The sequence below is a fragment of the Mangifera indica genome, chromosome 17 (genome assembly GCF_011075055.1).
Source record: "Mangifera indica cultivar Alphonso chromosome 17, CATAS_Mindica_2.1, whole genome shotgun sequence".
Classification (NCBI taxonomy): Eukaryota; Viridiplantae; Streptophyta; class Magnoliopsida; order Sapindales; family Anacardiaceae; genus Mangifera; species Mangifera indica.
In genome coordinates, this window is record NC_058153.1 from 5,851,628 (window position 1) to 5,923,716 (window position 72,089).

General features: G+C 33.2%; 4 protein-coding genes across 7 annotated transcripts; 2 read left to right on the forward strand and 2 right to left on the reverse strand.

The window, feature by feature from the left end:
- The first annotated feature begins 6,459 nt into the window (after positions 1–6,459).
- On the forward strand, positions 6,460–11,053 carry LOC123200302 (pyrophosphate-energized vacuolar membrane proton pump). The gene is made up of 8 exons (XM_044615446.1): positions 6,460–6,783; positions 7,723–8,297; positions 8,427–8,809; positions 8,933–9,019; positions 9,091–9,421; positions 10,032–10,442; positions 10,552–10,611; positions 10,714–11,053. Exons 1-8 carry the CDS (start codon positions 6,513–6,515, stop codon positions 10,921–10,923), a joined length of 2,328 nt encoding a protein of 775 aa, XP_044471381.1. The 5' UTR covers positions 6,460–6,512; the 3' UTR covers positions 10,924–11,053.
- Positions 11,054–12,371: 1,318 nt separating this feature from the next.
- LOC123200100 (probable anion transporter 6, chloroplastic) lies at positions 12,372–43,532 on the forward strand. The gene is made up of 15 exons (XM_044615215.1): positions 12,372–12,971; positions 14,070–14,215; positions 19,564–19,663; positions 19,964–20,016; positions 20,357–20,431; positions 21,110–21,190; positions 21,461–21,522; positions 22,175–22,242; positions 23,841–23,956; positions 24,481–24,517; positions 41,343–41,438; positions 41,875–42,016; positions 42,126–42,178; positions 42,931–43,017; positions 43,115–43,532. The coding sequence occupies exons 1-15, from the start codon at positions 12,579–12,581 to the stop codon at positions 43,217–43,219; spliced, it is 1,614 nt and encodes a 537-aa protein (XP_044471150.1). The 5' UTR covers positions 12,372–12,578; the 3' UTR covers positions 43,220–43,532.
- A 393-nt stretch (positions 43,533–43,925) lies between these two features.
- LOC123200101 (heparanase-like protein 3) lies at positions 43,926–46,676 on the reverse strand. Its single transcript, XM_044615216.1, has 9 exons — positions 46,278–46,676; positions 46,060–46,096; positions 45,801–45,978; positions 45,558–45,706; positions 45,202–45,432; positions 44,925–45,114; positions 44,709–44,834; positions 44,443–44,542; positions 43,926–44,366 (listed from the first exon to the last, which is right to left on the reverse strand). Exons 1-9 carry the CDS (start codon positions 46,491–46,493, stop codon positions 44,007–44,009), a joined length of 1,587 nt encoding a protein of 528 aa, XP_044471151.1. The 5' UTR covers positions 46,494–46,676; the 3' UTR covers positions 43,926–44,006.
- A 19,853-nt stretch (positions 46,677–66,529) lies between these two features.
- On the reverse strand, positions 66,530–70,219 carry LOC123200022 (methyltransferase-like protein 2). 4 transcript variants are annotated; one of them, XM_044615102.1, is made up of 10 exons: positions 69,816–70,219; positions 69,362–69,709; positions 69,095–69,281; positions 68,867–69,006; positions 68,636–68,669; positions 68,128–68,203; positions 67,763–67,940; positions 67,558–67,647; positions 67,367–67,448; positions 66,530–67,041 (listed from the first exon to the last, which is right to left on the reverse strand). In XM_044615102.1, exons 2-10 carry the CDS (start codon positions 69,656–69,658, stop codon positions 66,878–66,880), a joined length of 1,248 nt encoding a protein of 415 aa, XP_044471037.1. In that variant the 5' UTR covers positions 69,659–69,709; positions 69,816–70,219; the 3' UTR covers positions 66,530–66,877. The 4 variants fall into 4 exon arrangements, 3 of the variants coding, with proteins under 3 accessions (XP_044471037.1, XP_044471038.1, XP_044471036.1); XM_044615103.1 differs by having other exon boundaries at positions 69,362–69,515; positions 69,595–70,219; XM_044615101.1 differs by having other exon boundaries at positions 69,362–70,219.
- Positions 70,220–72,089: the final 1,870 nt, after the last annotated feature.

A 72,089-nucleotide genomic window follows, 5' to 3' on the forward strand; every position in this document is an offset into this window, starting at 1 on the left:
ACTTAACTAATTCTTGTGTTCAATGCAAAATACAATGTTGCCCTTGGCTATGTATCTGTTGGCATACACTTCTAAGATGTACAGTCGTACATACCACCAAATACATATATACTTAGTACAAAAATGAAAAAAGACCATACTATCCTTAGACACATTTATAGGTGTTACACTGAGCTCTCATCATAACATCTTGGACTATGGATAGATCAAACCCATAAATGAATTTCTTCATCCTTCCCAACTCAATGCTCACTACCCATAGGGCAAACCTCTCTAGTATATTAAACTTGGTGGTGTACTCCTTAACTGAATTTGTTCTCTGTGTCAAAGTAAGGAGAGCTCACACATAAGTCTTATCAGCACTCTTGTACTCAACGTCAAACAAACGTTAAACTCAATCCATGTCATCTATGATACTTTCACAATCTCCCTGGCCAAATTTCATCATACTCTAGCATCTACCTTGAACAAATAGGTGGCATAATTTAACTTTCTCCTTGTTTGTCATATATTAAACTTAATGGTGTACTCCTTAACTGAATTTGTTCTCTGTGTCAAAGTAAAGAGAGCTGACACATAAGTCTTATCAGCACTCTTGTATTCAATGTCAAACAAACGTTAAACTTAATCCATGTCATCTATAATACTTTCACAATCTCCTTGGCCAAATTTCATCATACTCTGGCATCTACCTTGAACAAATAGGTGGCATAATTTAACTTTCTCCTTGTTTGTCATCTTAAATAAAGACATCACACTCTCAACAACTCAAATCATTCCTCAACTGTTGATAGATCCTTAGTGCCTACAAATTTTTTTAAGTTGATACATGTTGGATAGCCTATAAATAGGTCGTAGCTAAGTCTTCACTGTCGTCTTGCACCCTCAACTCCTCTCTTATAAAACTATTGATATTACTGACATTGAGTTTCAAATGGAAGGGCAAGGGAGTTACCACCAAATCTTACGCCTCTTGTGGGTCACCTTTTTGGCTATTTCTATTAATCCTCTAAAATCTCTTCATAATCCTATAAAAACCACAACAATCAATCTCAAACATAACTTAATAGGTATGAAATCAAATTTAAACTTGTAATGATCAACAATGAGTATGGTCAATATAACATGAAAGGCATATTTTTTTAACTAAACTTAGCTACCCACAACTTAAGACATTATTTGAGTACCAAAATCATGTTTTAATACCAACTTGTAATAGTCCCTTCTAGTAGTATTACTATCTAGAGCAAAATGACACTTAACTAAATGAACATGCAACACTTAAAAAATATTGATATTCATTCACATATAATTCAATAAAAAGTCAAAAATACCCTTTATTAATAACATCAATGGAAATGTGGAAAAGGTATCTAAATAAAATCAACCATGTTAAACATAATATGTGTGGCAAATATACCATAAAACTCCATACATTCTTTCATATTAAACATAAATAAACTAAAAGTACAACAAAGTAGAATATGACTAATATACCCACATGTCATCTTTAAGCTCGTTGACCACAATTTGCATCACTACCGCCACGATCACCTAAACCTATAAAACAAGGAAATTAAAGGAATGAATGATAATCATTCAATAAGTAGGAGACTTTATTTTAACTTTTACTAAATCTTCATTCTACCTTTGACTTTTCCACCTTAATTTGGCCATCAAAAGTACCCTTAAGGACTCTATATTAGATGACATGGATTCTATTAGGCTTAAACTCTTACTCAGGAAGCTTTAAGGTCTTGTAAACTCTTCCAGGTTATGGTCTCACTCCGTCATCTAAGATTCTCAATGAAACCTAATCTAGGAAAACCCTTTATCTTCATACATGTTTGGGTGAAAACATTTACTTTACTTGAATTAGGTATCTATATCGATCAGATTAGGTTGAATAAGAATTTGGCACCATGGCCATGTAAGCTAATTAGGTAGTCTCATTTCCTTACACCATTGGATCGTTATCTCATAATTGGGCTCTACTACAAGCAAGTATACTTTACTGTAGGTACTATGTTCTATTATGGACTAGTAGGCCTTACTACGGGCAATGTAGGAAGAAACTTTTACATGTGCCACTTCATAACCCTTATGAACTCTAGTCGTGATCTAGCATGCATATATCTGGAGCCACTAACTTGACTTAAGTTTGTAATAGCATTCACGTCAAGCTCTCTCTCATGCCTTACTAGTTTTTTTTCTCTATCAAAGCATGCTCGATACTAATAAGTACCCTAAACATTTGTAATTTCCTTCAGGACTAAGTCTTAAGTACATAAACTCAATACATACAATTTCTTTAATCTTACAAGGTTTCATACCACAAATCAAGCATCACATACATCACTTTAACTTAACATGCAAAATACACACACACACACACACACACACACACACACACATACACACCCACACACACATTATAGACATATATTTATTCACATCCATTCATATTCACATAACGTCATTTTGAAATAATTAGCAACACAATGAAAAAAAAAGCAACATAATCTAGAATCTCTCAACTTATTTGGATTCTGCTTGAAGCATTTTATGTCGTTTGGTCTCTTTTCTTTCTCACCGAAAGACATCGTTAGAGTTGTTACAAGTCACTAAAACTTTCCATTTAAATCTCTTTCTCTTCACAAATAAGAATGACTTACGAATTTACTGGATAAAATCCTTAAAGAGTTAATAACATGTTTTATGTAAATTTTCATACAAAAATTTATTGTACTGGCATGCAAAATAGAAATGCAGAGTTATGCATCCCTATTTAAATATTTTGACATGACACATTATCCGCTTTGTTGATTTAACAACAAAAGAATAAGTGTGCACCCTTTATGTACAATAGTTCATCAGCTTAAAAATCCATTAAACATGCATAATTGAAGTCTTAATCTATGCAACATTCAAATAGAACACACATACACATGAAAAGACTATTTTTCCTTTGACACGTACTTTTAGGTACTACATTATCACTCATTCTTTCTTTTCTTTATTTTGCACTTATAAAATGAGTGACATGGTGACAAAAGAATTGTTGTTGGTAGAGGAGACAACAAGAGGGATTTACCTTGAGATATATATGGTTATGATATGAGTTTAAGTTATCTGTATTTTGTTTCATACATGTTCCGATAGATGCTTTGTTATATTTTGATTTCTTTAGACATCTTTTGTATGTTTCTTAATGTTTCAATTGAGTTGTCTTTTATTAAAATTTTTATATGAATGGAGTTTGGGACTTTTTCCTATGTATATTATAAGTATGATTTAAGTACTTAAAATTTTCTTTTCAAAAGTATAATCCTTTTATAGGGTATTTGTCTAGAAAAGAGTGTTATACTAGTACGTCAATTTGATTGATTCCCAGACAGCTAGACTAACAAATATATCATAGAGGATCTGAAATCTCCATGTGACACTCATGCAAGCAAAAAGCCTAAGAGTTTTCAAAGTTTTGCTTGCACTTTTGAAACTAGGGGCGATTATTATACAATAAAATATAGCATGCAAAGAAACTTCCATAGAAGCTATTAGCTGTAGAAGAAATAACCCGCAATTTGACCTACAAATAAACATAACTCACTTAGAGAAAATGATCTACTAATTGGCATTATGTTTGTATTGCACACGTATGATAAAAAAGTAATAACTTCCTATCTTATAAGACATGATAGTTATCTTATCTCTGATATGTAACAAATTAGGAAGTTAATCTTTTTAATTTAAATTTGAAACGTCTCTTCTATTCATCTTATAGATATGAAAAATCATTTAGGAAGAAGAGAAAGGGGCAAGAGAAAAAAGTTAAGTAGCAAATCGAATATATAGCTTCATGCAACTTATGTTTGATACTTAAGATTAAATTAACATTATTCTGAAATAGATAAGAAGACTCTCATAAAATTCTAACTACTCTTATTAGGACTTTTGTCCAAACTCGAGTCATTCTATGGGCATCGTTTCTGTAATCTTTAATTCACTATAGGTTAGAACATTCTCACAAAGTTATCAACAACATAATTGAGGACGTACGTTTTCTACTATTGAGTCAAACCATCTTGAAAACTATTTGTATCTCTTTATATTTTATTTCTCTCATCGTATCATTTTCGCATTAATTATGTCTATCAATTGGTGATGATAAATCACATCAACACTAAATATAAAAGCTTCCAACAACTATTCAAATATATTAAATAAAGTCATAAAATTATGAAAGTCTCTCTTATAAATCCCCTATAGATAGACATGTCAAAGGAGTCAGATCAACTTTCGACATGATCCAAACCCCTTTTTTTTGGCATGACCCATGAGAGCAAAACCTGCAATTTTGTGGCTCGTGCCAACGATCTTCGTGTAAAGCCCATTTAAAAAATTAAAAATTTATAAATAATTAAATATTAATTAAAAATTAAAAATCATTTAAATATTAGTTGGCTAGCTAAAAGTTTGCAAAGGCATGACAAGGGCCTTGAGTCATGTTGTGAGCCCTTCAATCCTTGTAAGTCTAGGTTTGGCTCGGCCATAAATATTAAAAATTTAAATATAAAATGCCCCTAGATAAAATTACAAAAACCTCTTGGAAATATCATAAATGGCCTAAAAATATGAAAGCCCCTAAAATATTTATTTAAAAAAAACCTGCAAATGCAAAAAAAAAAAAAAAATCCTTTAATTAATTATATTTTCAATACTTCTAAAAAATATTAAAACTTAACTATATTCTTGGAGTGAAATAATAAATAGAGTTACACCTACACCTAAGAGGTCATTTGGCTTTCAATAAACAAAAGTTATTTTGATAATTTATCTTTTAAATTACGATAATTTTTTATTATTAATAATGATGTGATAAATAATATAAGTGGTAATTTGATTACTATCTTCACCTTTATTAAAAAATTACTAAAATAATCTTAATTCTATTATAATTATATTATTATTTATTAATTTTTAAGAAAAAATAATCTTATTTTCAATTAATAGAATAAAACATATAAAAATATAATAATATTTTACACTTATCAAAATTTATTAAATATAATAATTATTTATACTTAATAATATTTTAAATATCCTATCATCAATATAATTTTTTAATTTTATTAATAAAATGTTACTCAGACTAGACGCGTCATTATGAATATTACTAAAATTAGGAGATGTATATGGAAATTAGTTTTCTTGAAAAGGCAAGTTATAAAAATGGAATAATGTTTGGTGACAATAAATATGATTGGCTCATGTTAAGTAATGACAGTCACAGTGTGGCAAACGGGGCCCACTAACAGACTTTGTCATTTATTTTATTATATCGATTAATGATGACGTGGATCTGTTATGAAACGGCCAAATCTGGTGGCACAGCTTTTTTCCTTTTTCTTTTTTAAAAGCGAATTCCCTGCATTTTCCAAATTCATATACTTTCCTAAATAATAATTTATCAACATTTTAAAAATACCCTTTTATTTGCCATAATTTTATGGTCCACTCAGGTTTTTTTTTTTTTTTTTTTTTTATAAACTACCCTATTGTTTAGTTGTTATTTATGAAAACTGTTTAATATAAACATCAAATTTAATATGTATGTATAATCTTAATTAAAAGAACAAGTGCATTGTAAATTATTATTTAAAATATATTATGAAATGTATCGAATTAATATGATACAATAGACGTACTATATCATACGATATGATATATATCTTACGATATAATATATATCATCGATACGGATTAATATACTTTTTAAAGAAAATAATGATATAATAGGGGTTCACATGAAAATTTTCAAATTTTTAAAGATGTTTGTGATATTTTTTAAAATAATGATATACCAAATAGATTTTTTATTATTTTATTTTTTAAAAATTGTGTCATACGATATGATACGAAAAATTAAATTTTTGATAAACGATATGATATGAGATTCGACTAACATGTTTATATTCTATAAAATGATGTGTCATCATGTGATTGTATAATTTTTTTAATTAAAGATAAATAACAAATAATCGTATGATAATAAATTATATATATACTCAAATAACTTTTTTTTTTTGAAAATAATATGTATCTTAAGTTTGAGATGAGAAGGAAACTTTGCTATCTAAGGGAGATTTTTCTTGATTGTAAAATATTATTTCCATATTTGCCTACTCAATTACCTTAATTTTATTTCCAATTTCATGATTAAATTTAGACTAGCCAATCACATTTTGGTATATCATTGTTAGGTATAAAATTGTGCAAATTATTTATACACATAATTTTATTTTATTTTTTAATAATGCCTGCAAAACAAAATTAAAATAAGTTAAAACCTAATTATTATTTATTTATCTAAATAACAAATATATTTATTATTATTAATATACTATTTATTATTATTATTTATTACCACTACAGGTTGCGTCGCTGTACATGGTCTCACTGCCTCCTTCACAGAACTCACTTCCATTTCAGCTTACTTCCAAATCGTCTGAATGGGAGCAACAATTCTGCCAGATCTCGGCGCCGAGATTCTGATTCCGCTTTGTGCAGTGATTGGAATTGGCTTCTCTTTGCTTCAGTGGGTGCTCGTTTCAAAAATCCAGTTGTCTCCTTCCAGAGCCTCCTCCAAGTCATCGGTTAACAGTGGAGCCGGCGCCACCAACCGAAACGGCTACTCCGACTATCTTATCGAAGAGGAGGAAGGCATTAATGACGATAACGTCGTCCTTAAATGTGCCGAAATTCAAAGCGCCATTTCTGAAGGTACATCGTTTTTTTTTTTTTTAGTTTTACGTTTAAAACTTCAACTCTGAGCAAACTTTACGTGAATTAGCACTAGATCTTTTGGTTTGTGTAATTTAGATAAAAATTCTATGTTGAATTGGCGTCAAAGTTCACAAGAAAACGGGGAATGAGTCCTTTTCAAGATGAAGTATATTAGATTATTTTTTTAAATTTTGATTCGTGGATAATATATATATATATATATAGAGAGAGAGAGAGAGAGAGAATTAATATGTGTATCAGGGGAAATGGAAACTTGGGGCATGTGCAAGGTGGCTTCATTATTATATGCTTGTGTGATGAATGTTTTTAAGAGTGGTGGATCCTGAAATCTGGGACTACAAGTTTTTATGTAGTATATTTTGAGATCAATATTGATTCTGGTTGCTGTAAAAATTACGGAACTGTTGAGATACGCTGGTGTGAAGAATAATAATAGCAGCAGGCACTTTGATTGCTGTCTGCTTTAATGTTTAATGTGATGCTGGATTTTTGGCTTCATTGTAATTATACTTGATCTCGAAACTAGACTTATTTTATTAATTTTGGGGTAACTTTTATAGTTTTATTTCCTTTGTGCCAATATTATTAATTTGCTTTAGAATTCATATTCGCTATGAAGAAAATATTATTTATAATACCAAGTTAAAAAAAGGAGACCAATTTTACCTGCAAAAATTGTTGGAGTAAGGACAATATAAAGTGTGACAGAGATAATCAAATGCAGTTCACACGGAAATAATTGTTTGAACAGATATTAACATTCTAATGAAGGTTATTGATTTTTTTTTTTTTCGGTTCCATCATGTCCTATTTATCATTTTTTTTTTAATTCATGTTACACAAATAATTTCTTCCCAAATTTTTTAGCGGAAGGACCTTTCAATGTACTAACCTTTGGTTGTATTGATGTTACAGGGGCTTCCTCATTCCTTTTCACTGAATATCAATATGTTGGTGTTTTCATGGTTGTGTTTGCAATCTTGATTTTCGTTTTCCTTGGCTCTGTTGAGGGTTTCAGCACAAAGAGCCAACCTTGCACATATGATCGATTCAAGATGTGTAAGCCTGCTCTTGCAACTGCTGCCTTCAGCACTATATCTTTCTTGCTTGGTGCTGTAACTTCAGTGGTTTCTGGCTTCCTTGGGATGAAAATTGCTACCTATGCAAATGCAAGAACCACCTTGGAGGCAAGGAAAGGAGTTGGGAAGGCTTTTATCGCTGCATTTAGATCTGGTGCTGTTATGGGTTTTCTCCTTGCTGCAAATGGTCTTTTGGTGCTTTTCATTGCCATTAACCTATTCAAGCTATACTACGGTGATGACTGGGCTGGCCTTTTTGAGGCTATAACTGGTTATGGCCTTGGAGGTTCTTCCATGGCTCTCTTTGGTAGAGTCGGTGGAGGTATATACACGAAAGCTGCTGATGTTGGTGCTGATCTCGTTGGCAAGGTTGAGAGGAACATTCCTGAGGATGATCCAAGAAATCCAGCTGTAAGGAGCACCACTCTTTTAAGATAATATTCTGTGTCCTACAATGTTGAGATACTATATTATGTCATATGATGGAGTGGTTTTCTTCCTAGGTTTTTTAAATCTTTGTTTCATATTTGTATTTTTCAGGTCATTGCTGACAATGTTGGTGATAATGTTGGGGACATAGCTGGTATGGGATCGGATCTTTTTGGCTCATATGCTGAATCATCCTGTGCTGCCCTAGTGGTTGCATCAATCTCTTCCTTTGGAATCAATCATGAGTTAACAGCAATGTTGTATCCTCTCATTATTAGTTCAGTGGGAATAATTGTTTGTTTGCTCACCACCTTATTTGCAACCACTAAGGCCTTTGAGATCAAGGCTGTAAAAGAAATTGAGCCGACCTTGAAGAGGCAACTCATCATCTCCACTGTTCTGATGACCGTTGGAATTGCAATTGTTAGTTGGATAGCTGTTCCGTCTTCCTTCACCATCTTCAATTTTGGAACCCAAAAAGTTGTTAAGAACTGGTAAACTTCACATTGCTTGTTCTCTTCTATCGAGAATAGAGAAATATATCACTCTCATTGATATTTGACAGGAATGTAACGAACTTCTGATTTGGGGATTGTAACATGAAACTGTTGTTGCAGGCAACTGTTTTTATGTGTTGCTGTTGGTCTCTGGGCTGGGCTCATTATTGGATTTGTAACTGAGTACTATACAAGCAATGCATACAGGTAGAAAGCTTTTTGTTGCAGTTGATTTTACTCTCTCTTTAAGAATTCATTAACTTTGGTGTATGATACAGCCCTGTGCAAGATGTTGCTGATTCCTGCCGAACTGGAGCTGCCACTAATGTTATTTTCGGCCTTGCATTGGGCTACAAATCTTGTATTATTCCTATTTTTGCTATCGCAATCAGCATTTTTGTTAGTTTCAGTTTTGCTGCAATGTATGGTGTTGCTGTTGCGGCCCTCGGAATGCTCAGCACTATAGCTACTGGATTGGCCATTGATGCTTATGGTCCTATCAGCGACAATGCTGGAGGCATTGCTGAGATGGCAGGCATGAGTCATAGAATCCGAGAAAGAACTGATGCACTTGATGCTGCAGGAAACACCACTGCCGCTATTGGGAAGGTTTGAAAATTTCTTTCAGTTATGAGTTATCCGTTGAGTTTTTGATATATGGCAGCGGTTTTCCCTTAAAACAGTATCTTCAATTGAAGCAAACTAGATTTGCCTTCCTCCTAGAAAATTCTCTTGAGTACTGACCTGAAATTGGGTATTAATTAATTTTGTATGCCTCTAATTTTCTTCAAACGTTTACTTAAGCGTCAACAGTTGATTTTTGAGATCTGGCAACCTTTTTCCCCTGACTTACCATATTGAAAATGGATTATTTTTCCAATTGAAACAAACTAGATTTGCCTGCATCCAAGGATATTCTTTGGATTACTGCGCTCAAAATTTTTATCACGTAATGTTCTCTGCCATTTCTTTTTCTTTTCTTCAAACATATGGCTTTAAGAATGGAAAAAAGACCCTCAATGTGTTTGCATGTTTCTGAAGTTTGTACTTGACAGACGTGATTTCTTTTCACTGTAAAGCCCCAGGGCATCCGTAATATTAGTTGTCTAAAAAGAAAAAGTAAAACACACATTCACACACCTGAACAGGAAATAATTGCATTGACAAATATTAGATCTATATCCAAGTGACCTAAGTGTTGTTTTTTGCTTGTGTCCAGGGGTTTGCTATTGGTTCTGCAGCTCTTGTGTCGCTAGCCCTTTTTGGTGCCTTTGTGAGCCGTGCATCTATTTTAACAGTTGATGTTTTGACTCCAAAAGTTTTCATTGGTTTGCTTGTTGGTGCTATGCTCCCTTACTGGTTCTCTGCCCTGACAATGAAGAGTGTGGGAAGTGCAGCTTTAAAGATGGTTGAGGAAGTGCGCAGGCAATTCAATACCATCCCTGGTCTCATGGAGGGCACTACCAAACCCGATTATGCTACCTGTGTTAAGATTTCCACTGATGCATCCATTAAAGAGATGATCCCACCCGGTGCTCTCGTCATGCTCACACCCCTCATTGTCGGGATCTTCTTTGGTGTGGAAACTCTCTCCGGTGTCCTTGCTGGTTCTCTTGTCTCAGGTGTTCAGGTAAATGCTAGAATTCTAACATGACAGCCTATCAGTTAGGTGAAAAGAAATGTATTTGCCTTTTGATTCCATTTATCTTCGTTAACATTTTTCTCTAATACCTTAACAGATTGCTATCTCTTCGTCCAACACGGGTGGTGCTTGGGATAATGCCAAGAAGTACATCGAGGTATATGATATGGCGGTACTTTTATCAGTCCTTCTGTGGTTGATCCTCCAAAATCTTATTTATCTTAATGATTATGCTACGAATCTTACTGTGCGATGGCAGGCTGGTGCATCGGAGCATGCTAGAACTCTTGGTCCTAAAGGATCAGATCCACACAAGGCAGCTGTTATCGGAGACACAATCGGAGATCCTTTAAAGGACACATCTGGACCGTCTCTCAACATCCTAATCAAGCTAATGGCTGTTGAATCACTTGTGTTTGCTCCCTTTTTTGCTACACATGGTGGCCTGCTTTTCAAGCTATGGAACTAGAGAGCATGACGGACGAACAGCCGGAGATAGCATACCCACCCTTCTTTCCACCCAGAGGTTTTTCTGTGTACTCCCCTTTGATTCCCTAAAATTCGAAAAAGAAAATTAAAAAAATTCTTTTTCCTTAGTCATTGCTTTCTTTCTTATTTTTCCCTTTATTTTTTTCCTCCCCACTACCATGCACAGCTTCAAATTCTTCCTTGAGCAGTGATATGTATATAATTTTATACACAAATAATAACATATTATTATATAATTAGATAAATTAAAGATAAAATTATATAATAATATATCGTTATTTATATATAAAATTATATACAAAAATTATCCAGATAATTTTATTGATTCTTCCCTTTCTTTATTTCCTCCACCTGCCCTCGAGGGAATTTTACAGACGATTCCTAAGGACCACTAATTTGAAGTATCTTACCATCTCATTCAGCTTAAGACCCTCTCTCACCAAATGTAGCGTTTTATAATACATAAGTGTCTAAACCATATTTATAATTAAATTTAAAGTTTAGGGTACAATTTAAAACTTTAAATTAAAATATTGAGGGGTCTAAAGTGTACAGAGTTTATGTGGGAAAATAACATTCTCAGGGAGGTAAGTGTAAAAATTTATTAATGCGTATATATTTTTTAAGTATATATATATATATATATATATATGATGTGTTATTATATAATTAAATATTATTTAAATTAATAATAAAATGATATTTAATTATATAATAATATATTATATATATTTATTAATATAATAAAATTATAGACATATAATATTATTACGAAAAAGTTAAAATTATCCGAAAAAATCAAAAACGGGCCCAAAAACAAGGTTCTGTTCTGGCTCCTTCATTGTAGAAAACAGGTTGGTCTGAGCCAATGGGCCCAGTGGTCCTGGTCCTGGTCCAGGTCTATCCTAATGGGGCTATTTTCCCACCTTTGGTTGTTGGGTATTTCAATTATTATTTAATCAAATAAGGGAAAAATTAATTTACATCATATGATAAAATATAATATAAATGACTTTAAAGCAAACTTAGGGAGATGGATCTACAACTTAACAAGTCATAATGGTGATAATTTGCATTCAATAAGCCTTGCATCTCCTCATGTTATTTTGTAGTTAAATATTTAATTAAATATAAAAAATAATATATTATTATGTAATTAAATATTATTATTATATATTTAATTTAAAATTATTATAACATGTAAATACTCAGTTGAATACTAATTTTATTAATCCTTACTTATTGTTTGAGTTGTACTTCAGAACGTCTTTTGTTGTCTAATCCCTCAGTCTATAAACGTTAAGCAAGTCCAAATCCGTCCTAAACTTAATAAAAAGCAAGCATAGAAATTGTTCAGACAACAGAACGGCCAATGAACAATAGAGGCCATGTCTCAAGACAGTACGCTCCACATAACAATTAAGTATATTCTCAAATATTCTAAATTCAACTTAATTGAAGCCACAAACCAGGTGTTTCGTGGCCACCTCAGCCACCTCCAGTCGTCGCAAACTTTGTCATGCTGTGACATGGCTTCCCTCTTCTCAACTAAAACAAGCAAAACACTAAATACCACTCTCTACTTTCCCTATATTTCCTATACCTTCGTCTAAACTACACTCTAAGCACAAGGAAATGGCTAGACTTACACCCGCCGACAACTTTTTTTTTCTTTCTAATACTACAAGCTCTCAGAGCTTTGTCTCTTGCAATCCCACTTCATTCAACCGCCGTCGTTTTGATTTATTTCCTTCTAAACAGTGTTTGAGGTTCAGAGTTTTATGTGGCATCAAAGAGAAGGAAAATGTGAGAGAGGCTGGCAAGTTTGATGGAGTACTTACTGGTCTACGAGTAGATGAACTTGAGGGAGCGAGTTCAGTTTCAGAATCGGAGGATGAATTAGGTCGCTCTAGCGGGTCCGGAGAAGTGGGTTTTGATTGGAATTGGCCACCGTGGAAGGATATTCCTCAGAGATATAAACTTATTGGAACAACTGCGCTTGCGTTTGTTATCTGTAACATGGATAAGGTTGTTCTCTGTTCACTTTTTCTCAGGTATTTTTACAAGCATGTTATATGGTATTTGTGCATAGTAAAATTTACAAACATATATTAGCCTTCCTCCGCTATAATTTAAATACTGCATATATTTGTTTGTCTTTGTTGATGCTGCCTCAATCCACATATAATAGTACAACATTTAAACTATGAGGTATTGTCCGCTCCAGATTATGTTGGCCTCACAAGTTTTACCCTTCTCGCGAAGGCGAGAGAGACAATAGGTTTATATTGAACTAAGACCCTCGGCTCGTATTTGATGTGAGGATTTTGATATCAACACAACCTTTCGGTTGAGGGGCTTTGGGAGAGTATTTTGCATTGTCCCACAAACGAGTTCATTGTTGATATTGATTCAATCCAAGCATACGGGGCCACTATTGATGTTGCCCTGATCCGAGCATAGCTGACCACTTGAAGTCGCGAGATATTGTCTTCACAGTTTTTTTGGTAGAAGGCACATCGCGAGGGTGACAAAAGTTTATATTGACAAAAGGCCCTCAACTCTTGTTTGATGTGGACTTTTTGGCATCAACATAGCCCTCAATCGATGGCCAAAAATGGTGTCACTAATGATATTGCCTCTATCTGCAGATGATAGGACATTTGAAGCTACAAGGTATTATTTGTTTTAGCATTCATTGGTCTCACTATTTTGCCCGACACCTTAAGAGAGAGAGAGAGAGACAGTGGTTTTATATCGACATAAGACCTTTGACTCCTATTCGATGTGTGATTTTATCATCAACAATCTTACTATTCCTATGTCAAATGCTAAGGGATCACAACATGACAAATGATAACTTCATTGCTTTTCATGTTCTCTGAAAGTAGTTAGGCTTCAGGATGATACGGGTGGCCTACCAATTTGAATTATCTGAGCAATTAATGTTAACCATTGTAATATTCATGATCATAACATAAATATTTATTGGATGTTCTTGCAATTAGGGTTTCCATGCCATGGGTTAAAAGTTGAAAGAGTCCATATATAAGTGTTGCTTGTTTGGTACTTAGGTTTTTGTGTTTCATTTTGAGTCCATTCTAATTGGTTTATTAACTTTTGTAGGTGAATTTGAGCATTGCAATAATTCCAATGTCACACCAGTTTGGTTGGAATTCATCAATGGCTGGATTGGTTCAATCATCCTTCTTTTGGGGTTATGCATTGAGTCAACTACCCGGAGGATGGCTTGCCAAGATATTCGGTGGGAGGTTTGTTTTCAAAGACTTGGTTTACTTTTACACTATTTTATTATCTATGCTTGCGATCAAAAGCATTGTTTCTGATACGAACCTTAGGAGAACCACACCTCAAAAGCTAGCTATTGAGATGGGAGAGCCCAAGACCATATAAACCCCACACTAGTTGCCCATACTTTCCAATGTGGGATCCAAGTCTCATACCTTGCACTTGGGATCTTAACATACCACCACGCTCCGCAGCCCCGGCGCCCACGCGGGCTGGCTGTGCGCTAGCTCCCTGCTAGCCCCGGGCAAACACTGCAATGCCGGCATCACCACCCGCGCTACACGATTGCAACTGGGAGACGTGGTGATGGCTCTGATACCAAATGATACGAACCTTAGGAGAACCACACCTCAAAAGCTAGCTATTGAGATGGGAGAGCCCAAGACCATATAAACCCCACACTAGTTGTCCATACTTTCCAATGTGGGATTTAAGTCCCATATCTTGCATTTGAGATCTTAACAGTTTCTCATCATACAATTGTAAACTTTGTTGTCCTTTTTCATAATAGATACAAAAATCAGGTTTTTATTATTTTAAAGATGAGAAATAGGTTGGATGCATGATTTTCATAATCAACAAAGAGATAATTATTAGTTTCTTAAATGCTCAAGTTTAGATATTCATGGGCCAATTTAGGTTTTGACTATATTCAATGTTACATACTAAGGGATCAGAACGATTGAATAGGTTTTTTTATCAATTTACCAATCAATCCCAATTTCAATCGAATTTACCATAGTTCAATCCCGTCATGTACATCAACTACACATAATTAATGATGCTTTAATTAGTATGAAAATATTAAAAAAAAAAAATCATTTAAAAAAATGATCTTGATGTGTCTTAAAAGCTTTCTATCTTTCTCTCTACGTTGCCAATGGTTTGTGTTATGCCAAGAGTTGGGAAATATTAGACTTAATCTATATGAAGGACATTTCATTTCAAGGGAAAAATCTTAGACTAGGGACTTAGGAGGAAAAAATGACAAATGAAAGAGAACCTAAAATAATAGGGATATTGGTGGTTGTACGAGTGTATAGCAATGTAATTAGACAATGTGTTGGTGGGTTGTTATTATTTGCAGTAATTAATGCCCAGAATAGTGGAATGTGTATTGGGAATAGAGTGCGCTTTTAATAATAGTAATTATTTAGCATAGTCTTACTCATGCAAGCTATTCATCAAAGCTCATGAATTAGAAGATTTTATCAATAGCATTAAAGGACAACGTTTGGGAACTGGAGAACTCCCTAGTTATGTCGTGGCTCATCAACTCCATGAAGCCAAGGATTTCTCGTAGATACTTACTACTTGACTGTAACAAAGATTTGGAATGTTGTAATATTAAACTTACTCAAAGGCTAAGAATGATGCCCAAATTTATGAACTTAGGAAGAAATTTCATGAGTCCAAACAAGGAGAATTGATTGTCACTTAGTTATGTTGAATCAACCAACTTATAGTAGGAATTGTACTTTTGTTAGGACATACAAGTCAATTGCCCTAACGATGCATCTACAATTCGGAAGATAGTGGACTAAGAAGGGGTGTTTTATTTTTATTGTTGGTCTCAACATGGGGCATAACCAAATTCAGGTTCAAGTTCAAGTCCTTAGTCGTGACCCCTTTCTCTGTTTTCATCAAACTTTCTCTTATGTACAATAAGAGGAAAGTCATAGAAGTTCTATGTTCTACTCCAATCCAACTGAACAATTTATGTTGGTTGTTACCAATTAAAATAGGACAAGTCAATAAATCCAAGTGCATCAAAGGATCATCTCAGGTGCAATTATTATGAAAAACCAAGACACACAAAAGATTGTAGTCGTTAGCTTTATAGACGACTAAACAAGAAACGTGGATGAAAGAATAATGACCCTAAACACCAAGCTAACCTGGCCAATGCTAACATCATCATAATAGTTGAATCACATATCGTATTGTGTATTGTATTGTGTCGTACAATACATCCATTGTATGATGAGGTGTCCTTCCTCATGTGTATCATAAAGTGTCCTTTTTATCATACTTTCTCTTATGTACAATATGAATTTGGAAACAAGTTGACGTATCCTTCCTCATATGTATTATACAGTGGATGTACAGTCTAGATTCATATTGTACAGTGAACGTATCATGAGGTGTCCTTTTTATCTTCCTTGTCCTCAATAGATATTCCAAAAGATTGGAAACAAGTTGTTAATGATCCAAATTGGAAAAGTGCAATGGTTGAAGAAATGAAAGCTTTAACGAAGAAAAGACTTAGGAGCTCACTTCACTTTCTCATTGGAAGAAAGTTATGGGGTGTAAATGGGTCTATACGGTTAAGTACAAATCTTATAGGAGCATTGAAAGATTTAAAGCTAGAGGGGTTGCCAAGGGTTTTACTTAAACCTTTGGAATTGATTGTGATGAATCAATTGTTCCAGCGTTAAAGATGAGCTCTATTAGGATAATTTTTTCTTGTGTAGTTAACATTGATTGGGAATTGTGTTAGTTGGACGTGAAGAATGTATTTTTTCTTGAAAACACAGAAAAGAAAGTTGACATGGGCATTCCTCCAAGATTTTCTTGTTCTCAAATTGTTGAGAAAGAGTACAGGTTATAAAAGGTCTGGTATGGCTTGAAGTAATGAATACGAGCCTAGTTTAAAAGATTCAATGTTGTCATGATCAAGTTTGGATATAAGTAGAGCAATGCAAATCACACAATGTTCATTAAACATCACAATAAGAAAGTTTCAATTTTAATTATGTATGTTCATGATATTAGGGTGACTGAGAATGATTCAATTGAAATAACCAAACTTAAAAGACATCTTGCCAAGGAATTTGAAATTAAAAACCTTAGGAAGTTAAAATGTTTTCTTGGTATTGAGCTAGCTTGATATAAGAAGGGAATTTTCATCTCCCAAAGGAAATATATCCTCGATCTTCTCAAGGAAGCCAATATGATCGGATGCAAACTAGTTGATTCACTTATTGAGGCCTATCATCAGCTGGAGATATCTAAAGGTGAAAATGTGGATGTCAAGAGGGATCAAAAGCTTGTTAGTAAGCTTAACTATCTTTCACACACAAGACTTAAAATATCCTATGTTGTAGGGCTAATAAGAGAATTTATGTAGGAGCTTAAATGTTTATAGGATTTTGAGATATCTAAAATCTGCTCCAAGAAAGGACCTTATTTATGAATTGAGGGTTACTCCGATGCGAATTGGCCTAGTTCTATTGATGATGGAAGGTCAACATCAAGTTATTGTAGATTCATTGAGGGAATTATTACGTGGAGGTGTAGAAAACAATCAATTATTGCAAGATCAAGTGATAAGGTTGAGTATAAGGCCTTGGTAGCTGGTGTTTGTGAGATACTTTGGCTGAAGAAGCTTTTGGATAAACTGAAGTTGACTGAAGAAAGACCTTTTACTCTTTATTGTGATAACAAGGCTTTGATCAACATTACAAACAATCCAGTGCAATATGACCATATCAAACATATCGAGATTGACTGACACTTCATCAAGGAGAAGCTAACTCAGAGACTACTTTGTATTCCAGTTGTTAAATCAAACATTAGCTAATGTTCTCACAAAGGGGTTCAACTCTATCTTTTTTCATTCTCTTGTATGCAAGATGAGCATGAGGAGCATATATGCTCCATTTTGAGAGGGAGTGTTGGTGGGCAATGTTTTTGTGGGCTGTTATTAGCTGCAGTAATTAATGCCTAGAACTGTGGGATGCATATTAGAAATAGAATGTGCTTTGAATGTGCCTTAAAATTAGGTAGACGGGTTAGGGTGTCTGGTGTATCTATAGGTCCTATTGCAGTATATTTGAAGGTGAGTTGATAAGAAAAAGAAGATTCTTATTCTCGACAAAACTATAAAATGTTTGCTGCATTCTTGGTATTATGGCAATAGACTGACTTAATATTTCTTGGCTGGCAAGGTGTTTCTTGTTATGGTGAGAAGCATCCTGTCTAAATGGTGCATTTCTACCAAGACAATGCGACAACACACAACTCAATTCTGGAAATTACTGTTTATATGGCACAACATCAATTTGTCTTTCAATTTTAACCAATCAAATGACCTCCAAATCATGCAAATTATATATCATTGGAAAAGGCATTCAGAGAGCTTTCTAATGGTATATAATATCAATCACAACTCAATCAACAAGGCATTCAAAACTTGTTTCAAAGTTTGCTGGCAAAAATTGGAAATTGCAAAATCATGCACTGTGAACAGTATCCGAGGCATACAACACACTTTCACACCTTCACACTTTGGATTTCAAGGGTAACAAGAAAATTAACCAAGGCATAAAGGAAAGTTCTACCAACCTTGGGGTCTTCCACCACCAATTCTTCCACCAAGAATGAATTGGATAAAGGAAAATGGAGAAAGCCAACAAAGCTTTGCTTCAAACTTTTATTATATCAAATTGCCTAAAATCTTACAAAAGCAAGGCCACCCTTTATATAGGGAAGAAGTGGCAGCAAAGTTGGACTTTCCAATACAAAATCTATTCATTTTTTAATACAAAAATCCCTTGAATTAAGCTAAGCCATACCTCTTAGTTGCTAAAGACAAAAAGTGAGTTGCCTTTTCCCTAAATCTAGGAACCATGTCTCCTAGCTTTGTAACTAAGTTTCTATCTAGTTCTAAGCCAACTAAATACACAAGTTTGAGTTAAAATGGGCTTGGAAAGGCACCATGTAAAGCTTATTTTAGGCCAAAAGAGCAAACTACTCAAGGGATTCTTGAGTCCAACTAATAAGGCTATGCCCAAAAGTGAAGTTGGGCCAAAATTGAAGGTGCAATGCTTCCTTTGGCTTGGGATTTGCTAGAACTTCATTCTTCTTGGCTTCAAAGGCTGCATGGAGACTTGAGGATGGCTTGGAACCCAAAAATGACAATGGAGCCGTGTATACATCACTAAAGCTTACTTGGAAGAAACGTGCTGCATAAACAACTATAACATAAATAATTTTCATTTTATTCAATTGCCTACTTTATTTATGTAAATAAATAAATAACTGTTGTTTAGGTTCAACAAAATACCAGGAAAAACTGATATTTTATATAGACAGCTTTCCATTCTTGTTCTAAACAAATTTTTTATTACATAGGAAATTGCAGATTGCATTTTGACTGAGCAAAAGAAATAAGTTGTTTGTTACATGCTCTATGTCACATACACCAAAAACAATTATAATTAAATAAGAAGAAAAAAACTGGTAATTTGCTTTTGCTTGCTGCTGTAATAGCGAACAGTAATCTTTAAGTTATATGCTTCTGCTGCAGAAAAGTTCTTGAGTATGGAGTGCTGACTTGGTCCCTGGCTACAGCACTTGTACCTCTTCTTGCTGGATTTATGCCCGGACTAGTCCTGTCACGCATTCTGGTATTTTGGTCTTCAAATTCTATTATTGTAGTCTAACTTGAGTAAACATCTTTTGCATTTCATCCCTTTGCAATGCTCCTATTTATGTGTTAATAATGTGTGATTGGTCTTGTTGAATGTTAAAACTTTTCATGCCAACCATCATGTTCATTTATGCATCCTGCACGGCAGTTCAGTAAGTTATCTTGTTTTCTCCCTTTGTCCACAAAATCATCCATCTCTGAGTCTGATGTCTTAAATGTTAGCTTTATTTTCCTTTGCCATAACTGACCATTTACTTTTTTATCTCTTTAAAACTAGGTTGGAATAGGAGAAGGTGTTTCCCCATCAGCCGCTACCGACCTTATAGCCAGGCAAGTATGACCTACAAAGTACCGAGAATGCTATTTCATTAACCATTTCACTAAATTTTTAAATTTTTACACTCTCCTACTGAAATATATCAAAAGCTTTTCCTAGATTTTTCCTTAAGAGAAAATAAAGCAGCTGATACCATTTGAACTTAGGTCAAACCTCAAGTGAGGAAACTCCGGTTGATTTTCATCTTGTTATATAATCTTGTAATGTTGATAATTGTTTGGCTGTTAATATGATAATATTTTAAATTTATAATTCAGTCTTGCCAAAGAGCTAACTTATGGTACTCTTTACATGCCACTTGATTTATTGGCTTTTGTCCCATGCAACATGCAGGTTTATACCTTTGGAAGAGCGGTCTCGTGCTGTATCCTTTGTCTTTAGTGGGCTCAGTGTTGGCAGTGTTACAGGGTATGTTATGTTCAAATCCTGTGTTGGGTTGATACAAGACTTGCTTCATCTTGGACAAGTTCCTGATAGTAACCTTGCTTTTAGAATTCACAAGAGGCAAACATCTGACTGTCAAAATTGAAATTTTCAAAGGCTACACAAGTAATTTTTGTCTGAAATTTGTGCAAAAATTATATATAATGTAGAGTTTGTGCTTACACTTTTATAAATCCCAAGAGTTTATCCATTTTAACTGCAGTCCACAAGTTCCCCTCATATTCTTTCATGCTATTAGTTATATGTACATAGAATTTTCTGTGGTTTCCTGTTGAGATAGATGTGTATCATTTGATGTAAGTATGGTGCAAGAGCATTTGGTGAGCCTGTTTCTTTTCCAAATCTTTTCCTCTCTCTTTTTCTCTGTCCTGTAATCTTAATACTAACTACAACATTTGGGCCTTAACTTGGAATTTTTTGTTGCCGCTACATTTTATAACAAGTTGAATCTGAAATTGTAACCTGAGAATCTTAGTATCTTATATGGTAAGAAATCCTTAATATGAGCCAAACTAACAGACATTGGCAGCCAATAAATGGATTTGAGGTCTTATAACTGTAATATTCAACTTAAAATGCTCATTTTGTTGAGCGAATGAGCATTTGGCCATTAATTATTTCTCATATTAAACAATTTTGCAGGCTTCTTTTGGCTCCTCCCCTTATTCAAAGTCTTGGCTGGGAATCTGTATTTTACATGTTTGGCTTCCTTGGGATAACATGGTTAGTTACTATTTCTGAACTCAGCCGATTATTGACCTACTTCTGATCCATAATAGCTTTTTCTCTGTGGAAGTATGAAAATTTTCATTTATGTAAAATGAAAGATAGGTTTCATTGATGTTGCACTCATTGTGCTTGTGAATCTCAATATAAAAACTTCCTTTGTCATTTTGAAGTTCTTTTTTAAATTTTTTCTGCTATTTTTTTTCCTTATGTGTAGATTTGACTAACTTTTGCTTTGAACCTTGTCATCACCAACAAACATTGAAGGTTTTTAGGGTTTGAGTTTCTTAAAGAAGGAGAAGCTTTAAACAAGGTTGAAACCATTGCACGTGAGTTCTCTCTCAAATCCTAAACTCTACTTTATAATTTGTTACTTAAAATTGAAAGATGCGCTTTCATCATACAGAAGACAAATTTAGATTAGATTTTTCCTAGATCTGTTTATATCTTTTTCCTGTTAATTTGAAAACTATGTTTGTTTCAGTTAATATGCTTAAAGGATAGTCTAATATATACTTCTTGAGCGGTATGATTGTCATTATTTTTGTTTTGACTTTATGATTGGCTTCAATGTGAACAAAAAGTGGAAAGGGTATCCAAAAATTGAAATCATGGACCAAAGATTGTCAAGTTTTCATCCCAAATAAATTTAGGGATGCTACATATGGTCCCCTAGTGAACTTCACTAGAAACATTCCCAGTGTATTGAGCCAACTGATAAATAATTGTACTGGTGGTGGTGCATATATTTCAAATTTTAGGACAATTATTCTGTGGACTATTTCTGGGATTATTATAATTATTATTTTCATTAGATATCTGCCAATAATTACTATAATATGTTTTAATTCATTTATCCTATTTATCTGTTGTTTTTGTTAATGATTATGTTCAGATACCTTAACTGTTGTATTTGTTTCATTTTCCCTTAAGTTACCCATGCAGTTATGATCACAAATTTTTTTTCTTTTAATATGATAGAGTCCCAGTCTATCAATATGGAGAAATCATGGACCACTTCTCTGAAAGAATTGGGTGGATCTTTGAAGGTATGATATAATCTTTTCAGAAATATCGTCTTTAGCTTAATCTGGGTGTTTGACTGTGTTCTTATTAGTAGTTGTACTCCACTATTTCTGAATTGTTATCAAATATCCAAGCTGGGTGATAATGTTAGTTTGAGGCACAATAGACAGATCCTGATGTTTGTCAGGGTGTTCAAATTCAAATGAATATGATTTGGTTTGTGTTGATTATTTTAGCATCTTATTGCTAATCTGGAAGATCTTAGATTTTTCCCCGGCTGAATTTGGAGGGCAGATCCTGGTTCTAGCTTATTAACTTCCACTGACTTGTTAATTTACCTCTGTGCATCTTCCCAAAAAATCAGAATAAATTTCAGAATTCAATCAATTTAACTAGATGAATAGGTGCAGAAATCAAAAGAGCAAATGGTTGGAAAATGCACTAGGAGGGTATTTCATTAATAAGTTGAGGAAACACAAACTCCAATTGAGAATTATGTTGATAAATTCCTCAAGCAGAGTAGAATATAGAAACAAAAAGACACCACTGAGACAAATTCAACTAATTGGCGATTCGAAAGGCCAGTGCCCTCCAAAACCAATTTACAAAATTCTAATTTCGCCTTCCGCCACAATTCCCATGCCTTCACCTTTTATTCTTTTCTCTAGCAATCCAAAACAGCCACATGATCCCTCTAATTGGGTACTAGAATCTTCCTGATTCATCTTTTTGAAGGCCAGTGTACTTTCATGATACAAATAATAACTGCTATTCTCGCTTAAAAACAAAAAAATCAATAGTGACATCTCTGTGTAGTTTTTGTCCTGTGTGCTGGGTCTCTTGAAAGATCCTTGTCATTGCCTACGCTTGTTAATTACAATCAATTAGTAATATTCAATTGAATATGATTTGGTTAAAGTTCTTTGATAATTAATAAATTTAATGTTTCCCCTGAAGTACAAGGGTTTCTTTGGGACAGATGCTGGTCATTTTGGTCTACCTGATTAAGTCTCAGTTGAATTATATAACTGCTTAATTAACATCATAAAATCGATGGTTTTTGTTGTATTGGTCGTTCCTGTCTTCCAAGTGTGATTATTTAGCCAAATCATGCTATAGAATTAGAATCTGTACACAAAGTAATGATTTGACATCAATGAAGCTCAAAAATGCTCTTTTCCCAATATATAGGCTTAATAGTTCATGTGAATGCTAGAAACTAGTCTAGAATTTAAACTCAGTGGGCTAATGCACAGCTTTGGATGCAACTGTACATTCTTGTCCCCTTTCTGAGCAGATTCCTAATTCTAAATATATTCTTTAATTTCTATTCTTGAAAAATCAACCTCCAAGAAAAAGGTATGTTTATTCCAATAATTGATCTAGACAACTTGTTATAACTTGCAAGGAAACCAGAGTTCGTGTTTTTGTCATTGTTAGTTTTGATATTGCAACTTCTTATTTCTAATGTCATAGGATGAGTACAACCATCATCATGACTTGAAACAAGCATGTTGATTGAACGTGATAATTATTTTAAGCTCTTCATAATACTAATAGGATTATTCTTTTATGCTAGACTTTATTTATTGTATCATTTTCTCACTGGCTCGTGTACTAGGATGTACCATGGAAAGCATTTTTCCAAAGTCAAGCTGTATGGGCAATGATATACACACATTTTTGTGGAAGTTGGGGTCACTACACTTGTCTATCTTGGCTTCCTACTTATTTTAGGTATAATTTTGATTGCTGACCTTTTTAGTTTTTAATTGGTTGTATTCATGTGACATTGGCTGTTCCAGTAGATTGAGCCAGTGATTTTTCTTGAAAGCTATCTTGTTCAAAAATGATCTAATTTTCTCTTAAAGAAGGAAAATGCACAATTTATGAGTATTACAAGTTAAATTAGTATAAAGGAAATACATATGGTTCACGATATGTTGTATAATGAGTATGAAGTATGTCTTGGAATAAATTTGTATTTCACTTTTGCCTTCTCTTTGAAGACATAATTCTCCTTTATGAACTTTATATGGAAGCTTGGAGTTTAAGTTTGTTACCTTGTCAACATGAAATAACCGATGCATGTTAAGGAACTAATTTTTGTTTTCTTTTTCTTTCTCAAAATGCTTAGTCCTATCTTTATTTGTAATATCACTTAAAAGCATTTAGCATTTGTAATTGTTGCATCTATTTTTTTTTTATGTTATACGCTAGTCAACTAAAAAGAAATCTGACTTCAATCTCTTGCAATGCAGTGAGGAGCTGAACCTAAATTTGACAGAAGCTGCATGGGTAAGCCTAAGTGTCTTTGCCTTTTTACTCTACCTGCACATTCGTTGGCAAACTAAGACATGGAAGAAACGTTTCAAGCATAGTAACTTTCATTCCAACATCTTATATAGGACTGGAAAGTGGAAATATATTAGTTAAATATGTGTCGATATGTATACAAAGAGTCAAAAAGAAAATTTGAATGGGGAAAATTAAATTAAGAAATTCCAGAAAATTGCAGAGGTTTAAAGAGAGAAGAACATAGATTGATGGAGAGAAGAATTTATTCATTCCATAACATAATAGTTCTTTAAAGATTCGATATATTTTTAAGATTATTGGAATATTAGGATAATATTAATTAGCAAAATAATATTATTTAGTAAATTAATATAATATTGTATATAAATTAGGAAGAAAATATTTGATTTAGACGATATCTGATTGATTTAAATAATATTGGATGCAATAATATTTGGTATTTGAATGATAAGGATTGAGATAAGATTAAGTTATTATAAATGAGGGGTTGGATGGAAAAAGGAGAGGAGAGAATTTGTTACTTGGGTAGTTTAGGTAGCCTTTGGCTGATTGGAAGGCTATAACTTTTAGGAGTAGTTGACACCTTTTGTTGCTCATATTGTTTTCTTTCAATATTAATAAAATCTGTGCGAGGTTCCTAACAATTGGTATTAGAGCATTTCGATTCTGAGGATGTGGAGGTTAAACATCATACAAGATAAGAATGGAACATAGAGGAAGGTCTAACGACTAACAGATCTGGAAGCTTGAGTAATGATGGAGAACGAAATTAGTTTTCATTGTGAAAGCAAAGAGGAACCCAAGCATGACTGTAAGCACAAGTCATGAGATGTCTTATCGGTGAATGAAGACAGATCAAATAATGACACCATCTTGATCGTGTATGATGAGTGACAAGAGAAAAAAGAAACAAATACAATCGAGATGGTAAATTGAGTAAAAATTGGTTACTTTTGACGAAGTTAGTAAGTTGATAGACCACGAAAGAAAATCGACAGAATATGAGTTTCAATCGGTTGAAAACGACGACTAAGAGAGAGAATCGACATCAAGGGTTTGATAGATTCCGGTGAGTACCAACAATTAGAATCCTTTTGTTCACTAGATACTCTGATTCAGTTGGTGATAGAGACAAAACATGCAATGAGCAAAAAAGAAAACGTGAAAGAAAAAAAGAAGAAAACAAGACATTGATAAAAACGCACCAGAAGTTGACTTGTGGCAGTAAAGGTTTTATCAAATTTAGTAGGAAAATATATAAAGAAAAAAATAAAGTTATCAAAATAAGTGTCGTGTAAAAACAAAAAACATAACAAAAATTAAAAAACAACAAAAAATTCCAATTTTGCCATTTTGAAGAAAAAGTGGTTTTAAAAAATGCGCGAAATGCTAAGATTCAATATTTTATTAAGATTAGGATTGGAATATTAGGATAATATTAATTAGCAGAATAATATAATTTAATAAATTAATATTAATTAATATAATATAATATATAAATTAAAAAGATAATATTTGATTTAGGTGATATCTGATTGATTTGAATAATATTAGATATGATAATATTTGGTATTTGAATGATAAGGATTGGGATAAGATTAGGTTTTTATAAATGAGAGGTTGGATGGAAAAAAGAGAGGAGAGAATATTGTTACTTGGTAGTTTAGGCAACCTTTGACTGATTCAGAGGCTACGGTCTATGGGAAGAGTTGGCACCTTTTATTGTCAACACTATTTTCTTTCAATATTAATAAAATCTGAGTTAGTTTCTTAACAAGTTCCCATTACAACAAGCTCTCTTTTTAAAGAGGAATCATGTGCCACTCACCTTTCACTCATAACTACCTCAGTGGCACAATCTTCCTTTCTCTCTCTTTACAACATAATACATTTCTCTCTCCTTACTTAGACACCTAACAACGATATAACTGCTATAACTTACTTATTCTATAATACTTAAAACAACCTTGCTCAAACTAAAAAGTTGTACCTTGAAACATTAAATTCTTCTCCTTCACTTGCAAAAAGTAGTCATTTTGGGTTGTAACATTTTAACCTACAACAATGCCCTCATTTTTTAGTTCCTTGTTATCAAGGAAAAATTTTGAGAAATGAATGTGCATTTCATTTGCGAATTCCCATGAGGCATATGTTCATCATTGGCCTTGCCAGTGTATTAGAAGTTAAGTTGTGTTAGGATTAAAGTGTATGTGAAGAAACAAAGGAAAAATGGAGCTGAAGAGAGGACAGGTGGTAGTATTCAAGATGAAACAAATGGCAGACAGCTATTGGCAAAAGAAAGCTTGGAGGAAACGAAAGGAAGACAGGAAAAAGCAGAGGAGGATTCAGAGACAGAACTGACATTAACAGAAAAAGAGATAACAAAGACGCAGCTGTTTAAAGGGACACCCAGAATGTCTCAGCCAAAAATGGCAAACCAGGAAAGAAGGTCAACTGGGAAGGCAATAAGGAAAGATATAGACCTGGGGGGGAAGCACGGAGAGGAGGAAGAAGAGGGAATGAAGAAGAATTAGAGTGTGGAGAGACCAGCCTCTCGAAAGCTAGAGTTGTTGTGTGTTGCTATGAATTTAGCTAAATTTTGTGTTAATTGTGGGGCGTTAGCATCTGTCGGTGTTAATTACTTTTGTAATATTTGTGTTGGTAAAAACATTGAAACTGTGAACTGATATCTGTATTCCAGAAAATTATCAATACAAATATCTTTCATATTCATTGTTCTTGTTACAATATTGTTTCCATACATATTCTATTACATTGTTGTCGGAGTGATTCATCGACGTTACAATTAATTGAACAAATAGCCGCGTACGGTGCCATCGAACCAGGTTTATATCAACGTGGTATCAGAGCATGACGAGGATGGAAAATCGAGTGGAAGGACTCGAGAAAGAGATGTCTACGGTCCAAGAAAAAATGATAGAGGTGGGAAGCAAATTGGAGGAGATAAGTCGACATGTCGGAGCCAAGATGACGAAAACATAGACTCGAATAGAAGGGCTGGAAAAAAGTGTGGAAGTCATGAGGGGGTACCTTAAAGACTTGAAGGAAGTCATAGTAGGAAGGAACGACGGGGATAAAGGCAAAGCGCCAATGGGACAGGAGACCTCCCCCTCCAACCCGACCCCTAAAGAACCCATACTAGTGCCAGTCCCTGACAGAACCGAAGAAATGGCTAGAGAAGACAAAGCTACAAAGAACGGAGGCAGAGGAGAGATTCATAGCGGAAACATGCGTCGAGATTTCCAATATCAACGACTAGATCTACCTCTCTTTGATGGAGAAAATGGTCTAGAATGGGTGGAGAAAGTGGAGCACTACCCTTTCGTTAATCAACTAACAGAAAGAGAACAGTTGACTGTTGCTGGAGTTTGCATGGAAGGAGGGGCATTCCACTGGTTTCAGTGGAGAGAAAAGAAGCAACCGTTCTCCAGTTGGGAAGAATTTAGAATCGAAGTGTTGAAATGCTTTCAACCGGATGACGCACGAACAACGCAAGAAGAATTATTCTCCCTCAAACAAACCAACACACTGCGTGAGTTTCATAGTCAATTCGAACTCCTTTCGACAGCTGTTGACGGAGTTTTAGAGGAGACACTTACTGTAATTTTTATAAACGGTCTAGTGGATGATATACGTGAAGAAGTTCGACTTTTCCATCCAAGAACACTAGAAGAGACAATGGAAAGGGTTGTTGAAGTGGAAAGGAAGAATATGGTGATAGAAGGTAAGCAAACCACCCAATCTGGAAAACCAAGCTCAAAACAATTATATGCACTAGCCCGATTTTCACCCAACCTAGGCTTCTCAACTAACCCAACCCACTTTAGCACCCCAGCTAAACCCATGCAATACCCAAACTTCAACCGTCCAACCCAATCAGCCCAGCCTCCAACCCAACCATTTAATCACCCAATTTCTAACCCATCCCGTTCCCAAATTAATCAAAACTTCTAATCCCAAAATCACACAAACACAAACTCAGCCACAACAAACACATTCAAAGCTCCAACAAATTCAGGCGCGACTTCTTCCAATCAGAGAGGAGAAAGGGGGTCACGGTGGTTGTCCGATGAAGAGTATCGAATGAAGATAAAGAAGGGCTTTTGTTTTAGGTGTGACGAGAAGTTTGTGTCGGGCCATTGGTGTAAATTTCGGCAATTGAGAGTAATGATCAGTTGTGAAGAAAAGGCTGACGACAATGGCGAAGACAATGATGCCGAGGAGGAGGCAACGGAAGCGAAAGAATTGGAAGCGAATTTGAACGTCAGTTCTGTGGCAGGTTTGGGGTCACCAAAAACTATGAAATTATTGGGAGATTTAGAAGGCAGAAAGGTAATAGTTTTGATTGATAGCGGAGCCACGCATAATTTTATTTCGGAAAAATTAGTGACTGAGCAGAGCATCCCTGTTAAGGCAGCTAAATTTTCAGTAGTCTTAGGGGATGATAGGAAGGTGAAAGGGATAGGAAAATGCGAAGGGGTGACATTGCAGCAGGATTTTCTACCATTCAGTTTAGGAAGCGTAGATATAATTCTCGAAGTAGACTGGCTCAATCGTTTAGGTGAAGTGAGAATCAACTGGAAGAGTCAAACGATGCGATTCGAATAGGACAACAAGAAGGTCAATTGGCATGGAGAGTGGTATTTGTTGAGGTTGGAATCCTCTTTTAGATCAATAACGAAGATTATCAATAAGGAAGATGAGTGCTATTGGATAGAGTTGGGACTAGTAACAGGGGAAGGTGAAGATTGTCAGAAGCAAATTCATCACGAAATAATCGAGCTATTAGAAGAATTCACAATGACATTTGGAGAACCAAAAGGCCTACCGCCAAAGAGGGACAGGGATCACACTATTAGACTAGTAACAGGAGCCCAACCACCCCACTTACGACCCTACAGGTACCCATATTATCAGAAGGGAGAGATCGAAAAAATTGTACAAGAGATGTTGGCCGTAGGAGTAATCCGCCCTAGTGTCAGCCCATATTCAAGTCCTGTTATTTTAGAAAAGAAGGACAAGGGATGGCGGTTTTGTGTGGATTTAGGGCCTTGAACAAACTTACGATACTTGATAAATTCCCTATGCTGACTGTTGACGAGCTACTCGATGAACTCGTTAGAGCAGACATCTTTAGCAAGTTTGATCTCAAGTCAGGTTACCACCAGATTAGGGTGAGGGATGAAGACATAGAGAAAACTGCATTTCGCACTCACGGTGGGTATTACGAATTTCTCATGATGCCTTTTGGGTTATCGAACGCACCTGCAACATTCCAATGCTTAATGAATGACATTTTTCTGCCTTACCTTCGTAAATTTGTTCTCGTATTCTTCGACGACATTTTAATATACAACAAGGGGATCAAAAATCATTTGTGGCACTTGCGGACTGTCTTGAATACACTTTCAGCACACCAGTTGGTAGTGAATAAAAAAAAATGCATATATGGGCAAAGCAAGGTTGAGTATCTTGGGCATGTTATTTCTCACAAAGGGGTGGAAGCAGACCCACGAAAAATCAGAGATATGGAATCATGGCCAACGCCGAAAGACATACGTGACTTGAGGGGTTTCCTATTGTTGACTGGGTATTACCGGCGTTTCATAAAAGACTACGGTAAGGTGGCAGAACCACTCACCAATCTTCTCAAAAAAAATGCTTTCTATTGGAGTGAGACCACACAGGAATCCTTTAAAGCTTTGAAGAGAGTTGTAACTATTATACCAGTTTTGGCAATGCCAAATTTTTCCAAGGAGTTCGTGGTAGAAACAGACGCATCAGGAATAGGGTTGGGTGCAGTATTAATGCAGGAAGGGAGGCCGATTGCATACCTTAGTAAAGCACTGTCTTTGAGAAATCGAAGCAGATGAGTATATGAGCGCAAATTAATGGCGATTGTGTTGGCATTATGGAAATGGGGACACTATTCGTTGGGGAGGCATTTCAAGATTCGAACGGATCAGCGTAGTTTAAAATTTTTGACAGAACAACAGGTTATTAGCCATGATCAGCAGCGTTGGTTGGTTAAATTACTTGGATACAACTTTGAGATCGTATATAGGTCGGGGTGCGAGAACAAGGCAGCAGATACACTCTCTCGGAATCCTAGATTTGTTGGATAATTTAAGGCCATATCGGCGGCTAAATTAGGAACTGAAGAAAGTCTATTGCAAGAAGTTGAGAATAACAAGAAGCTGCAACAAAAAATTCAGGCTGTTTTGTGCAAACTATCAGAATTTCCTAAATATTCTGTGTGTGGAGGACTGCTTTTTTATAAAGACAGGCTAGTCATCCCAAGTGAGTCCCAATTTATTCTTAAGGTGTTAACTGAGTTTCACTATTCTCTCACGGGAGGCCACTCTGGCTTCCTCAAAACTTATAAAAAGGTTGCAGCGGTTCTTTACTAGGAGGGTATGAAATCTGATGTCAAAAAATTTGTTTCAGAGTGAAATCTGTCAAAGGATGAAGTATGATGCTACGTCTCCTGCTGGACTTCTACAACCCTTACCAATTCCATTACAGATTTGGGAAGCCTTATCAATGGATTTCATCACCGGCCTGCCAAGAATCAAAGGAGTAGATACCATTCTAGTGGTAGTCGATCGCCTATCAAAATATAGGCATTTCTTAGCCATTCGAAGGCCATATACCGCACAAGACATTGCTGAATTATTTGCTAGAGAAATAGTACGTTTGCATGGGTTCCCACAGTCTATAGTCACTGATAGAGACTGTGTTTTTATGAGTTACTTTTGGAGGGAGTTGTTTAAGATAGCAAGAACGACTTTGAAATACAGCTCAACTTATCACCCACAAACCGACGGCCAAACCGAAGTTGTCAATCGAAGCATTGAAACGTACTTACGTTGTTTCTGCAACGGTAAGCCTAAAAGTTGGCTTAATTGGCTTGCTTGGGCTAAGTATTGGTATAATACATCGTTCCACGGCTCCGCTGAAATGACGCCTTTCAAGGCAGTCTATGGGAGGGACCCTCCACCACTCCTTTGATGGGCAGAAGACAATTCCAAAATTGAGGGGGTAAATGCTCTCATAAGAGACCGAAATTTAATCATTTCTGAGTTGAAGCAGAATTTACAAAAGGCTCAAGAACGAATGAAAATTCAAACTAATCGACATCGTCAGGAGGTAGAGTTTGACTTGGGTGATTACGTATACCTGAAACTTCAGCCTTATCGCCTTTGTTCATTGGTTTCCCGACCCAACAAAAAACTCAGCCCATGGTTCTACAATCCTTATGAGATAATTGAAAAGGTGGGTCAAGTAGCTTACAAATTGAAGCTTTTGGAGTCAGCAAAAATTCATCCCATTTTTCATGTCTCGTAATTGAAGAAACAGATTGGCACCTCGGTTCAAAGCCAAACCTTACCCGAGTGTTTGAGTGATGAAGGGGAGCTAAGAGTTCAACCAGAAGAGGTTCTGAATTTTAAATATTCTCGTCAAGGGGATTTGGAATTGCTAGTAAAATGGAAAATCTGTCAGAAATTGAATCATTCTGGGAACAATACACCAGCTTCAAATGGCTTTTCCCTTATTTCCACCTTGAGGACAAGGTGTCTCTAGATGGGTGGGGAAATGTTAGGATTAAAGTATATGTGAAGAAACAAAGGAAAAATAGAGCTGAAGAGAGGACAATTGGCAGTATTCAGGATGAAACAAATGGCAGATAGCTGTTGGCAAAAGAAAGCCTGGAGGAAACAGAAGGAAGACAGGAAAAAGCAAAGGAGGATTCAGAGACAGAACTGGCATTAACAGAAAAAGAGATAATAAAGACGCAACTGTTTAAAGGGACACCCAGAATGTCTCAGCCAAAAATGGCAAACTAGGAAAAAAGGTCAACTGGGAAAGAAATAAGGAAAGATATAGACCTGGAGGGGAAGCACGGAGAGGAGGAAGAAGAGGGAATGAAGAAGAATTAGAGTGTGGAGAGACCAGTCTCTCGAAAGCTGGAGTTGTTATGTGCTCCTATGAATTTAGTCAAATTTTGTGTTAATTGTGGGGCGTTAACATCTGTTGGTGTTAATTACTTTTGTAATATTTGTGTTGGTAAAAACATTGAAACTGTGAACTGATATCTGTATTCCAGAAAATTATCAATACAAATATCTTTCATATTTATTATTTTTGTTACAATATTGTTTCCATACATATTCTGTTACATTGTTGTCGGAGTGATTCATCGACGTTACAATTAATTGAACAAACAGCCACGTACGGTGCCATCGAACCAGGTCTGTATCAAGTTGAGGCTGCATTCCTTCACTTGACCGTTCTGCGATTGAGAATTGTTTGTAACTTGTGGTTGATTGAAGGAGTAGTTAAAAGCAATGTAATGGAAGCTAGTATATTTTCATGCACTAGTTTAAGTAGAGCTACATGAAAGATGTCATGTCTCTGTGCAATTTTTGGAAGCTAGAGTTTGTTCATTGTTGCTCTTATGTTGTCTTGAATTTGGAACGGATTGAAATAACAAGGTTGGAATTTCTTATTTTCATAGTGCACTGTGACTTGCTTGTGAGGCCAAAGTTTCACATTCACCCAATCTCCAATGTTAAACTTCTTGTCAATCTTCTTTTTATCAGCCATCATGGAACAGGGCAATTAGTGCTTGCCTGAGGGATACATCATTAGCCACCACATACTTCCCTATCATTCTTAGCTTATTCTATTGTTAAGAGTAAAAGTTTTGTGTACTAAGGTCTTGTTTTCGGTTTGTGATTATATCCTATAATTGATCGTCATTGTTCCATGAAACTTCAATTTTACATCACTTCAAAACACAATACCCTTAGGGGGCATTTGGTTCTTGGTTTTTAAGATTATCTTGGTAATCTATCTTTTATTCCTTTGTTTGGTTTGTCAGTAATAAAATATTACAATAATTTTCTATTACCAATGCTGACGTGGCAGGTAATATAAATGGTAATCTGATTACTACCTTCACCTTAGGTATTTAAAGATTACCAAGGTAATCTTGATTTTCTTATAACTATATTATTATTTATTAATTTTTTGAGACAAAAAGAAATTTATTTTTAATTAATATGATAAAAAATATTTAAAAATAATTATATTCAAAGGCATTAAGTAAAATAATTTATTAATAATCTTTTATTACTTTCAACCAAACACAATAATTATTTGTACCTATCAAATTTTATCAAAAATAGTAATCATTTATATCTAGTAATCTTCTAAGTAATCTATCTTCAAGGTAATATTTCTATTTTGGTAATAAAACATTACCCAAACCAAACGCCCCGTTATAGTTAGATTGTTGACCTCATAGATAAGAAGTCTAGATAATGCATCAACAACTAAATTCCCTTTACCCTTCTTGTACTTGATAACATAATCAAATTGTATCAATTTTATCATCCAAGCCTATTGTGAAATAGTTGTAACCTTTTGTTCCAACAAATATTTTAAGCTTTGATGGTCAATTTCATAACAAAATGTTGGTTAGCTTGGTATGAATCTGTTACGTACCTGGGTTGTTTCAGTCTTTGTAAACAAGTTCAACCTTACTCTAGTTAACTTCCTTTTTCCAAAAACCTGCAATTTTATGGCACAATCAACCACAGATATACAACAGTACAAGTATATGTCTACTGGAACATTAAAATAGAAGACTTAATAATACTGCTATCATATTGATTAATAAAAAACAGTACAAGATTATCACAATATTTTATCACACAATGACTCTCATCTTCAACACAAACTCCAACAAATTTGAGAGTGTCGGAAACCTCTCCCAAAGTTGGATTCGAGAGCCAACTCTCTCCAAAAGGGTTTCTCCAACATTGATAATTTTCTTCCCTTTCTCTTACCCTCTCTTCCCTTTTCCATTTATCTCCCTCACCTTGAATGGCCTAACAAATTCCCTAATCTACATTTGCCACATGTCTTCTTTTTCCCAAGTGGTATTGCCTTGTTTTTGTGCCATTATTAGCATTGCATTTTCCGCCATGGTATGCATTAGTACTAGTTAGTCTTAGCAGGTTCCTTGTGGAAAAATGGAAAATCCGGATTGGGTTTTCTAATTCTGACAATCTCAAATGTCTCGATTTCCTAATTTTCCAAAGGAAAATCCACTTTTCTCATATTTCCTTCAATTTCAAATCTCACTCAGTCTAGATGACCACCATTTGTTTCAGTTGGGATAATTTTGTACGTTGGTCTTAATCGATTCACATGTATATCTGAGGATGATAAAATATTAATTACCTGACAAATGATACTTGAGAACTAGTCATTACATATCCATCATACACAACTTTGGATGTTGAGAATTCCATGTTCCAACTATATATATTACTTTACAACTAAAGAACTTTGGGATAATGTTACCTATATTTATTCTAATTTAGGTAACCAATTTTAAGTTTATGAACTCACCTTGAAACTTTGTAAAATCCGTCAATGTAATGATATAGTCACCAAATACGTCAATTTTCTTAAATGCGTGTAATAATAATTAGATATATTTCGCTATTATGAGTGAAAGACCTTAGATGATTGTAATCATTACAAAACAATTGTGGATGTCAATTGGGTTTTCAAATTTTTTGTCAGTCTCAATATAGAGTTTGATTGGGTACGAGGAAAGATTATTAGATGAAATCCCCCGCCCTCTGTCAATGAAAGGTTTGGAAGGGTGGTGAAAAGCTATAGTTACTCCTAGAGCCAAGCCAATCACACAATGTTTTATAAACACTCCGGAACTGATAATACTACTATTCTAATTGTGTATGTAGATGACATAGTATTGACAAGAAATGAAACTATTGAAACTAAAGATTTGAAAAGCAAGCTAATAAGCGAATTTGAAATTAAAGGTTTAGGAGCTCTAAAGTTTTACTTGAAATTTGCAAGATTCAAGGAAGGAATCTTTATGAATTAGCACATACATGTTCTAGACTTGCTTGGTGAAAAAAGTATGCTTGGGTGCAAGACAATTAATAATTCTGTTGAGGCCAATTTGAAACTAAAACTAGCTAAAGCGAAAGATGTAGTGAATAGGAAACAATACTCAAGATTTGTTGGTAAAGTAATCTATTTGTCACATACACAACCTGACATAGCCTTTGCAGTGAGTATGGTAAATCAATTTATGCACTCCTTGGGCTCATAACACTTTGAGTTGCCTAGAATTCTATGATATCTAAAGGGAAAACTTGGTAAGAGATTATGGTCACCTACAGTTAGAGGCTTATACTAATGCAAATTGGGTAGGGAATGTTGTAGATAGAAGATCAACGTTAGGCTATTGCACTATTGAAGAAGGAAATCTTGTTACTTGGAGGAGCAAAATACAAAATGTGGCTAATAAGAGTAATGTGGAAGTTGAATTTCGGTTAGTTACTCAAAGAATCTGTGAAGTTATGTAGATAAATAGATTAATAGTAGAATTAAAGGTTCTTACTCCACTAATCAAGGTTTACCATGATAATAAGGTTGCAATTGCAATTTTTTTTAACCACATTCTTTGCAAAAGAACAAATCATATTGAAATTGATAGACACTTTATTAAAGAAAAGATTGATAGTTGAGTACTCTATTTGTCATATGTTCAAACTATCAATCAAGTTGTCGATGTTCTAACAAAAAGGTTGCTTAAGAAACAATTTTACAACCTAATTAGTAAGCTGACCATAAAAGAACTCTTCAAGCTGGCTTAAGGGAAGTGTAGAGAAGAGGAAAATTCCAAAAAGTAAATGATTATAATAGTGAACGAAATAAAAATAACTATAGCAAAAAACGCAGCTCAACGTACTAATTCACTCGTCTATTCTATTGTCTTTCCTACCTGCAATATCCCTAAAATAAATGTGAGTTGTAAAACTCAGTAGACATTTACAATAATTACAATATTCTTTATGGATACTCTCGACAAAGTCTCATCGTCACTTACGTACCTAACACACCTGGCTGAACACCTCACACTACCATCCGTATGTTGCACTTTTCTCCCTAACGCCTCTTCTTGGGCCTTTTTCTCCTCACACTACCATCCGTATGTTTCTCCTTTCCTTCCCCACCATTTCTCCTACCAAACTCATCATCAGAACCTTTCTTTCTTTTACAATTCCATCTTTTTTCCTGGTGTCACGATTTCTTCCACACTCGTCTACGATTCCTTAACATCCTCCTCTCTTCAACACCTCTTAGAACTCCCTTCAAAATTCCATGATGCCATTACACTTTTTCATTTTGTGCGCAAAACCAAAGCTGAGTACGACCAACTTTTGTTTTATGGAAAAAATCCCAAACTATTGGTTACAACTACAGTGGAGTGCCATGTGTTGCAAGTTTGGGTTAGGACTTACATGAATGAGGAGAAGAACATTGTAATTAAAAATGATTTTGATTCTGTATTAACTGAGGTGTTGGTGACTTTGCTCGTGCTAGGATTATCTCATGGGCTTATGGACAAGATTGTTAAGTTGATGCCAAAAAAGTCGCTTGAATTGCTTTTAGAAGCTGAGAATACTAAAGTGTCAGATAAAAGTTAGGATCGGAAGGTTAACATTAAGGTTAATGGTAAGAATTCAATTTTGATAAATGATAAGGATACAAAATAAGGACATTGGTTCGAGACAGATGATGAGCTAAGTGACTTTGATACAATTGTTGTTTGGAGAATGATATTAAGGGAACGAATATTGTGGATATTCTGTCAGAGTGGGTTCTCACAAGGATGCGACTTTTCTTGTTGCATTCAAAAATTCAATCAAGAGCTCCAATTGAAAGTAATACTATTGTTAGGAAATCAAGTTCTATGGTTAATTTAAGTACTCTAAATTTGCCTTACTTTCAAACCAATTCGTGGCTCAAATTTATGTTAAATGGTGATGTGAGGATTGATAATTACAATCATCCACTTGATGCTTAAATTATCACATTTTATTCCATTGTTTTTGACAAGAAACTGATTAATGATCACATTGTGAAAGTAAGTTTTGATTCATATGTGTGCATTAACGATACATTGAAGAATAAGTTCATTGTTGGTAGAAATCTATGTAATGCATGTAGCATCTTGGGTTTAAGCAACGCCTTGGCCTTGATTTTGTAGAGCTTTGTTTGGGTTAGTTATGTTATTACTAGAGATGTACATAAGACGAAGGAAATTTATGATAAAATGTCTAGAAATGACATAATTGCTTTGAATTCAATTGTTGCTTGTTTGGCAGAAGAGTTTATGTTAGTAAGGCTTGTAGGTTGTCTAATCACATGAGGTCGTGATTTGTTATTATGAGCAAAATGAGACATATAAGGTGGCTTCAGTTATGTTCATGGCAATGAATTATCGTACAATTATAAGGGATGAGGTTGTGGTTTTCAGAGTGAAGATCGTATTGGTAAATCTGCTGGAAAATCAACCTTCTTAGCGTAACATGCAATTTTTCCCTGCTTGTGGGCACTTGAACTTGGGTGGATTTTAAACAAAGTTGCTTTCTCTCTAAGTTTGTCAAGGTGGCTTCTTGATTTTCTGCATCTACCATATGTTTTCATTATCATACATTGGTCTGGACTCCATGATTATTCCCTAGCCTTTCACCTTGAAGGCAAGGTGCCTTTTGATGGGAGAGGTAATGTTAGAGTTCATGTATATGTGAAGAAAAGAAGAAGCCCTAAGAAAAATAACACAAGTGGCAGGGTTGGGAAAACACTAGGTGACATCCATCCAGCAAGTCAACTTATAGCAGAAAACAATCACCCAACAGAGGAGCAAGCAACACCACAGTAGCTAACAAATCAGAACATACAGCTAGAGTTTGGGACCATTGAGATATCCCAGGATGAGTTGGTGACATAGGATTGGGGATGTAGTGGAGAGGGAGAGATGAAAAAGGGCCTAAAGTAAAGAAAGATGGCGGGGAAAAATATTGAGAAATTAGGATGAGGGAGATAACCACCTTTCGAAAGCTAGAAGAGTGGTTTAGGCATTTCACCAAGTTTTAGTTTTTGTGCTCTGAGTTCTGTAAAGGATCGAATGGTCTAAGAGAGAGGGGTGAATTAGGTAATTTAAAACAATCTTTACCCAATTAAAGAATTAAACCAATTTATTCAAATTAATGAATGTTGCCTATTTTTAATGCAATTTATGAGAATAACAAGAATATTTCAAATAATTAAGACAATCAAAAGAACATAACATAGAGTATAAATTTTAGGGAAGAGAAAATCAAACACGCGATATATAGTGGTTCGACACAACTCGGCCTACGTCCACTCCTCCAAGCTATCTTCCTTGGAGTATTCCACTAATCCTTAGTTGACAAAAACTCAACCAAGCTTTTCTTCACAACAAAATAGCTTCCAAGGTGTTATTAACCTTTACAAATGTTAGAGCTCAATTTCTCTCACTCAAAAATTTTCTAATCTCTCCAAGAGTGAACTTCACTCTTTTATAGTACGAATTTTAGTATAAATTCGAAATATAATTTCTCTCAAAGAGTGTATATGAAAAATTAAGCTTAATACACCCCAATACAAATGAAATTACAAAGTATATGAGTAAGGGTTTTGAATAGAGAAGATAATTTGCAAGTGAATAGCTCAAAATTAATTTGCTCTCAAATATATGAAAGTTCTTGGTGGCAAAAGTTCTTTACAAATGAATTTGATGGGGTTTATATAGGAAAAAATGAGAAAAGTTACCGTTATGCACAAAAACTAACCCTTTTAAGTTTCCAAAAAGCGCAAAATTCGGTCGACTGGATGTAATTTGGTCAACCGGATGTGACATAGCACTTCCGTGGAGTTTACGTGGCACTAGCCGTCAGAAAATTCAAAGCAAAATTTGGTCAACTGGATTTAATTCGGTCAACCGAATTTCTGAAAACCAAATTGCATGGCTTCTGGATAATTCGGAAGTTGTCATCAAAGAATTCGGCTGGTCAAATTCAGTCAACCGAATTTTATTACATTTTACCCCCTTAATTTTTGAAAACTTATTTACCCCCTAAACCTTTGAGAAGTGACAATTTAACCTATATTTTAAAATTCTTTCAAAACCAACTTGGAGATATGAAAATATAGTTCACAAAATTTCATCATTTTAAATAAGTTAATAAACTTTGATAAAAAATTGGCTTACCCAATAAGTTTGAAAAGCAACATTTTAATCTAAAATGTGAAAGATATGAGAATAAGTTTTCAAGTAAGTTATCACATGCAAATAAATATTCTAATCAAAACAAATGCTCCAAATTACAAATATATTTACCTAAACTTGGGTTTTTCTTCAAATCTTCAAGAATTCTTCACTTGACTCTTATCTTTCATTTCCATCTTGAAACTCTTTCAAGTGCATTAAGTAAATTCTTGCAATCTAAACTCACACTCAAGTAAAGTCATTAGTCAATATGTTTAGAAACATATTAATTTGTTATCATCAAAATAAGAGATAATGACTCGTTGAGTCAACATTCTGTTCATGTTATTTTTGTTATTCCTGTTGTTTTGCTGAATTTCTATGTAATCAGAGCAATATTGGGAAGCCAATATGATATAAAACAATTTTATTTCATCTCAGTAAAATTTTTAACACAATGTGCTCTTATTACGTTGTTCTACTGTTTACAACAATTATTTTCAATTACATAATATTTTCCTTCAACTCAAACAAATACATTGTTCCATCCAACTAGCACACCATCCCCTATAGGTTGCATTTGTATTGAGAAGAAAATTTCCCCTAGCAGCAGCAGTTCCTGTTGTGACTACTCTGGCTACCTATTACTTGCCTATATCAAATTTGCTCCTATACCACCACTTGAAGCATCTGCTTCAATCACAAACTCTTTAGAAGGAAAAGGCAAAGCTAACATTGGTGTGTAAATCATGACTTCCTTGAATTTGTCAAGAGTTGTCTGGGTTGGGTTGTTTCATTTCATTGCAAAGCATCCTTCTTGAGCAACTCAGTTAAGGGTTTTGCAATTTTATCATATCCTTTAACAAATCTCCCACAGTATCTTGTAAAGCCAAGAAACCCTCTCAATTGCTTGATGGTTTTGGGGGTTGGCCGCTCTGTGCCAACTTTGATTTTCTAAGAATCTGTTATTACTCGTTGGGTGATGATGTGTCCTAAATAATCTATCTGAGTGCACCCAAAAGTACATTCACTCCTTTTAGCAAATAACTTCTTAGTCCTTCAAGTATTAAAGACAATTTCAAAATGTTGTAGATGATCCAACTTACATTTGCTATATGTTAAGATTTTATATATATCAAGGTAATATTATGGGTTTGCCTAAAAAAAAAATCTGGTTAGATTTTAATCAAGAAATCAAAGATGTGTGTTGTGCACAGTATAAATTCAAGAGCATGAAAATCTATTTTGTGTACTGCACAAAATATTGTAACCACTTTTCAGCATCAAACAAATCCAGTGTTCTCTCCCAAAATGTCATCTAGAACATGTTGGTTAGGTTTCCATTAATACGGCAAATTCTTTCACGTATGTTTAGTTACCTATTCTCCAAACTAACAAGAAGAACTTAGAATTTTATGTGTGTGCTTCTCTAGTCAATTCAATTATAACATGGAAATTTTACTTGCCCTAAGAATGACTGAAAAACATAGAAACAAAATTATCAGGAATACATGCAAATCATAGAACATAAACATCATATACTGTAAACTATCTAGTTTCAAGAAGCCATTTCTCATTTTAAAACTGGAACTCTCATACTAAACAATATTTGAAGAGTAAAGAATTTATGTACTAAAATATTCTGTTTTATCTCAGGTTTCCATTCTTCCCCCGTTGGCTTCAGTCTTTGTGACTAGCATTGCTGCACAACTTGCTGACAACTTAATAACCAACGGTGTTGAAACCACCACGGTATGGAGTAACGCTGTACTAGTACTTCTTTTTAAAATTTTGATAATGATTGGCAACTGTCAATGTCCAGTCTACTGTGTCTGTTATAGATTTTTATGATGAAAAGTGAAAATTTGGTAACCAACTACGGATGCCTACTTCTCTGCTATATTTGACTTTTTGAAATGCTTTTGGTCTCTTACCAATCAGCTCTTATTTTCAGTGATTTCTTTATATGGTATCCATGCTCGGTTGATCTACTGGTCTTGCATTTAGGCAGCTTAATATATTATAAAAAAAAAATGTTTAAATTAAAACCTTCATCAGTAAGATTTTGGCCCAAGTGGATTTTTAACAATTCTATTACCTTGAATTAACTAATATATGAAATTCAATGCTAAGCTTAATACTTAATCAATATTTTCTACTCATGACGACATTAATCTTTTGCATTTAGGTGCGAAAGATTTGTCAAACTATTGCCTTTTTGTCTCCTGCTGTCTGCATGACTCTATCTTCTCTGGATCTAGGGTTGCCACCGTGGGAAATTGTGGGTATTCTCACTGCTGGCCTAGCCCTTTCAAGCTTTGCTTTGTCAGGTATTGAACAATCCAATGTCTGTATTCTGATAACACGGTGCTACAAAAACTGAATTTTACCTGCCCTTGTGATGTAAATGGCTAACACGTCTTTTTCACTCTTCCACAGGACTTTACTGTACCCATCAAGATATTTCTCCTGAATATGCAAGTATACTTTTGGTAAGTAAGGTTATACCTCTTCATTTAAAATGTGCTCAAACTTCCTTTAGGTATCTTCCAATAACTCATCTTATGTCTGAAAACATGGCTGATAAACTGAGGCTACTTATTATCCAGTAAAATCAGTATATGATTCCTGCATTCCAGATTTCTGGAGGGGCATATTTCCCTTTTGGTGTAAGAGGAACAAAAGCATTTGTCATAGTACCCTGCTAAGGTGTTTTTAATTATTGTTCAGCTTGCCACTTAGCAAGGATTAAACTCATAATTCAAAGGGCTAAAACTAATTACCTTGTCAGTGGAAGTATCGTGACAAAATAATGATTCTTGCCAATCCACTATTTTTCCTCGATAAATAACCTTCCAAACTGTGTATATACTGAGCTTTTATCTGAAGTGGCATCACACTCATCTACAATTGTCATGTAGATAATGGAATAATGCAGCAAATGTTATAACAGCTTTTTAATGGTTGTAAGGATGAATATCGCTCGTTCTAGATTAGTTCTTCTTTTGTAGCTATACAACTGTGCCATAATGTTCATCCATTGAAGTTTGGGATTAGCAGTGACCAACCCTGGAGTAATTTATGTATCGCATAGAATGACATATTAATTGTCTTACATTTGAAGCATGTTTTTTCTTTACCCATCTCCTAAAGTTCGCAACTCGTAAGAATTAATTTTCTATGGCATTAAGAAAATGCCTTTCAGTTGCTAAAATGTTAAGTTCTTTGAATAATTTCTTCTCAGGGTATTACCAACACTGTTGGGGCAGTACCTGGAATTGTAGGTGTTGCCCTGACCGGTTACCTCCTTGATTCAACTCACTCATGGAGTGTAAGTAACACTACTTTCCTCTGGTCTTCATTTCTATAATGGCAAATATTGTATCTATATAGATTTCATCCACATAATTTGCACTGACCTTGTGCAGCTTTCATTGTTTGCACCATCAATCTTTTTCTACTTGACTGGATCAATTGTATGGCTGGCATTTGCTAGTAGTAAGCCTCAGAACTTCTCCACAAGTGATCATTGACCTCATTTCAATTCCTTGTATTCGTTTTTATAGCAAATTATCCAAACTGAGAGTACATAATTCAGCAACATTTCTAACATCCTATCTTCCTTCAGTTAGATGGAGAAATATACCTTCTCCACTAATTTCAATTCTATGTATTATCCAACTACAATGTAATCTGTACTATTTTGACTAAAGAAGTGTGGTTGGCCAACAAGATGATGTATTGAATATGATTGTAGGCCACTTTATTGTCAAGGCTATTTGTAACTTAACTGTACACATGGTGTAATATGTATTGTAAAGTCAAGAATTGTAGCTTTCAATCTGACCAACTTTTGTAGTGACTCTTGACTCTTTCTCATTTCATAATTATTCTTTTCTATGAAATGCTCAGATTTATAGAGTTTCTTGTGGGGTTTGTCACATGATACATTATTTTCTTATGCCAGCAATTTTAATGGTCAGATAGTTCCTCTTTATCTTATTTTCATTGCTATTAAGCTGAAAAACACAGGAGGAACTTTTATAAAAGAGTTGTGTTATGTATACAACTTTTGTGTACAACGACGTGTAATCATGTGATTAGATAATTGCAATTTAAATAATAAACAATATCTAATCAAATGATAATACATCATTGTTTGTGCACAAAATTGTATACATAATTTTATTGTTTATAAAACCCTTTCCCAATGGATAACTAATTTTTTACTGAGGGAAATGATTTAATGGCAATCTCTCTTATTTGATGAATTACTGAATGGAACAAATTTTAGTTCCATGATCTAGTGGCAGCACAGCATCAGCTGCAAGCAGGGAGCCTAACATGTGGCATGTGAACAAATACAATAGACAAAGGGTCAACCACTACTGCCTTGGTTGAATTTACAATTAAAGGCAACAACGGGGGTATATCTCCGTGTGCATTTACACTTAATACTCTTCCATTAAGTAGCATTGCTTGGCTATGTAAAGCTCCATCCTTTGCTGTAAGATGGTATTCCTCTCTTGAATTTCCACCTGGGGATGCCTGCGGTAGCCGAACAACTTCTCTGCTCTGAGATTTCCGTTGATATCGCATCGGCAAGGTTTTGTTAAACATAACATTGGCCTCAACTGCGGTGCTCTTGTCTAGATTAATCAGTAGTAATGTGATTCCCTTCTGCAAGGTCAAAATTTTAATTAGGTCAGCAAATTCGTAATCTCAGAAGGGGGAAATAAAAACCAAAATAACTTACTGATTGTTTTGCACAATGAGCATAAGCTCGAATCTTGTTGGTCCCTGAAAAGCTTGTCGACAGAACATTTCTTCCCATTAATCGGTGCCAAAGAAGTGCACTGCATTTGCCATAGTAATCAATTAGTTCATATATGAATCTGAATCACCCGAAACTCTCTAACCGTTGAATTTTCCACGTGATTCAGTGTTAAGTACTCTGACGACATTAAGAGTTAAAAAATTTCCAGGCAGTGCCTTATCGAAAGAATTCGAATAATTTGTAACCTGTAGAAATCTGGGTTTGGTGCGAAGGTTTTAGAGTTGAGTAAACCATAATTTCCTCCAATTAATGTCTGTCTGCAGTATGTTTTCGTGTCATGAGCTGATGCCATACCGAGTTGATCCAAATACCTGTTTGCGATGTACAAAACAACATTAAATTATAGATAAACATTAAAAACCAAACATAGATTTTGGTCATCGACAAGAGATATATTTTACCAGAAGCTAAACACAAATGTATTGGTAACAAGATTACGGCCGCTGTTGTAAGCCCCTCCTGCCTCACCAACCCAAGCAACTGCAGAAGTTCCAGAACTCTTAATGAGGTTTTCAACTGCACCAAATGTACCGACCTCATTATCAAGAACGGATGGATTAAGAATCTTTTCAACAAGGTGCTCATCAACTCCTGTTAAAAGAGAATGCAAACCTGTCAAATTCGACTGACATACTTCTTCGAATAAACTTAGGAATCAGTTTTTTCAATCAAAGATACCTGGTCCGAGATTATATATGTGACGGCTGACCACATCTAAAGATCCCTTTGATTTATCTATAAATTCTTTAAACCATTTTTCATTATAGAATCCACCAGGTGCAATTATCAGAGGCTTAGGTTCCACGCCCACGTAAATTTTTTGCACAATATTCCGTAGAACCATTGTGTCGATAACATATTGAGCTGCTGCAACTCTTGTTCCAACTCCAGTTCCACATAATTCATTTCCTGACAAGCAAAGAAATAAATTATAGCCATAAAGGCCAAATCAGATCCCCAATTGTTTCAGAAAGATGTTACAAGTAGTTAATATCAGTTAATAATGAAGCTTTCTAGTTTCAGAGTGATCTTACCGAGCTCCCAACCATGTATAGTATAGTTCTTTTGAACTGTATAACGTATCAGGGATTCGGCATTGGTGGAGTCCCAAGCTCCTTCAGAAGGACCAGCAGTATGCACAGTCCGTCCAGCAAGCGCATTAAGCCCAAAAATAATCTTAGCCCTGAATTAAACAAAAGGGGCAATTAAATGGTTCAACTTCATATAAAAACAGCTCAATCTAGATAAACAAGAAAACCAAAACGAATTGTTCATACCCAGCTTTCTTGAAGAACTCATTAAGTTCATCCCATCGTTTTATCGGTAAACACCCGTGAGTGAAACCAAACAACGCTGAAGGGTTTCTGACAAACTGAGCACAAGCTTGCTTACCATCTTCATATATGACCTTATCTTGCAAAGTGCCTCCCAATCTAATCTTCAATGGTGAAAAAGCTGATACATCAAACCAATAATTTTCAAGCCCTCGTAAAGGATTAAAATCTTTCTCATAAAAAACTAATAATAATTATTTACCTTTCACTGCATTCAAGAATATATTGTTGTTAAGATCCTGCACAAGAAGCAAAAATGGGAACACTTCCATTATTATATTTTCATCAATGCACTACTCAATTAAAGTTTGAAACTTTTGTAATTCAACTCACGAAGCTAAGTTGATTTTGAATAATTCTTCACATAATAGAGAAAAAAGGGGGAAAAAAACTAGTAAATTGGAAAAGAAAAAACTCTACCAGAGTGAGCATGGAGGTTTTGCCCCAGCTGCAAGTTCCATAGTCACATTTCTCAGGAGGCCACCAGTCCATTGTGGCACAAATGAAATCATCATCAATCCTTCCAATGACAGTTTTCTCATCAATGAAAACGCTTCCTTCAACCACACTTCCATAACAGGAAATGAAGTGTAAGCTTAAAAAACACAACCCCACCAACCACCTCTCAAATCCCATCTCTGAGTTAACTTAATGCTGGAGATCTGACTTTTTCTCTCTCTCTCTCTCTCTCTGTTTAACAAGCCATGGAAGTAACAAGGAAAGGTTACCACAGAGCTCCGTTACTATTTGCAAGAGAAAAGATTTCTTACATATTAAACACTACATTACAAACAGTGAATTGAACAAGAAGCAACTTTCATAGGCAGCCAAACACATGAGAATATTATATATACGAATTTTTATGTATATAAATTAGCAATTTTTATGATTTTTTAATTTACCTTTTTTCTTTTCTCACTTTAATATTATTCCATTATACTTTATTATCTTAATTTATGAAAATAAATTTATACATTTAATTTGTACACGTGATATTCTACTTTATACGAAATATTTTTCGAGATGGGTTCAGGTGTCAGGATGGGGCCGATTAATGATAAAGAGCACGAACAGAAAAAGCGCGCGTAGACTTGACTTTATAGATAAGATTACCAGTGGACTTTGGTTGGTTGATGTGGTGGCGGTCCTACTCTGCAACTGCACCTCTCTACCCCTTATAATAAAAGTATGTCGGTGTAAATTATTACGTCGGCATAGCACTCATGTGGTCTTGAGTTATTCCCATTTACCCCCAATGAATACTTAACAAATCGATCTTACCCAATTAGATTCAAATCTAACAATGTCATCCTTGATAGATTATTATTATGTGTTGGATTTGTAACATCACTTTAATATGTTAAATTATTTAATTAGTGATATTCATACGATCAAACCTTAGGCTTAGTTTCTTAAAAAAACAAGTTGTGTGTGGGATTAGCCAATATGAGTATGAGACTGTTGTATAATTGGACATGTCAAGATATGAATGTGTGATAGTGTTATATGTGACATACTTAAAAAATAAAATTTAGAGGGGTCAAAAATAAATAAAATTAAAATATAAATGAGTCAATAAATAAATAATAAAATTTAAAAAACTAATATAATCCAACATTAGTCCAAATAGAAGACATGGGCTTGATTTGATAGGGAGAGATAATGAGGTAATCGCTTTAATCAAAAGTAATTGTTTTAATAAAACACATTGGCTTGGTTGATAAGAAGAGATAACTTTGGTGTAAGGACAAACGCAATGAGATGGTGAATTTTGTCATTTTTAAAGATAGTTTCATAACTCTAAAGGTAATATTATCACTTTTTAAACTTTAAAAAAAAAATTATTATATTTTTAGATTGAGGAGAAAAATAAAATAAAATTTTAGTTTTTAAAATTTTATTTATTAAATAACGATTTTATCTTTAATTTTTAATTTAAAATTTTAATAAAATTTTGCTTATAAGTGGGATTTCAGATTTTTAAAAATTAGAGAATCAAACTTTAAGATTATGTCTAACATTAGGTGAAAACAAGTCTTTTGGCCTAATAAAGACCACAAATTTATTAAAACCAAGAAGTAATACTAATATTAACCCTAAACCAAAAAAAAAAGTTAAAAATGTCCATTTTTTATATATTTTAAATGTTTAATCTGTAGATACAATGACATAATTACCCTTCTCATCATCTTTAACATCTTCATTGAACGTTTGGGTCATATTTTTCTCTTCCGAAACCAGAGGATGATACTGTTTTAACTCTTAAATAAAGGAAAAAAATGAAATCACCCCGTGGACTTTGGTCTACAATCCAGGTTCATCAAGACACAAATGGGTTTCATATTTTACACCAACATAAATATTAAATATATATATATATAATTTATTTATTTATCTAATTCAGATTAATATAAAAGTGTATGGTTCATTTATCACTCTATCCCAAAATCCTCCAATAAAAGGCACATTTTAATGGCACCCTCAATTACACCTGCATTACGTCGTTTGCAACAATTTAAAAGAAAATCGATGAACGTGCACCTGACACAACGTTAGTCCAAATCATGTACTAATATTATCTAAAGGAATTTAAATTTTTATTTTTATTTTTATTTTAAACTATGCATATATATATATATATATATATATATATATATATATATATATATATATATATGTCACTCATCTCAAAACTTAAATAAATATATCATAATAATAATATCCCTCTTCAAAATACCTCTCTTGACATAACACATGCAGAGATTCTCTCTTTTTTTTTTTGTAATTTTTTTTCTTTGCAACTTTAAAAGATATTTTGCATTAATGAAAACTATTTGAAGCAGTGAGATAACAGTATAATATATAATATGATAATAATTAAAAATTAATATAATGGGATATCCATTTATCACTTTCAACATGAGCTAGAAGTCAAATATGATAGAAAATTAATTTAGAAGGGGAAAAAGGAAAGGTTGGTGTCAACGCTAACACTTGCTTTTTCTATTAATAATTGACACCAACTCACTTCCTCTGGATTTAACTTTTAAAAATGTTATGTTTTCAGCAAGTATAATGAATATATATAAATAATGCATCAAAAGGGAATATTATAATGAATATATATGAATAATTCACTGACATGAATAATGCACTGACTTGAATAATTCATTGACAACCAAAAAATATATTCTTTATGTTCTTGTTTGCTTTCCTTTTACCTTTCACGTGGAGGTCTTGTTTGTTTTCATATATATGTGTATGTTTTTGCAAATATTTTTGCTTCTATATTTTTTCCAAAAGTATTTGCTTCCACATAGATCATCAGATTGTTTTCTCGTACACGAAGAAAATTTAGCAAACAGTTTCATCGATCATCAGTACTGTTGACATAATGGCAAAAGACATGTTAAGTTTCATTATATGCAAGGGATGTAAAATTATATCATATCAAATTCAATTTGATCCAAATTCAATGTAAATTGAATTTTAATTTAGTTTGAATTTGATCTGATTAGATTAATTTAAAATTAAAATTAAAATTAATATGAAATTGATCAAATTAATTTGAAAATTCAAATTCAAATTAATTTGAAACTAGAATAGGTGAGTGAAGTGGTTGGGGGAAACCCCACCAACACTTGGCGGGAACACCAAGCCTTGGCATTTCCGCCAAGCTTTCCCATACTTCTTCTATTTCACTTATCTGTTCTTTTTAATCTATTTTCTTTACTGCTCATCTATCCATGCTTGTATTCTTCTATTTCACTTATCTATTTCTTTTTAATCTATTTTCTTTACTGCTCACTTATCCATGCTTGTAGTTTAGTAGATTTTATTTTAGTATGTTGGTGATTCAAATCTAAAATGTAGCTTAAATGACATTTAAAAGTCCAGAATGGTAATCTTACATCAAATATTATGAACATTCAAATGTAACTGTTTTTATGAAAAATGATGTCACACATATTAATTTACTGATAATCCAATTTTTTTTATTCTAACGTTACATTAGCTAATACCAAGTATGTTAATTTAATAATAATAATAATACAGTTTGTTTGATTAATCTTTGATTAAAATGGTTGTCTTTCATTAATGTAATTTAACGAATTAATATATATTTTCAAGTATTTGCAATCAACTATCAAGAAGGGGTGTACAGATTCCATGATATATATAGATTCTAAGTGCGCATGTCACTTTGGATAAAGATAGACACTATGACTATAATTAGGAATAAACTAACATTTACTCAAAGAGTTATTTTTCAGACAACCTATTTCAGACACTTATTAGATTTGGCAGACCTATGGTTCAGTGTCGTATTTATTCAAGCGATGTTATTTCGCATGATTAATCACGGAAACCTAGACAAAGAAATGTGGTTCAGAACAAATGGTGTTGAGATTTGATTCAGCCCTGTGGAGTTTGCACTAGTTATTGGTCTGATTTTCAAGGAGGATAAGAAGTGTCCAACTACATTGATTGCACGGGGACGTCTCAACTAAGAAAGGAATACTTCCCGAATATTCATAGGTGTTATCCCATGGGAAGATCAAGCAAACATTTGACAATGAAATTTGGGGAGACAATGATGACGACACAGTGAAGTTCACGGTCTTGTATTTTACATTTATGGGATTATTAGGGGTAGACAACAAAACTAAAATACCTAATCGTTTTTCGAATTTAATAGACAATTTAGATACATTTAATCGATACCCATAGGGGACAGTGACATGAAATAAAACAATTGAATCTATGCGTAAGAGTATTCATAACAAATATCAGTATTGTGTTGAACATTACTCACTGTACACAAGTTCACTTCCACTTCTTAGTTATAATATTTTGGGATACTTGATTGCTTTTCAGGTAAGTATCGCATAATAAATAAAGTTTACATTCACACCAATGATTGAAAATACTAACCATCTGTTGTCGTGAATCATAAACTTCGTATTATTACATGTTAATTGTTTTAACAACCATATTGACAAATTTGAACACATGTCAAATGAGCTTCTCCTCAACCCATGGTATTAACGGATGAGATCTCTCACCTACAAAAGACAACTAATAAATGTAATGAAAAAAAAGAAACATTATTAAAATTTTAGTTATACGTACTAGTCATGTTTCGCCTATTGAAAAACCAATATTATATTGTGCTCCAAAGAAACTCAACTAATATGGTGATACAAGCATTGAAGGACTCAGCAATATTGATCATCATAATGTTGTATTGTCAACCTCCAAAATGGGCACGTGCCGATTTTTCATACACAATGTTAGTCAAATAGGCTGCTATAGTAGGATTTATTAGGGCAATTCTACTTATAGCAACTTAAAAGTCCTTGAGGCGATATGTCTTAGTAACTTTCCAAAATAATCCTTCAATATGTTTGGTTTTTTTTTAACTATGAACAGATATTACCCTTTATGTGGTAATTACAAAACTTATGATAGGCATGAGATATTACGTTTACAACAGACATAATTATTGAATGATGGGGATTAGAAATAATGGTCAAATCTAGCAAATCACCAATGCATATGCGAAGGTATGTCAAAAAAGACATCCATGTATATATTCCCTCCTTGTGCTCAATACCGAATACAAGCAGATAAATCTAATTATTACCATCTTTTGCAACAACAATGAAAAGAGACCCAAGATACTTTTCCTTTAAGTGTGAAGCATCAATGCATATCACTGAGTGACAGAATTGTTAAAACTCTCTTATTAAACACCTCATACATATGAAAAAAAACTTGAACCTATTTTCGGATTGATATCAATAAGTGTCACAATTCTTGGGTTCTAAAGCTTCAAATTATGATAATACTCACATAATAAACCAAAAGACTCTTCCAGAGATCCTAGTAATGCATTTATTCCATATGTTTTGGCACGACATGTTTGCGTGTAGGATATGTTAATTCTGTACCTATCTGTCATGTCTAAAATAATTTTCTTTGGTCAATAAATGTGATTAATCATAAACATTGACTTAAGTCTGTTCCCTAACTATTCTGTTCCAGCTTGTATATAGTGCAATAATATTTGATCCTGTGGACAAATGTGTGTCTCATTCATAAGTCGTCAGACCCAATAGTCTTCATCTTACTCTCCCATTGCTTGTGCCCGTCATTTATGTTGTGGGTGTACATACTTAAGCTCATACGGTATATTATCAGAGTGACTAACCTTCCATTGAATTCATGTATTTAAGACATATGTTTGAAATAATGCTTTCAATTCTTCTTTTGAGTTATAAAAACTCATCACTTGCAAATAGTTACCCCTTTGTGTTACCTGATTACTAATACCTGCATTCTCAACATCAACAGCAAGCTCAAGAACCCATTGAAATGGATTTGGATTATAGATGTGACTTGAATATGCTCTAATATTCATAAAGTCATGGCGTCTTTGCTACATTCAACGTCCTCATTACAAGCATGACTTTGACTTCTACTAACATTTTAGCTCGAAACACCGTACATGTCCTTATCAAACCAGAGAATTCATCATCATCATCCTCCCTATTACCTTCTACTTCATAATCCTCACCCATGTCGTCGTCATTATCATCATCAACACCAAAATTCCCACCCAACTCTTAAAACTTTGTGGATGTGCCCACTTATCTGTCGGATAATTTTTCCTTTCTTCCTTACGAACATCTTCGGCTTATTAATTATCCCTTCCGTCAATTAGACTCTCGGTAACATAAAGTTTTGTATATCCTTATGAACTTCTTGCTACAACCATCAAAAACTCTACATCATCATTGTCTACAATCTCCATCGGACCCATATCACCTAGGGTAAATACGCGCACATTTGACTGACTTCGATTGAGCCTTAGACGATAGTTGATTCTTGCAATGAATCCTTCAAAATCAACACTTGTGTTAATACACATCTCTCTCTCTCATTCCCATCAACATATCTTGTCATATTATCATCACTTTCAATCCATTGGCCTCTCTAGCGAATTTTACATGCAATTTTTTCCATCAACATATCTTGTCATATTATCATCAACATATCTTGTGTTAATACACATCTCTCTCTCATTCCCATCAACATATCTTGTCATATTATCATCACCTTCAATCCATTGGCCTCTATAGCGAATTTTACATGCAATTTTTTCCATCCTAACTAAAATAAACTTAAAAACATAAAACTCCAAATTGTACTATTTTAAAATTTTTCAAATTAAGTCCCAAATGCAATATCAATGCAATCAAGCTTCATACATACGTATTCATAACATATTAAACTATCATATCATCAAGTGATGTATAAATATTGATCAAGGCAAGTCAATAAAAAACTAAAGAAAATGATAGTGACAATTCTGTAATTTTTTATGCAACTCTCTGTCAAAACAAGAAAAACAATACACACACGAGCACCAAATTGGAATAAACAAACATAAAAAATAAAGGAATTGAATGCAATAGAAGAAAACAGAAAAAAATAAATAAATTCAATAGGGCCCAGGGGGTTGGCATTGCCACCAACGGTTGGTGCTAATGCCAAGGGTTGGCGCAACCTGTTCTTCATCTGAAATTTTTCAAGCTTGAATTTTGGTATTTTATAACCATCAATACAATATTAAACAATATTATAACAATTTTAAACAATAGAAATAATATAAAATAATAGCATTAAACAATCTAACACATGAAATCATAACAAAATTAAATTTTACGTAAAGTTATAAACATAAATCTACCATACTTATTTCATTTTCAATTGTTCATAAAGAAACACATAACATACAGGCTTAAGTCAAGACTGACCTGAATGTGGATAATTTTTCTATGAAATCTTTACAGCAGATGTTAATTTTCTTAAGAAATTTAGCAATTTTTGTCTCTCCCTCCCTTGTGTCCAAGTTGAATCATTTATAATGGTTTTCTCACAGGTTCATAAAGAAAACACATAACATACTGGCTTAAGTCAAGACTGACCTAAATATGGATAATTTTGTTGTAAAATCTTTGCAGCAGATGTTAATTCTCTTAATAAATTTAGTAATTTTTCTCTCTCCATCCCTTGTGTCCAAGTTGAATCTTTTATAATGGTTTTCTCATAGGTTTTATTATTTAATCACGTGTCTTTTATGATGAAAAATTTATTTTTTTTCATACTGTAAGAATTTCTTCCTCACCTGAAGGCTGAGGAAGAAGAGAGAAAAAGTTGTAGAGAAAAAGAGAAAATCTCTGCATTGGTCACATCAAGAGAGGTATTTTAGAGAACTAGATTACTATTGTAGTATATTTGTTTAAACTTTGAGATGAGTGACATATATGTATACACAGATTAAAATAAGGGTAAAAGTTTCAGTTTCCCTATTATTTAATATTCGATGGTTCAAGCATATATTACGAAATTATAGTCACCAAATATTATAACTTAAACATGGAACGACGATAATATATGAGTAAGGGCCAAAAGACTTATTTCCAACCAAAGATTGTTGATTTCCCAAATTTTCACTCTTTAACTTTGAAAATCTTACTTACCCATTCATGAATAGTTAAAGTTAATGAAACTCTAATCTCTTAGAATTTTATCTTATTCCCCTCTACCCCACCAAACCCTAAAAACCAATAATTTTCCTCTAGGCCAAGTTTTATAAAATCGCATGTCCCCTCTAGAATTTATCTTCAATATCCGACCACTCTTTTTGACGATATCACCAATCGCTCTCCTTTTAGACAGTTTTTCTTCCTTCAGCAGTTTATCTCAATAAAACCCTAACCTCTTTGGCACCGTGCAACGCTCTTCTAGAAAGATAAATCATCTTCCCAGATGATGAAGAAGAGATCGATCTTGTCTTCGTCTGGGAAGGTGATCGTTTTTCTATAAGAAGACCAATGGTCTAGGAAAACGATTGTCTTTCTAAACGAACATTGCACAACATCAAAAGGGTTAGGATTTCATTGAGACAAATTGTCAAAGGAAAAGGAACCTCAAGAGGGAGAGACAGTAGGTAATAGAGTCAAAGTTAGTGGCTGGATATTGAAAATAAACCCTTGGGGAAAATTTTATTTTTTAAAATTTTGCTTAGGGGGAAATATTGTTAGTTTTTAAGGTGTATGGGAAAAAAAAGATAAAATTTTATTTTATTTTTAATATTACATATATAACGATTTTGCTCTTAAAACTAACAAATTTAATAATTTATAAGTTGATAAATAGAATTTTCAAAATTAGAGAGTAAGAATTTGAGAAATCAACAATCTTTCTGTGCGAATAACTCATTTGGCCTATGAGTAAATGTTATATTTATATAATTTTAAATATATAAATAATATATTATTATATAATTAAATATTATTTTAACATATATTCAGGAGTGTGAAGTCTGATAAGCAAATTGTGAAATCGCTTGAGTCCTTGTGGTCCATATCTCGATGACTTGTTTAATCCACCAAATCCTAACCCAAATTTATAATAAAGATGTTTAATTTGGTTAATTGAGTATACAATTAGGTGATTTAATTTTCATACCTAATGCTTCTCTAACCTTTTCATTTTGCAGCTGTCCTCCACCAATGTCCTTATCCAATCTTCTTTTCTCCATTTTCCCTACTTGTATCTAATTATCTAATCATTCTCAATCTTTCAATTTGACATCATACTACCCTTCAATATTTGACATTGTGATTCTCATAACATTCATTGTAATTTCAGTCACTGTTATTTTTGGTTTCAAATGTGATAGTATGGATATTTTTAAAATATAGTATAATTTTAGAATCGATGTAAAGAAATTTTATATACATATATTCTTTTTTGTAAATTCAGAATAAACATTTTTTTAATTAATTCAGAATAAATATTTTTACATATATAACTTTGAAGTGGGATATTATTCATCTCAAAGTGTTCTCAAATCAATAAAATTATATATATTTATTTGAAATACATAAATTGATACATATTTTATGTATGTCATTACGTCATTTATTAATTACTTAATTCAAAATCACTTGATCACGTATTAACACACATCAAATATATACTCAAAGTAAATACTCATAAAATAAATTATTCTCAAATACCCATGTGACTCTTAAAAAAAATCATTACCCAAATAATTTAAATTATATATATACGCTGCTCATCACAACTCTCTGTTATCTTCAGTATGAACCCTCTGTACATACATACATACATACATACATACATACGTATATATATATGATCTCAATATTCATGTGTTGATGGTATCAATACAGTTTTGAATTTAGATCCTCTTTATAAGAAATCTTATAATTTTATTATTTTTACTAACCCTTGGAATTTTCTCTTACAAATATTGCACAAATTCAAATCAATGTGTCAAATTAATTTTGCTAATTATCTATTGGTGGGTGTTACTCTCTAATCAATGCCCACTAAACCCCATTAATCGAAATAACTAGCATGTCTTCTATTTGCAATTTCATCTTCATAGCATTATTTTATCTAAATTCTTTAAAACAACATCATTTAATACATTTTCAATGTATATAAAGACAAATAAAAACCTTTTTTCAAGAAAAGTGTTGGAAATATTCAAACATATCAAATTCATATTCTTTGAAAACTATAAATATAAATTCAATGTCTCTAGCTTTGAATTTGTAACGAAACCATCTAAATACGGTATGAGGTATTAACTTGAGTCATTTTCACAATCTCATTTGCCCAAATATTACACTATTTTTGAGAGATATGATCTCTTATGTTTTTTATTCCAAGGAGAAGCAGTCATATCTTTTGTAATTAGTGAAATAATAATAATAATAACACAGTAGGAAGGAGGTAGTTTTTGGACAATTTATAAGTGTTCAACTACCTTCTAACTCCCTTCTAACTGTCTATCGACAGTTACAGCAACCGAGTTAAGTCAATCTATCATGAGTAAACTCAAACCTAATATATTCTGCTCACACATGACGAAAGATCCTAATCAAATACTTATTCACAGAGATCCCACACGACAGTACATTTTATACTTACAAATATGTCATGCAACTGTAAGAGCAATCTGTATTTGGGAGTTAAATACTATACATTTGTTAAAGATAATATAGTCGTTTCAACCTAAATAAAACATAATAAAGTGTTAGACTTGTAGTACCTCAGACTTACCCAATAACACTAGCACATTTTAATCTCTCATTTATCATTGTGTTATTTTTCTATGTATCTATGATCAAGTCTGTTCTTCCATATAAGTGACATGATCGATTGGGCAATGGATACACTTAATATATAAGTCTTCCTATTCTACTTGAAATTCTCAATTTAAATTTAGTTGTTTTTCTAGTTATATTTCATATATCGAATCATAGCTGTTTTTCTAGTAATATATTTATTTGTATACTAAAAAATAGATATACATAGTTTTATAGTAATGGCATACATACCTCTTTACATTTAATCATAAATTTGTAGTTACGTCTCTTTTGTTTTAAATATATAAAAAAAATTACGTAATTGCAAACAAATCTTACTAAGTTATTTATATAATTTGATATAGTAGTGTATATAACTAAGTGATTTTAAAGTGAGAGAATAAGTAAATAATTAGATTACGCAATCACATATTGTCATCTCAATTTATATAAAAAATTATTAAATTTTTTTTATACACATAATTTTATTTTTATAACATATTATAAAAGAATAAAATTATATACACATACAAACTATATAAAAAAAAATTAAGAAGAGAAGTACTATAATTATTTACTTTTTTTTCTTACTTTAATATCGCCTAACTAAATATTATTATTTTAATTTATATAAATAAATTTATATATTTTTATTCCTATACATAATATTACTTTATACCATATATTTTTCGAGATGGGTTCATGTGTGAGGGCGGGGCCGATTAATTATAAAGAGCACATAGACTTAACTTTTCGGATTAGATTAGGACTTTAGTTGGCCGGTGGTCCTACTCTGCCTGTCTCCACTTCTTACAATAAAAGTACGTCGGTGTAAATTCTTTTTGCTTTGGCCCCAATGAATACATAAGAATTCAATCTTACCCAATTAGATTCAAATTCCACAATATCATCCTTGATGGATTATTATGTGTTGGATTTGTAACATCACTTTAATATGTTAAATTACTTAGTTGGTTATATACATCTGGCTAAACCCTAGACTTAGTTTCTAAAAAACATACAAAAGTATATGTGAGATTAACGAATGAGAGTACCTATCAAATATGATGAAATCGTTATATGATTAAACAAATTTAAATATAAGTAAGTGATATTATTATATGTGATATTTAGCAAGGTGAACTCAAATATAAGATATAGAGGAATAAGAAAGAATAAAATTAAGTTATCGACAAATTAATAAAAAAATGAAATCTAAAGAAGATCAATAAAAATTTTAGAGGATTATATTAACGTTTTATTTATACAAAATTAAAATGTTTCAAAGTAAAAGATGTTGGTTGATTCTTTTGATCTCATCTGAGTCTGTCATCGTCTATAAGCATCACTTTATTAGGTGGAAGAAAATGTTTCAAACAATATATTATTTATTTCGAGTCAATTCTATTAATGACACTAAATTAGTTGGCCAAGGTGTCCCATAAGTAGGTTAATAATAAAGACCACAAACTTATTAAAACCAAGAAGTAATACTAATATTAGAAATGTCCATCTTCATATATTTTAAATGTTTAATCTATAGATAAAATGACATAACTACCCTTCTCAACATTGTTAACATCTTCATTGAACTTTTGGGTCATTTGTTCACTTCCGAAACCAGAGGATGATATTGTTTTTAACTCTTAAATAAAAGATAAATATGTGAATCACCCTGTGGACTTCGATCTATAATCCAGGTTCATCAAGATACAAATTGGGTTTCATATTTTACACGAACATATATATATACATATATATATGAACAACTATTATAACTATGTATTTTTTAATACATAATTAGGTATATATAGAGATAATAATTTCAATCTAAATTTAAGGTCACTAACTTTCTCCGACTCTAACAAAAAATGGATTCTTTGATAAAAATAGAAAAGGGGACTAGAACAAGGATGAAAAATATCCTCACAATCGAGAACTGGGATACATATGTCCCCTTCTTGCTCTTTCTCCATCCTTGCCCTTTATATTAATATACTTATATAAAATACTAACATATTATTATAGTTTTAAATTATTTATATTTTATTGTGAATATTAAAGTAGTTAACATATTATATTTGTGACATTTGAAATAGTAAATTAGTTTTAATTGTAATTAATTTTGTTATTTAATATGTTTATGTTATATTTAGAAGATACGAGAATAAAATTTTTTCTCATAGGTACGAAGATAGAAAGATGAATTTCTCTTGCAAGTAGGAGATGGGCAAAGGATTTTTCTCTGCGGAGAGAGAACAAAGAATTTTTATCATCCTTATAATATGGGTGGGGATTAGGGATGACAATTTGTGCCCAAATTTAGGGGCCCCGACCCTAACTGGGAAAAGGATGGGGACGAGGATGAAAAAAATTTTCGCAATCGGGGATGGGGATACTTGTATCCCCTCCCCGCCCGCCCCGCCCCGCCCCGCCCCGCCCCGACCCTTCCCCTTCCCCTTCCCCTCCTTATCCTTTTATATTAATATATTTATTTAAAATACTAATATATTTTTATAGTGTTAAATTATTTATGTTTTTCAAATTTATTTAGGTTTTGTTATGCATATTAAATGAGTTAATATATTATATTTATGATATTTGAAATAGTAAATTAATTTTAATTTTGTTATTTAATATATTTATATTTATTTATAAGATAAAAAGAATATATATTTTTTGTGAGTACGGGAAAGGGATTTTTTTTCTGCGGGGACTGGGAAGGGATGAAGAGGAGATTTTTCTTTGCTGGGAAGAGACGAAAAATCATTTTCATCTTTATAGCGGAGACAGGTTGGGGACGGCGACGGGGAATGAGATCCCCTCTCCGCCCCTCCCCATTGCCATCCCTAGTGGGGATTAATATCTTCTATGTGATAGAGACAAAAACTAGGATATTCGGTCCCAACTCTCTCCATTATCATCCCTAAACATATAAATAATATAATAATTCTTCTTATAATTTTATTGATAATATATTTAATATATAGCCACAACTGTGAAATTTGGTGAGCAGATTATGGAATCGGTCGACTGCATGTGGTCCATATCTTGATGAGTGGTTCCATCCACCAAATCCTAAGCCAAATTTATAATAAGGATGTTTACTTGGATATACATACAATTAGGTGATTTAATTTTCATACCGAACACTTGTCTAACCTTGTCGTTTTGCAGCTGTCCTGTCCTCCACCAATGTCCTTTTCCAATCTAATCCTCTTTTCTTCTTTGTCTCTACTTGTATATAATTATCTAATCATTCTCAATTTTTCCACAAAACTTCCAAATCAATTTATTTTTCAATTTAACATTTTAATATTTGACTTTGTGATTCTTATAACATTCATTATAAAATTTTATTTTTAATTTAAAATTATATAATTATTAAATAATATATTATTTATATATTTAAATTTTATATATATATATATATATATATATATATATATATATATATATATATATATATATACACTCTGAAGTGGAATTATATTCATCCCATTAGTATTCTCAAATACTCATAATTCTTAAGTTTTTAAAAAAAATTACTCAAATAATTTAAATGATAAATATACGTTGCTCATTACAACTCTATGCTAGCTCGAGTATGAACCCTAATTTTTTTTTGCTTTGAATTCAATGTCAATATCCATGTGCTGATGAGGAACCTGTTTATGGGATTAAAAAATTTTGATTGGTGTGTTAAAAAAAACAAGCCCTCATTGATTTCTTACGCACTTGGTCATCCAAATAACCCTAATTTGTTAAATAAAATCTCACATTTGAGCTCTAAATTCTTATAACTTAGGGTTTCATTAATATAAGGTCAATTCAGCTCCAAACTCAAACCTCTTTTTGAGAAATTTTATAGTTTTATCATTTTTACTAATCTCTAAAGTCTTTTCTTACAAGTATTACAATAATTTAAATCAATGTGTTAAATTAATTTTGCTAATTATTTATTGGCGTGTGTTACTCTCCAATTAATGCCAACTAAACCCCATCAACCGAAATAACTAGTATGTCTTGTATTCGCACTTTCATCTTCATAATCCTTCAATTGATGATTAATTTACCTAAATTTTTTAAAACGATATCATTTAATATATATTCAATATATATAAAGACAAATAAAAACCCGTTTTTAAAGGAAAAAAAAAGAAACAAATGTATGTCTATCTTAATGTATACAAGGTAATACCCAGGTAACATTAAATTTTTAATTTATGTTAGGAAAGAATTTTACCCAAATAATATTAATTGAAAAAAATATAAGAATTCATATTTAAGGTTATGGTTTCATAGGTAAACATGATTTCATCATTGAAATCAGGGGAATTCTTGGACCTTTACTAGAGTGTTGCCTCAAATCTTCAATTCAAAGAAATTGGACAATAACATATAATATAGGCCAAATAACTTATTCCCACGCAAGGTATATTGTAATCTAAAATTGATATTCGCTAATTTTAAAAAATTTAAGGTCTCACTTATGAGCCAATTTCTATTAAAATTTTTAGTTAAGATTAAGAGTGAAATCATTATTTTGATAATAATATTAAAAATATATATAATTCATTATTTTTTTATCCTTAAATTTTAAAAATTAACAATTTCACTTCTACTTAAAGTTTTCTAGTTTTGAAAAGTGGTAATTCCCCTCCCCCCCAAAACCTTTCCTCTCCTTTTCGACGACATCTTCGGCCATTGGTAACCTCCATGAAACTCCCTAACCCATCTCTGGCCACCAACTTAGTTTGGATTCGTCTAGATTAGATAAATCTAGACCAAGGTGATGGTTGGAGATAGGCTAAGGAGTTTCGTTGAAGTCTTCGGTGGCCGGAGATATTGTCGAAGAGAAGTGAAAAGAAAACTTTAGGTTTTGAAAGAGAAAATATGACTTTTCAAAACTAAAAAACTTTAACTAAGGATGAAATTGTTAGTTTTTAAAATTTATGAGTAAAAATATAATGAATTATATATATTTTTAATAATATTGTCAAAATGATGATTTTATCTCTAATCCTAACTAAAAATTTTAATAGAAATTGGCTCATAAATGAGACTTTAGAGTTTGAAAAAGGCCAAACGACTATTTCCCACCCAAGGTATGCTACAATCTCAAGTTTTCACCCTTTAACTATGGAAACACCAAACACCCACTCATGGCCGGTTAAATTTAACGAAACTCTAATCCCTAAAAATTTAATCTCATTTTCACCCCTAAAAGTTTAAAAACTAACATTTTTTTCTCTAAGTTAAGTTTGAAAAGATCGCATTTTCCCCCCTAGGGTTTATTTCCAAACCCTTTCACTTTCTTCAGCGCCATCATCAGTCGTCTTCCCCTCCCGACGGTTTCTCTTCCACCGACGGCCCCCTTCAACTCCACCCCAACCCATCCGACGCAGAGAGACGTCATCTGGGAAGACGAAGAACTTCATCTTCCCCGATGAAGTTCTTCGTCTTCTACGGCTTCTCCGACGTCAATCGGACATCCAAATAGGAGGAAAGAGATCGCCGGAAGGAGAGGATGTTTCGGGAGGGAGAGGTTGTCGGCAATGGAGCCAGAGATGTCACTGGAGATTTCAAAACAAAACCATAGGGTGAAACTACGATTTTTTTAAAACTTAGGTTGGGAAAAATTTTAGTTTTTATAGTTTAGGGGGTAAAATAAATTTTATTTTAGTTTATTTTTAATATTATAGAGAAAATAACGATTTTACCCTTACCACTGTTAATGTTTTATTAAATTTAACTAACTATAGGTGGGTGTTTGGTGTTTTTATAGTTAAAGGGTAAAAACTTAAGATTGCAGCATACCTTGGATGGGAAATAGTCATATGGCCTTTTAAAAATTAGCAAATATCAATTTTAGATTATACTATACCCAAGCACTATACCTTGGGTGGGACATAGTCATTCGGCGTATAATATAATATAAACAAAGCGCAAAAGACGAAGGCTTGGATGGGGCAGCTTTTGTAGCCCAAATAGGAAGAAATGCCTTATAGTAGTCTTGGTTTGAGTTCACTTTAGCTTTTGAAAATCTTAGAGCATCTTTGTATTTATTTTGATTTATGTGTGATTGAGATTTATTTGTATTTTATTATAAAGACAATTTACAAGCCTTTCAAAACTCTCACGAAAAGATGAAAAAGTGGGTTCTAAGACTCCTTTTCTTGGGTGGAATCAAGTTTGCGTAAGGCATGTGAATATTATTAGTAAGAAGTATAGTTGAAGCTTCGGGTTTGCTTATGGTTTGTTTTTTTATTAAGAGCTCGAATATAATATATATATGACTTACATCTTATAGTCTAATGTATAGAGATCTTATATTAAAAACAGTAGAGAGTTAATGTATAACCAACTCACGTAGATACCATAACTGCAGAATGTGATGGTATGTTAAGATCTCAAATATAAGATATAAGAGTTTGATTATATATTAAAAGGTATAAGTCTTACACTTTTCAATTTTAACGTTAGTTTTTAAAATATGATTCTCTCGAGATTTTTATTACTTTTTCTTTAACTTTATTTGGATTATTTGAGCAAAAGGACACTCCAACTTTGGTGTTCTGATTTGTAGAATTGAAAATTGCGATCAAATTATTTGACACAAGTCGGTGGGGAGGAACCTGGTTTTTGAAATTCCATTAGGCGGATTTGTTGACAGGAATGGTTCCAAATGGGGCTGTGTAATTGTCGTCACGCCTTACCTCACAGCCCATTGTTTTACTTTTATGTGTTTCTATTTTTCTTCTCTTCATCTAATTATCTATCTTTAATTGTCTGTTACTATTTTTTTTATTTCAGATAACTTAATTTTTTACATTGTTTATTTATTGAAGATTTTCAGAATTAACCAAAAAAAAAAAAAGAAAAAGCTCTGATTTTAATTTTAAAAAACTATTTACATTCTTCTAAAATTTCTCAAATTAATACATTTCATTTTAACCACACAACTACATACATTCCCATCCAAGATTTAGTTCAAACTCAAACTCACACTTGTTAATTTTTAAAAATCTAAATACCACCTATTTTTTTTAAATTCTCTATTTGTGTTTAAAAATAAAATTGTCATTTAAAAAAATATATAAATAAATTAAAATTTTATATCATTTTCTTCCTTTATTTTAAAAAATTAATAATTTTTCTTTGTCCAAAGTTTTAAAAATTTATTCCCCCCCCCCCTCGGAGGGTTTAATTTTCCTTCTATTTTCTCCAATGCACTTTCTGACCAACAGTTAACGTCACCTATTAGCCCAACCTTTATTGCTAACAATTTCTCTTTCATCTAGTGCACTCCTGACACAATGTTTCCCCTTCCAGTCATCGCATGTCTCTTCCTTTCATTTGGACTCGTTGTGCATCACTTTCTCTCATCTAGTTTGGTCGTTGTGTGTCTCTTCCTCTCCTTTAGTTTCATCATCGCACGTCTCTTCCTCTCATCTAGTCTTGTCATCGTGTGTCTCTAGTTTTATCGTTGCACAACTCTTTTTAGATAAAGAACAAAGAAGAAGAAGGTTGAAAGCGAGACTGAATCTATCGTTGTGTGTTATTGAGAGTGACAGAGAGTGTCAAAGAAAATGTTTGTCATTTATGATAGAGAAAGAATGTCAACTGTCAGTTGAAAAAGGCATTGAAGAAAAAAGAAAGAAAATACAAACTCTAAAAGAAAAAAATAAGTTTTCAAAACTTTGGGGAGATGAGAATTGATAGTTTTTAAAATTAAAAGAGAAAATAAGATAAAATTTTAATTTATTTATATATTTTTTAAATGATAATTTTGTTATTGACTCTAACAAAGAATTTTAATAAAATAATAAATATCTGAGTTTTTAAAAATTAATAGATGTCAGTTTGGATTCGGACCAAACTTTTGGTGGAAATAAGTCTTTCGGCCTACTAATTATTTGGTTGACTCGATAGTAGGTTGTGTCGAAGTTGTTATGTCAGGCCAATTCTAAAATAGCCCATCCTGTCTAAATGGCTGCCCAATGGGCCACTAGTATAACAAGACTTGCAGTACAACCCAAAGTCTCTTGGGTTACCTCAAGCCTCCCGCACGGGCGACAATTTCACAAGTTGTGCCCCAATGAGCTGTGCCAAAAATCGAGAGTTGGGCCCAACCCGTCCCTGCCATGTCTCTGCCGAGGGTTGTCATCCCCGAATTAAAAAAAACATCCGACGAGATTTCTTCATCACAAATAATTGGAGATTGAGTCACATGTTCATGAAAATAGAAGTTATTTCATCCTCAACCCAAACTATTAATATTGATTTTAATTATATGATATATTTCTCTATAACTAAATTTAAAAAAATAAATATATGTTAATTAAGAATTTTCAGAAAATAGGAAACATTGGCCTTGTTATAGTGATTCTGTAGTTTTCTAAATGGTATTCCTTTCTAAATTCCAGTAGACTCCAGGCAAATTGAAAAAGCTAAATGCCATAATTCTTCTTAGTTGAAGAGTGTGCCAATGCAGTAAATTCACAAGTTTTGTAAAAAAAAATTAAATTTTACCCTAAGAATTGGCCAAAGTGGTGAATAAAAAGATTTTCATTATCAAGTATCAGAGTTTGAATAACTTGATCTCCTACATCTGAAAGGCCAGAGTATAAAAGGTTAAATCCTCTTTGATCACCGAAAAAAAGAAATAAATTTTTATATTTTAATATTAATAATGTTACACCTATTAATTCTTTTCATAGATAACTTATTTGTCTGTAAAGTAATTAAATAACTTAATTACTTATTTTAATTCTAATTACTTTAAAAGAATATATGAATATAATCGTTAAAATAGTTAAAATAGTTGGATGATTTTACCCTTATATATAAAAGAGATTTCACGATAAGCACAATCAAATTCAATCCATGAGTCACACAAACGCACAAAATTTTGACCAAAAACCAAAATTTTTTGAACTAAAACTCGTTAAAAATGGGATTAGTTTAGCGTGGATTTTTATCTGTTTATATTGAAAACTATGTTTTAACTTTGGGGTATAGATTTCAAAATTTCAACAGATGAATATTGTATTTTTATGAAAAGTTTGCTTCAATGCTGATGAAAAATTGATTTGAAGAGAATTATGGTCTGATTTTTAACAATTAAAAGTATTTTTGACATAAATTCGTGAAAACCCTGTCTTTCCGAGAAGACATGATTATGGATAAGCCGAATACCCATTCAAAATCAAAATTGTTGGATACCCGATTTTCGATTCTAGTTCCTCCACAAAACTAAAAGAAATAAGATAAATTCCGAATAGTAATACAGTGGAACTGACAAATTTTAAGTCCGGATCCAATTCTTCTCTCTGAAGAACTGGAACCAACCCATATTTTAATATAGGGCCCGGTTCTTCAGTCTCAGACTGAACAACATTTTCATATTTGCTTGCGCCTTGGTCAATGAGGCAAGCCAATCACAATCATATTTTCAAGCAATAAGAAGAAAGCTTCCTACAAAGATAAATATATTTGATGCATCAACATAATTCAGTTCATAATTAACATTTACGATTCAACTATGTCTTCTGCTAATCAGCCTATTCAATGTAAATCATTGTCTAAGTTAATGGGGAAGACAGGAAAAAAAGAAACGGTCAAAAATTACATGCTTTCAATTCTATATTTGGAAATCGACATCCTACTCTTCTTTGCCTTAATTCCAAAGCCTATATGTATCATTAAGTGTTTTTGTATTTTTTTTCAGCTGCCGGGAAAATCATAGTCAACAAACAGATCTTTAGAATTGCAGAATATCCTGAGTTCAAAATCTCGGTATAATGCCCAACAGAAACGCTTTCATTTGGATGAATGAGCCGCATCTGAATTCCTAGAAAAATATCTCGAATCCTGAAAGTGAAGAGGTTCATTCCCCCAAGAAATGCATCGTGCAGTCATCTCTCTAGCAAAAAGTTCAATACATCTGGAAGGTTTAGGCCCAGGAACATACTCCTGAAGCAACTCTATAATGGCAAGAAAATACCAATTAAATTACAGAAAGCATATTTTTCTTAAAAGATTATTGCTTGCTGAAAATTCAAAAACCAGTAGCGAGAACTAACTCTGCCTAAGAACTAAGGGCTTTTTGTAAGGTGAGAAATACATATTTTTCGTCTACAAGAATAGGAGTACAGGAAATCAGATATGGCACAAGATATCAGAAACACAGAGATAAAAATCAAACAAGAGCAACATAGTTCAGATATAACTGCAAATGGTTAATCTGGAGTGCAGATGTGCATTTGCATATGCAGTCAAAAATATTGTATAAAAATAAGTGAGATATACCTCCAATTGGAGGCTTCCGTGAGTAATCTCCAGGAATGCTTATAATGATTTGATTATCCTTTATAGATGTAGTTCCTGATTGCTACAAAAAACAAGCAAAGATATAAGCAATAAAACAAAAACTTGTAAGATGAAACCATCGATTTGTGTGATACCATTGAAAAATGCCCTGTACCATTACATACACTTACCTCCCTGGAACTGTATCCCAGAAGAAGGCATTCATAAGGCCTATGATGAAAGAGGTCCAAGTCACTAATGAGTGTCCCATCTTCTTTCACCTGCAACATTATGTATTAGCATGATAAATTAAGTATTTTCACAAAGTGCGAGAGAACCAAATGTTACACTAGAGTATGTTACCACTCTATAACCAGCAAGAAAGAGAAAGATCACCTTTAACCAGTAAAATGTAGCCACATAGCTGACTCCCCATGTGGGAAATAGCTCTCTCTGAACAAAATTATACAGCTTCTCCCTGTTAGTAATCCATAAGGCTACAAGTGCTCCCTCTGTGTGAGTAAGTTGCCGAACTGGAAGGGATAAGAAATACCGGTTCGGCAGAGTAGGATACCTGTGATGATGGTGAAAACAGAATGCAATCATCATCATTTAGGCTAATGTTGTACTAGTATCTATAACATCCATGCATAGTTGCATATAATAACATAATAAAAAAACATGTACAAATTATCAACAGAAGCTTGCAGATATCTGAAAGTGAGAATGCAAAAAAAAAGGTAAAATATATGATAACTTACAACGATTTCTGACGGGCACTTCCATTTTCCCATGGAGGATCAATGACTATGAAATTGAAGCCACAATTAGATTCAGCTGCAAAAGAGAACAAGTGAAGAATCTTAATAATTGGTTGATAAACCAGTTCAATGTCTAAATTAATTACATTGTAGCATCTATGAGATCTTTAGTGAAACTTCAGAGAATTTATAAACTGAATGGGGCATTACATTTTGGGTTGGCAACGGGTCTAAAGTCTGCATAAGTCACACAAAGAAAAGATTGCAGATGATTTAAACCAACGTGCTTTTAACATCATAGATCTAGAATTTGTGTAAATTTTGAATAGACGATAACAATGATGTTGTGCATATTTTGGAGAATGATATGTTCAGTGATACACTATCAATCAACTTTTCATGGAAAAATTAAACTAGAGCCCTAGATTTTCCTTGTACAAAAGTAATTTGTGAGCACATAATGGTACAAACTCAACAAATACAACTCAGCTCCAAAAGCAGTAGTTACCAGGAATAAGGTCGTGAATCTGCCCCAGGTCAGACTTCTCATGACAAAAGAACATTCAGAAACATGTAAGGCATAGTTGTTATGAACATTCATCATTATGCAAACAAAAGTAACTTCAACAGGGTACACCAGTTATCAATCACTGACAACTAAGAATAAAAAGATTAGAAAAAAAATTAGGCCTCTTCTTTCTAAGAATTAAATTTCAGATAAATTAATTTGTAAGCTTACCATGAAGAAGCAACTTTCTCTAGGCAATATATATCTTCTGGATAGAACTTCAACCTCCACATCGTCACAAGTCTCATTTGCAACCAAATTATTAAACAAAGGAAGCACCCTCTGTTCACTGTAGCCATCAATTTTGGACCCTGTGAATCAAAATTAAGTTCAACTTCGAAGATTGAAATACCTATAGAGATTAGCATATATAAAAGCTACAATAATACAGTTCATTACCTTGATTAAAACTGAAAGTTATCTCGTACATAGGGGCCTGCCACACTCTTCCAAGCTCAACAAACGATTGCTCAACACCACATTCTGATGAAGAACAAAGCTCACACCTTATTTTTCCCATAATCATTAAGAGATCAGTAGCACCTAACAGAGCTTCATGCGCCTTCAATAACACGGGCTTCACTTCCTACAGAAAGCAATTATTAAGCACCCATCAAATCTTATGCTGAATTCAATAAAATAAAATATCAAACAATCAACGGTTACCTGGTAACGTTGATCGGCAGCTTGCTCTTTTTCGTTAAGAATGTGAGGTTTTTTGCGCTTTCTTTTTCGTTTTTTAAAATTTGAAGTCTCTTTGGTTTCACTTTCGGCTGGCTTGGATTCGAAGAAACGGGAGTAATATGCAGATGGAGAAACCCTAAATCGAGTATAGGATCGGTTGAGTATACGAACGGGATCAATGAAAACCGCATTTGAGTTTCGGAATCGGTAAATACCGGAATCGAGAAACGTCAATAGCTCGTTCTCATCGTTGTGTGTTGGGTTGTTCATTATTTCCATGAAAATTATTTGACACCACGAAAGCAAAGCTAGATGTTAAGGGAAACCTTGCTGTTTTATCATGAAAGTTCGAATTAAAAAAAATTATCATTACAACAATAAGAAAAGGAAAATTTGAAAAAGAATCAAGCTACAAGTAAATTAAATTGAACATTACTTGAAGTTAATGTTCTTCTCAAAATACTGGAAAAGAAGAACAATTTCATCGTCATCCAACTAAAACAAATAACTAATTAGACCAGAAAATGAAATCCTAGTAAGTTGTTTCAAACACAGAAAGAACCCGAAGTTTCAAACGCAAAAGATGAACCCAGAAAACTAAAGGTCTATAAAAGCTCTCTAAAACCCATTAATATGATTAACACAGATTGTTTTCTGAGTGGTATGTATCGGAGGATGTTGGAGTCCGGTTTCTTTTTCTTCTTTAATCTACAGAATTTAAAGTCATCAGAACAAGTTGATGGAGTGATGATTCGCAGGGCGTATTTGCTGGAGGGTTTGCAAGCAAGCTTCCGAAAAAATAGGTCAGAAGACTTATTACCACCCAAGGTTTAGGCTAAACCAAAAGTTACATTTGTTAATTTCAAATACTTAAATATTTATTTATTTATTAATTTTAATAGTTATTATTAAAAAAAAAATTATTATTTAAAAATTTTATTTAAATAAAAAAATGATGCATATATAGCTCCATCATCATTTTTGGATTTCTAGTCATTTTCAAGCCTTAATGTAACTTTTAAGGCCAAAAAGGATGAAGTTTTAATAATTCCCAAACCAAAAAAAGTATTGCACTTTAATTTTTTGCCCAACTTCACTTTTGGATATAATTTGATTAGTTGGACTTAAAAGCCCTTTGAGTAGTTTGCTCTTTCAACTTAAAATACTCTTCACATGGTACATTTTCCAAACCCAATTCATCCAAGCCTCTTTTGAACCCCATTTTTAACTAAAACTTGTCCATTTAGTTCGCTTAGAACTAAATGAAAGTTTGGTTGCAAATCTAGAAGATATGGTTCCTAGATTTAAGGAAGAAGACAACCAACTTTTGTCTTTAGCAAATTAAAAGACATAGCCTAGTTTATTTATGAGGCTTAACTTAATTTATGTAAAATTAGTTGAACTTTTGTTGACTGTCATTGTGTTGCCACTACCTCTTCATATGAAGGAGGAAGGCATCTCATTATGTAATGAGAATGTTATTTAAAAAAAAAAAAAAAATTGAAGAGAGTTTTGTTAGCTTTTTATCTCATTTCATTTATCCAATTATCTTAGTGGAAAATTAGTAGTGGAAGATCTTAAGGTTGGTAGAACCATTTTTTTATGTTTTAGTTATATTTTATGTTTAATTAAAAATTCAAATTAGAGTGTGCATATGTGTTATTTTTCCTTATGGCAGATAATTGTACTAAAATTACATTTTTTGCCATTGACTTTTATTAGCATTTTGATTGTTTTATCTATTAAATCTTGAACTCTACCATAACTCAAAAGAAAGCTCTTTGTGTTGTGTTTGTATTGATATAGCTTTGGTTTGATTTGTAGACCATTTTGGTTGGTCATTTAAATGAATAAAAAAACTACACATTCCAAATGAACAATAAAAACAATTTTCTTGGTTTTGATTGATTGTTGCATGCTTTGATGAATATGTACTAGAAAAATCTATTTCTTTTTTCCACCTTAGTTTTAAAAACTAACCATTTTCCCCCTAACATAATTTTCAAAAGTTACCTTTTCACCCCCACCATCTAGAATTTCTAGGATTTTCATATTTTAAGATTAATAGCCAACCTCTCAAGTTTTAAAATATTACACTTAAACCCCCAAAAATGTATTCTCCCTCTCTCGCAATCATTCGTCCTGATGATTGACTCTAACGCATCCCAAAACATCTTTTTGGCACCCTTTGCATCGTTTCTAATGATTTATCAATGTAAAACAATCAAGATTCATCACGAATCTAAGTGAGCATTTTCGATTGTCTCTCTCAATTTGCTATTTTCGATGACTTCTCCCCAATGGTCAATGATGTCACAACCCAAAGAGAACAGAGAAGGTTGTGATGTCATTGACCACCAAGAAGAAGGTTGTTGGAAACACTAAATTAAGAGAGAGAGAATTGAAAATGTTCGCTCAAATTCACCACAATTATGGGTTGTTTTAGACCTAAAAATCACCAAAGACAATGCAAGGATGACAAAAGGATGGTTTAGGATGCATCGGAGTCAATTATTGGGATGAACAATCATCGAAGAGGGAAAATACATTTTTGGGAGTGTAAGTATAATGTTTTGGAATTTGAGAGGGGCGGTGTGATACGAACCTTAGGAGAACCACACCTCAAAAGCTAGCTATTGAGATGGGAGAGCCCAAGACCATATAAACCCCATACTAGTTGCACATACTTTCCAATGTGGGATCCAAGTCT

Coding starts and splice junctions, on each gene's coding strand:
- LOC123200100 (XM_044615215.1), top strand. CDS start 12,579: ATGGCTAGACTTACACCCGCCGACAACTTTTTTTTTCTTTCTAATACT. Junction 14,216..19,563: donor GCCAAGATATTCGGTGGGAG/GTTTGTTTTCAA, acceptor CTTCTGCTGCAG/AAAAGTTCTTGAGTATGGAG. Junction 21,523..22,174: donor CAAGGTTGAAACCATTGCAC/GTGAGTTCTCTC, acceptor TTAATATGATAG/AGTCCCAGTCTATCAATATG.
- LOC123200022 (XM_044615102.1), bottom strand. CDS start 69,658: ATGGAAATAATGAACAACCCAACACACAACGATGAGAACGAGCTATTG. Junction 67,941..68,127: donor AGTGCCCGTCAGAAATCGTT/GTAAGTTATCAT, acceptor CCATCATCACAG/GTATCCTACTCTGCCGAACC. Junction 67,648..67,762: donor CTACATTTTACTGGTTAAAG/GTGATCTTTCTC, acceptor ATAATGTTGCAG/GTGAAAGAAGATGGGACACT.
- LOC123200101 (XM_044615216.1), bottom strand. CDS start 46,493: ATGGGATTTGAGAGGTGGTTGGTGGGGTTGTGTTTTTTAAGCTTACAC. Junction 46,097..46,277: donor AAACCTCCATGCTCACTCTG/GTAGAGTTTTTT, acceptor CTTCTTGTGCAG/GATCTTAACAACAATATATT. Junction 45,115..45,201: donor CATATATAATCTCGGACCAG/GTATCTTTGATT, acceptor CTCTTTTAACAG/GAGTTGATGAGCACCTTGTT.
- LOC123200302 (XM_044615446.1), top strand. CDS start 6,513: ATGGGAGCAACAATTCTGCCAGATCTCGGCGCCGAGATTCTGATTCCG. Junction 8,298..8,426: donor ATGATCCAAGAAATCCAGCT/GTAAGGAGCACC, acceptor TGTATTTTTCAG/GTCATTGCTGACAATGTTGG. Junction 8,810..8,932: donor CAAAAAGTTGTTAAGAACTG/GTAAACTTCACA, acceptor CTGTTGTTGCAG/GCAACTGTTTTTATGTGTTG.